General features: G+C 39.6%; 4 protein-coding genes across 4 annotated transcripts in view; 2 read left to right on the top strand and 2 right to left on the bottom strand.

Annotated features, from left to right (window-relative positions):
* The window catches only part of LOC146657089 (VIP36-like protein), an 11968-nt gene extending 6115 nt beyond the window's left edge, over positions 1-5853 (bottom strand). Inside the window, exons 1-6 of the mRNA XM_085424908.1 lie at positions 5607-5853; positions 3981-4099; positions 3578-3695; positions 1755-1837; positions 361-522; positions 92-206 (exon numbers count right to left, since the gene is read on the bottom strand). Of these exons, the coding sequence (XP_085281034.1) occupies positions 92-206; positions 361-522; positions 1755-1837; positions 3578-3695; positions 3981-4099; positions 5607-5811 (802 nt within the window). The 5' untranslated portion in view covers positions 5812-5853. The remainder of the gene's footprint in view (positions 1-91; positions 207-360; positions 523-1754; positions 1838-3577; positions 3696-3980; positions 4100-5606) is intronic.
* A 19770-nt stretch (positions 5854-25623) lies between these two features.
* LOC146657088 (uncharacterized) lies at positions 25624-32603 on the top strand. Its single transcript, XM_085424907.1, has 7 exons — positions 25624-26121; positions 26201-26468; positions 26725-26871; positions 26967-27043; positions 28015-28121; positions 28675-29120; positions 30704-32603. The coding sequence occupies exons 1-7, from the start codon at positions 25790-25792 to the stop codon at positions 31007-31009; spliced, it is 1683 nt and encodes a 560-aa protein (XP_085281033.1). The 5' UTR covers positions 25624-25789; the 3' UTR covers positions 31010-32603.
* Positions 32604-33928: 1325 nt separating this feature from the next.
* On the top strand, positions 33929-56291 carry tm2d2 (TM2 domain containing 2). Its single transcript, XM_085424906.1, has 4 exons — positions 33929-34169; positions 34497-34587; positions 34680-34795; positions 52327-56291. The coding sequence occupies exons 1-4, from the start codon at positions 33937-33939 to the stop codon at positions 52538-52540; spliced, it is 654 nt and encodes a 217-aa protein (XP_085281032.1). The 5' UTR covers positions 33929-33936; the 3' UTR covers positions 52541-56291.
* Positions 56292-60217: 3926 nt separating this feature from the next.
* On the bottom strand, positions 60218-62366 carry LOC146657086 (uncharacterized). The gene is made up of 5 exons (XM_085426771.1): positions 62311-62366; positions 61572-62209; positions 61133-61442; positions 60860-61028; positions 60218-60344 (listed from the first exon to the last, which is right to left on the bottom strand). The coding sequence occupies exons 2-5, from the start codon at positions 61701-61703 to the stop codon at positions 60218-60220; spliced, it is 738 nt and encodes a 245-aa protein (XP_085282897.1). The 5' UTR covers positions 61704-62209; positions 62311-62366.
* Positions 62367-72089: the final 9723 nt, after the last annotated feature.

The following is a 72089-nucleotide window of genomic DNA, read 5'->3' as shown; positions in this document are numbered from 1 at the left end:
CATGTTTATAATCCAATCTTTTTATAGATCTTTTTATAGCTTCACTTTGTAATATATCCTGTGGTCAAAGCATTATTCTGAGATTTCATACCTGACAGGTCTCCCGTGGCAGAGGAGGCACCTAAGAAGTAGCCTGTAGGTAGCCGCACTCCTGTAATGTCAGCACATTCTCTCCATTCCTGCTTACCATCAACATCCACCATGAGCTAAGGGCAGAGGAACAAATGGTTTGAATAAACCAATCAACATTCTACTTTTCATGCCTCATTGTACTACTCAGTTTTAATTTCATTACACAAGAATGTCACCTTTAAGGACAAGTGACACCCTGAAACAGGTCCTGCAGATAATGAGCCATACCGTCAGTTGATTTTTGGAGTATCTAACGAGGAAAAAGTTGTCGTAGACCGAGTTGCGTGCCATAGCTGTGCATCCTCCAAGCTCTGTGGACCGACCGTCACGATCGTGGTCATACGACAGGGTGCCATTCCCCAGCATCACAGATATGTAAGGGAATGTCCTCTGTGAAGAAGACAGAGGAGTCACAACTTCATCAGCAGGAACCACAAACACCATTCCACAGGTAGTTCATTTCACAGAGACATGAAACAGCACTACTGAACAGTTTGATGTTATATTGCATAAAGCTTTTCTTAGTAAAGGGGGGGGGGGACAAAAACACTGGACACTGGTTAGCCAGAGAAAATTAACTCTAAAATCTGAGCTGTTCACTGTTGTAAGTTGAAATAGTCCAATCCAATTTTATTTATAAAGCACTTTAAAATACCCAGCACAGGAACAAAGTGCTATACAGAAAACAAGTTAAAACAATAGAATAACAGAAAACAGCAAAAATAAATAAATAAAACACATAATACATAAATTAAAACAGCCCTATATTAAAACAAAAACAAGATAAAACAGCATCGAATCACCTAAAAACAACTGAAATAAAAATAAAAACCAACATCTCACGTGGTATCAAAGGCCAGGGTAAAGAGGTGGGTTTTCAAGAGTGACTTAAAAACAGATAAAGAACTGGCCTGTCTAATCTCTAAAGGAAGCTCGTTCCACAGTTTTGGAGATGCTACAGCAAAAGCACGATCTCCTCTAAGTTTATGCCCAGTCCTGGGTACAATCAGGAGCAGCTGATCAGCTGACCTGAGAGAGCGGGTGGGTGTATAAGGCTGTAGCAGCTCAGAGAGATAAGATGGGGCTAGGCCATGGAGAGCTTTAAAAGCAAATAAAAGAATTTTAAAATGAATCCTAAAAGAAATGGGCAGCCAGTGAAGTGAAGCTAAAATAGGGGAAATGTGCTCAAACTTTCGAGTGCCAGTTAAAAGACGAGCTGCGGCATTTTGCACCCCCTGTAGATGACTAATATATGATGCACTGACCCCAATATAAAGTGCATTACAGTAATCCAGTCGAGTCAGCCTGAAAACTGCAGTTCTACTGCTGCTTCACCTTAAAACATTAGCACTACCAGGGTATGAGCATCCTGATGATTAATGTTAATAATTCAAACTTCACCAGGACTGCTACTTGTCTTTTTTCTGGCCAGGTTCGTTGTCAGTCAGTATAAGTTTACATTATTAGCAACAGTACATGTTTGCATGTCAGATTGGCTGAAATTCAGTCATCAAAAAGAAACATTGTGTGTATGTTGTGTGGGTTTCCACATGACAACAAAGTCTTGATTTAAACTCAGGCTTTTAAAAAAAAAACAACAAAAGCTACAGACTGTCACTTACATCATGGGTCTTATCATCATTGGGGTAAGTGTCCACAAATATTCCAAGTCCAGAGAAATGGTTCATGTTGCCAAATACAGGGCCTGCAAACAGAGGTATACCACAGAAATAATAAAGCTGAAACATAGCAATTAATATAATTTGATTTGGGACTAAATTTCAGTCTTAAGTTTTCTCCAACAGAGTTTCTTTGTGTTTTCAGCACTTTGGAGGAAAAAATGTAATCAGACAAACTAGTACATGCAGGAAGTTAATTAAAATAAATAAATAAATAAAAATTTTTCACGTGAAACGATTGTATTATCCTAATCCCACCCAAATGCTCTAAAGCTCACTATCATATCATTGGGGGTGTGGCAACTAGTCCACACACACCGTGATAAAGAGTCACTCGATGATGACAGCTGTCTTTACATGTAGACAGAAACATTTGTACCACAAACTGTGGAAGAATAACTCCATTTGGAAGTTTCCTTTAAAAACTAAGACCAGCGCAGCATAGGTTGTCTTTATTTAAATACAGTAGCAACAAAAATGTAACAAACTTAAAAGCATAAAAAAATAGATAATGACTGAATAATTCTCTTTAGCCAGGCGCACAACACACTGCTTAAAAAATTTAATTAAAGGAACACTTAGAAAACACATCAGTTCTCAATGAGGAAAAAAGTTGGATAGCTACACTGACATGGACTGGGTAATGTGATAGAAATGAAAAGCATCAACTTACAGAGGGCTTGATTAAAAAACACCTTGAAAATCAAAGTTTAAAAAAAAAAAAGATGCAGCAGGATAGCGCATTCTGTTGAGATTTCATTGAAGCAACTCAAAATGGTACTTTTCTGGCCCCAACATGCTTGTACACATGTGTGACAACATCAGGGGATGCTCCTAATGAGACAAGAGATTGTGTTCGGGGGATAGGATCTCATCCTAGATCTGGACCAGGGCATAACTGAGGAGGAACCAAGGATCCACTGCACCAGTCTGACAATAGGTCCAAGGATGTTTTGGCACAAAACACAAGTTTTTGGTCTCCACCTGTAAAGCCATTCCTGTTTTGTCTCAGTGATGAGAGAATGAGAGGCACGGTACACCCTGGAAACGTTGCCAATCTGATGCAGGGCTAACACAGAGAGACAGACAACGATTCACACTCACATTCACACCTATGGACAATTTAGAATCACCAGTTAACCTAACCCCACTAACTGCATGTCGACTGTGGGACAAAGTTGGAGTACCTAGAAAGAACCCATGCAAACTCGCACAAAAAGGACTCGGTTAGATGATGGGATTGAACCCAGGACCTTCTGGCTGTCAGGCAACAGTGCTAACCACTGCATTTGCCTGCTGTTAATTTCATTAACACCAAAACCTTTAACCTAACAAATAACCCCTCTGCTAACCAACCGGATCACTATCTCATTAGTTTAATTGGCTTAATGTTCTAAATCTAAAATTGTTTCTTTATTTTTTTTGAGCAGTGTAATACTACAGGTAACTTACCTAATTGGATTAAAAACAAACAATAAAACAAAACAAACAAAAGAAAAGTAACTAAAATGTGTTTTTGAAACAATGAATGAACATGTAAAGTTTTGTAAGCAGTGTTTCCTGCAGCTGAAAATTGAGACTGTTTATTCTGTTTGCTTTCCCTGGTATCACAAGTCACTGTGCACAGGATGTGCTAATAAAATGATATCTTATCATGTGACTGAGAAAAAAAATGACAAGCTCATTAGGATAAACTGTTCACTTTGAGGGCTATTCAATTATAAAATTGCAAATACGATGCTGAAACACATTTAGCATTAACCTACCATTTTTCATGCGATCTCTGGTTAACCATATGGCCAGTCCATCACCATTCAGGTTCTTCTTCCCTTGGCCATGGACTTTAAATTGTACTCTCAGCTCCCAATCTTGCAGAAGCAAAGGCTGAAAAGCAATAGCAATAAAGAAAAGCAGGTTATTCTTACACTCAGCAATGTGTAGCATGCACTTGTCATCAGATATGAGTGACATATCATCCTTTTGAAACAGACTGATTTGTATCATTTATATTTTATTTATAAAATGCTGCATAACATTCATTGTTAAACCAAAGCCATATAAAGTAGGGTTTTTAGTTTAAAGCAGGAAGTGAGGGAAATTGTGGTTTGCTGGGTAAGAATGCATTGCATATTGCAAGCCTGATAATGCAGGCTGTCCCATTTGACTTACAATTCGGCTCCACACAGCTCCCTGCCTGCTCTGCAGGTCTGGGGTTAGCCTCACATGGTCAGGCGTCACCATGGCAGTGCCCATCAGATCCCACTGTGAGGAGCTAGAGAAACCCAAGCCTGCAAAACAACAGTAGTAACACTTCTGCATTCACAGCAAGCCACACCAAAGTTTACCATTGTTTTTCTTAGAAATCTTCTTTTACCATTTACGTTGCGTTTCGTCTTTTGTTGTAACATTCAGTTTATGTATACATTTTATTGACTACAAATATTTCCTTTTCAGTGGCTCCTGTACTGTACTGTTTATTTTTATTACTATAAATCATAGGTGTCAAACTCTGGCCCGCGGGCCAAATTTGTCCCGCAGCCTAATTACATTTGGCCCGTGAAACCATACCAAATTACTATTAGAGCTGGCCTACTGGTATTATACAGCTAATATATATATTGTTTAGTATTAAGCTTTGCTTGTTCCATATTCAGTTTTTCAGCAAAACGTGTTTGAGTCCATAAGAAAAGATTCATTCTTATATCTGGAGGAATAAATATATTTCAATAAATATTAACGTTAGCCCGCGACTTTGTTCCAGTTTTGAATTTTGGCCCACTGTGTATTTGAGTTTGACACCCCTGCTATAAATCAAGGGTCTTTATTAGAGTATGACTTGAAAAGTTCAAAATAGATATTAGAATACAATAGCCCTTTATTTTCATTGTACTTATATAACGATATTGTGGGTTCTTCACCTGACTGTTGTGCAAGAAATATAAATAACAAGACAGATAAAAAACACACTGTATTATATCACACGATAAAATGCCTGTGCAAAGTGGCAGGAGTGTACTGCAAAAGACTTTAATGAAGTGCAATAGTGGCCCAACAGTACAACAACCCTACTAAGGAAGCTTACTCACAGTTTCATTAAATACACTTATTACGTGTGGTCAACTTCAGTACACACAAAACTGCTTCAGTACGTTTAAAAAAAAAAAAAACTCCCTTATTATTGTTATGACTTTTTAGATTTAGTTTTAATTAACGAAAACTGTTTTTTTTTTTAAATCGTTCTTTGTTCTGATGTATTCTTTATAAGCCCGACCCCATTTTCTAGTTATCAGTTTTTGTTTCTAATTACTTTGAATTAACTAATATACGCTAATATGAAAAGTGGCCATGAAGGTTACTCAAACTGCTCTTTGTTGAGACAATGAAAAACTAATCTTTCATAATGGAGAGCGTTACGGGCTTAATTTCCTGAATTTTATTGTTGTTTTTTGCTAGAGTTCCTCACCGTAATCAGACAGGTTTGCTCTGCTGATTAAAGCTAACTGTAGGTAGGCTAGTCTTCATTAGCATTATGGACTAGCCAATAGTTAGTGGTGTGTTAACAACAGTTATTATCCCGCTTGCTGTAACGCTACCCACGATCTGTAACGACAGAGAGGCACAAAGTTCTTCTTAGTTAATTATTATCCTCCGCCACACAATTCTATCCAAGAAAAAAATGAATTTAAGCCAAAGCCTACCTTTCGGTGACAAACTGTCTACTGTCAACGTTTATGTTAGTTGCCAATGTTAGCTGACATTGGCGGTAACGTAATTCTAGTTTAACATTAAACTCACCGCGGTACGGCTTCACAAGAGAATATTCCCGCTTCAGAAACTCCTCCATAAACTCCCCGTCGTCTGCCAGCGACTGGCTCGTCAAGTAACAAATAGTAATAAGTAGCCATGTTAACTCACGGAGGTTCCTAAAGTGAAACACTGAATTTAAAAAACAGAAACTTCTCAGTGGAGCCAGATTTGATTTGGCAACGGAGGAAACCATCTTTACAGCCCGACTACACACATGTCACGTGGTTTCAAGAAAAATGTTCTTCTTCCCTTCTGGGGTTTAGTGGAGACACTCATCCGTGGGGTTGGCATTACTGCCATCTTCTGGATATAGTAGTAGCGTCTGAAAATCATCAAATTCTCCCCAATAGACTAGCTCTCGCGATTTTATAGCAGCATCTATCCGAAAAGAATGGGTTGTGAGATCTTTTTCTTCTTTGATCATCCTCGTCTGTCTCATCCTATCCCTTACAGACTCTCCTGTCACACCAACCATCTGCATGCCCTCCTCTGTGGTCTTCCTTCATTTATGGCAAGACAGATAAGGTGAGAAACATTATTTTAGTCTCTTAATCACACAGAGGCAGTCCACCAAATCATCAAGCGCTTAAAATAGTATTATTCAATACACAAACTAAAAAAAATCACGCTGCCACTCCATAGACCTGTACACAGAGCAAACTGTAATAGCATTGTTTTATTTATTTATTTTTAAATATTTTTTTATATATTTATTTTGAATGCATCCTCATAACTCAACTAGAAACTAGAAAATAACAAAAACATAATCATATAAAAATTATTATAGGAGTAAGTGGGGGATCCACAGTCAACAACAGTACAGCATACTGCTTAGTTATGTGAAATCATCACCAATCAATGTGAGGAAAACACATTATTACAGTAAATGAAATACATAAAGTGATCCATGTCAGTTTACAGCAATATCCAAACTGAATACAGTGTGCTGCTGCACATAGACAGGTAAGATCATTTTCACTTGCTGTCACCTGAATCTGGAGCTGTACAGTAAACAAACACTGAAGCCCAATTCAATAATAATAACACACATCGTCTCCTTGGCTGGCAACTCCCGATATCCCAGCAGACTACTGGACCAGATGGCTAAAACTAGCTAATAATCTCTGATGATTTAAGCTTCATTAGCCAATGCTATTTAGAGAACAAATAAAAATAAGCAGACACTTTATAAGAATAAATATTACATTTGAAGATAATTCTAGAAAATAATACAAAAATGCGCTGTTATTGATACTATTAATAGTTATTTTTAAGGATGCTCTGATAAAATTTGGGGTCACTTGAGCACCCTCAAAAAGGGTCAAAACTCACCTATGTAGCTCCATGTTCAACATCTTTTCTTCAATATATTTCTGCACATGCACAAACCATCTCACACTTGTTTCTCTAACTTTGTCTCCAAACCACTTAACCTCAGATGTCCTTCTGATGAGCTGATTTCTAATCTTCTCCCTCCTGGTCAGTCCTAGCAAAAATCTTCAAACAGTGTACCTGATAATGTTGCAGCTTATACTATAAAGGCGCTGTGGTGGATAGAGGGCTGCTGTTGTATTTAACAGTTTTTCAACATTAGAAAGCATGACTTGATGTTAAATAGGTACCACATTATGTCTAAAATATTTTCTTTTTCTAGACTACTACTCTTTACAGGGTTGTTTGAGTTCATTAAGGCTTGAGGACATTTGTTTATGTGCCACATTATTTCAACTAGGTAGAGGTCTGGATTTGGCTGGGCCATAATAGCACCTTTTTTCTTTTTCAGCCATGGTGTAGAATGGCTGTTTCTCTGTTTGTCTGTTTGGGATTATTTTCCTGTCCTAATTTCAGCTGTCTTCAGCTGCCTGACAGATGGCTTGACTTTTGAATCTAGGATATTTTACTATACCTAGAACTCATGAGAAAGAGCAATTTCAATTAAATTCAATTTTATTTGTATAGTGCCAAATTCTAACAACAGTCCCCTCAAGGCGCTTTATATTGTAAGGTAGACCCTACATAATACATACAGAGAAAAACACAACAATCATATGACCCCCTATGAGCAAGCACTTTGGCGACAGTGGGAAGGAAAAACTCCCTTTTAACAGGAAGAAACCTCCGGGGCCATCTGCTGCGACCGGTTGGGGTGAGAGAAGGAAAACAGGATAAAGACATGCTGTGGAAGAGAGACAGAGATTAATAACAGGTATGATTCAACGCAGAGAAGGTCTATAAATCATTGGTTATCATTTGGTTTTCCTCACACACAGGATTGCATTAAACAATCTGGTTAAAAAGTCCACTGGCCTTGCTCAAAGACATTTCCACACCTCCACAGGTATGTCATCTGGGCCAGCCGTCTTTCCATTTTTCATCCTTTTCATGGATTCAGTTCCTCACTAAACATCTGTACATTTCACTAACTGTCCTCCATCTGTCCTCTTCTCGCTCTCATTTTCGTCCTCTATCAGCTCATAGAAGATTCTGGATTTCAGTGAGACCCAATGAAGAGAAGCCAACATCAGAGAAATATGCCCTCTCTTTCTGCTTCCTGTCAGAATTATAATGAACAAATTCTATAACATTATCAGTAAGTTTAAATAAAATTTGATATGCTTCTCCTTAAATATAAAAATATAGAATAGAATAGAATATCTAAATAACCTATATAAGTATATAATACAAATGGGAGGAGAGGAGGGGGGTTACTTTCTAATCAAAAACTGTGAAAATGTTTAGTCACTCAGTCGACTCAAGTCAGAAGGAAGCTGCTAGACCTGACAATGAAAGAAGTGAAAGAGAGAGAAGCCTCCAGGCTGGAAAACGTGACAAAATCTCTGCAGAATCAAGGAAGACAGGTTTCTCACAACTAACTGGAAATTCATGAAATACTGGTCACACGACATGCCTGTGTGAATCCATGACTGCAGTCTCAGACCTAAATTATTAGAAATGGTACAAATCAAAATTTAAAAAACCACAATGTTTACTAAAATAAACAAACACACACACACTTAGAGTCTGCCCTCTTAATACCCAAGATAAATGATGACCCACATCTAGCTGCATGTGTGAGCCTGAGTGTGTGTGTGTGTGTGTGTGTGTGTGTGTGTGTGTGTGGGGGGGGGGGGGGGGGGGGGGGGGGGGGTATAGTTCCCCATAATCTCTGGTGGGAGGTTCTGAGTCAATTGGTAGCAGACAGCGCCATCATCTGGTAACAAAGTTCATCCTCATGCTGAATCCACAAAGGACACAAAGGAAGGAGATAACACATTTGAAGTTGGATTTATTAACACTTGGACAAACAGTGAATGTGATCAGTGTTTAATGTGAAAGAAGAGCACATGGGTTTCTAGTGTATCGACCAACACTACATAGCAACTGCATCCTGAGTGGGATGTATATGAATGTCCATTAATGCCAGTAAGAAGTAACAGTGGTGAGGATTTTGTCATTTATAGTTCTAATGATGATTTAACAGAGTCCCATCAAGTCAATTTTGTTATTAATAAAATCAAAATTATATATTAAAAATGATTTTGTCTTTTTAAACGAATTTTTTAATTTATCTCGAGTTTCACCTTTTAGGTCAAACATTTAACTTTAATATTGTCCAAAATTTAGATTTCTTTTAATTAACAATATTTTTTATCATTCTGTTTTTTCCAATTCAGCCCAAAACATAATTCGGACATTATGCATCTAATGTTTAGAGTCTTAATTTTCTTTTGTTGTAACACAAGTTTGAACTTTAATGCTTGTATTTTAAAGACAATTTTTTGACATCAGCAACATTTATTTCCCTTTATTGTCATGGTCCTGGGTCGCTGACCCAGTGTTTTGAGTTTATTATTATTATTTTCTAGTTTCTTCTGTTTTTGTATTAGTTCTTAAGGTTTGGGTTTTGTGTTTAGTGTTTCTGTTATCCCTACCTGTGTCCTCTCCCGGTGTTCTGTTCGTGTCTCTGAGTTTGTGTTTGGAAAACAGTCTGTGAATTTCCTGTTTTACTTTGAAGGTCTGTGTCTCGTGATGGCCATTAGTTCCAGCTGTGTTCCCCTCTGGTGTGTCATTCCCTCATTGCCTTGTGTGTATTTATAGGGTGTCCTGCCTGTGTTCCTCGTCAGTTCGTCTATGTTATTTTGTGTTTCTCTGTGTCTCTCTGCTCCTCGCCTCATGTCCTCCCTTTGTGTTATGTTTCAGGTCAGCTTACTAGCTTTCCCAGTTCAGTTTACTTTGTAATTTTTTATCACTGCTTTGTGTCAGTCACCCGTCATCAATAAACCTCACTCGCATCACTGCTGTTGTCTGCAACTTGGGTCCTTCCTCTCCAAACACACACACAACTGCTGCCCCAGCAGTGACATTTATTGTACCTAAATTTTCTTTTTCTCTTCATCTATTTATTTATTTTTTTATTTTACTAGCTATAACAGCCTTTGACAGGACAGTAAAGTTGGAATTTAAAGGCTAATGTTTTCAAACTCATTCCATTTTTCTCAAGATTTATTTCGGAGACTCTGTATAAGATGATGCCATAATTAATGGTGAGTTTATATTAAATTAGCCTTTTTAAACTCATAAAAAATATCAAAGTTCTGATCCCTTCATCTAATAAGGTTAGAGTATTACAATTTTATCATGCGTTTTCTCTTTTTTACTTTTAAAACCTGTAACAGCTCCACAACGAATAAGCTCTAAAGAATGAGATTTAATAGCTACTTGAAGTACTTTAGATTAATTTAAGCTCTATTTACACAACTATGCACATCCATACAGCACTTTATTTATCTTCATTAAAGGCTTCATCTAGTGTGCTAGACAGTGCAGCTGCTGTAAAACACTGTGATATTCTGGGGCTGCTTTGCTGCTTCAGGACCTGGACAGCTTTCTGTAATTGATGGAATCTTGAATTCTGCTGTCTAGAAAATCTTGAAGGAGAATATCCTGCCATCAGTTTGTGCCCTGAAACTCAAGCACACTTGGATTATACAGCAGGACAATGATCTGAAACACACCAGCAAGTCTACATCTGAATGTCTGAAAGAAAGCAGGTTTTGGAGTGGCCTAGTCAAAGTACAGACTTAAATTCCAATGAGATTCTTCAGCATGACCCTAAACAGGCTGTCCAAACTCAAACACCCTCCAACGCGCCTGAATTAGAATAGATCTGCAAACTGTGGGGCAAATTTCCTGACTGTGAAGGGAAAGACTCATTGCCAGTTATCGACTCATTGCCAGTTATCGCAAACACCTGATTGCAGTTCTTGCTGCCAAGAGTCACACAAACAGCTCTTAGGTTTAAGGGGCAATTACTTTTCACACAAGGCCAGGTAGGCTTGTATAGTTTTTCTCCTTTAATAAATAAAATCATCATTTAAAAATTGTATATTGTATTTATTTAGGTTGACAGTCTCTAATATTCTCTATTTATCTAATAAATCTGATCTGAAATATGTACGTTTTATAATTAGCAAATCATAAAAACAACACTTTTTCATGGCACTATAACATAAACACAGAATTTATTAATTACTGCAACTCATCTCTTTAACCTGCTGGCTCGCTCACCCAGCCTGTTGTGTCTCACAAAAGAATGATGCTTGGTTCAATTAATACACCAAGTGAACTATTGGCAGGTGATGCTGAGTGCCAGGGTTGTATTGGGACCCTCGGAGGAATTACAGTAACCCAGCCATCTTTAGGATGATGCTATTACTCTTAAGAGACAGACAAAAAGATAGAGTGGGAATAAGATTGCAAATATAAAGGTGTTTATGACCCAGCGGTGACTTGGGGCTCATAGTATTTCCTGTCTGTGTCCCCAGGGAAGGTATTATTCACTTCCATATCGAAAGCTGCAGGATTCCAGCTGAACCTTGAAACTGGAAACATCCGCCCCTAGCATCTCTCCTGACACCCCCACATCACCATTTGTGTGTCCCATAAGCAGAGACTGACACAAAGCCTACAGCGCTGAGATGTCTGTGGGGCCATAAATTCTGCCCCAGCTTATTGAGTGGAGAGGATCGCGCGGCATGCTGCGTGCAATTGCCTCCTGCTGTGGCAGACTTGCACTCTAATCCCTGTTTGCAAGGTCACAGTGATATTTTAATATCCCTTGGCCACAGTGAGTTTCAGTGTTCCTCTTTATTAAAGCTGTCCACACCTGTTATAAACAATTGGAACCGAATTTCTCCCAGGAGGACTGAAGGCATGACTTTTACACAGTCACACACTCAGGCCTCTAGCAATGTAGCTCAAATGTGCTGTCCAGGCTTGTAAAGGAAGAAACAATATATTACACAATGCAGATGCACCAGTGACTTTTCTGCCATGAGAATACGAAGGATAGGTTACCAAACAAGCAAAACAGTATCGGTATGAAGTTACATTATTGGTTTAAGAAATCTGGGTCAGTCACCAGACTTCCACATACAAGCTTGGTTAGTGAAGTGCATTCATAAACTATACAGGTTCCCTACACTGACACAATAAGCACTTAAGAAAAACATACAGATTAATAACTCCTTAGAATTTGACTAATCAGGCCTAAAACACAACCATGTTATAAAGCCTGTGGTACACAGCAAGTCAGTCATAGATCTCTATTTAAATGCTCCAAAAAACCAAAAACAGCACAATTGTGTTGGCAGGCCCAGCTCAGTGGTTTACACTGGCAGTAGTGAGGCCGAGTGGACAGTTCTGGGCTCCAGTGGCTTGTTTTGGGAGTTGTTGTGAAAGATGAACTATCCATGGTGAGTATTTTTCACTGTAAATATGTTTTTTATTGCAGGTTAGTGGGACTCTTGAGGACAGCTTGTCCAAACAGACTGTGCTTCAGTTTTGATGAGTGAAATTCTAGTATTTTATAAACCTGTTACTTCTGAGGTTGAGTTTGATCATATTGGTGACTTGTCTTTTCTATCTGACACAACATAAAAAGTGTTAGTGAAACAACACAACAAAATCTGGTTGGAAACAGCTTTATGTTCTCTGCGGCAGGAAACCCTTCTGGACTTAAGAGACAAGACATCCATGAAAATAATGCAGGATTTTACTGTGATATTATCTGAAATCTGAATCACATTTACAACCTGAGTTTGAAGCAGGAGAATATCAATGTTATGGAAAACATCCTTTCTGGTTCCTGCACCAGAGCAGTCAACACTATCAGACCAGATGCTCTCACATTGCATGTCATGAAGGCACCAGAGACCACAGATGAGATCATCCCTCGATCCCTTGCAGTCTGAATACACACCCGATTTTGGGGTGGATGACACAACGGTCTACATGCTGCAGAGAGCTAACTGCCAGGAAAAATCAGTAATCACATCTGCCATGTCGTGGATTACTGATTACATGACAGCCTGCAATATGTGAGACGAGGCAGCTCTGCCTGATTTGGTGATGTGCAGTACATCAGCTCCACAGGAGACGCTCCACAGGAAATGGTGCTGTCTTCATTCCTGTTCACCTTGTACACCCAGCCTTTCAGTACAACTCCAGGTCATACCACCTACAGGTACACTGTGATAACTCTGCAGCAATTGAAGTGATGGACAGCAGGAGGAGTACAGAGTACTAGTTGATCATTTTTTGGAGTGGTCTGGAAGGAATTTAATTTCACTCAACTCAGTTCAGGTTTGTACATCTAGTGCCAGATCAACAACAATCATCTTAAAGTGTTATATACTGTAAGGTATAATATTCTTGAAAAGTAAAAACTCCCTTGTAACAGAAAACAGGCTCAGGGAGGAGCAACCATCTGCTGTGACAGGTTGAGAGGCAATAGGAAAAAGAAATTAAAAAGAGAGTATAGGGAGACTGAATCATCTGCTTTTGAATATGAATAAGATGTATGAATAAGATGAGAGAGATGGTGTTCAGCTTCGGAAGGGACAGGATGGCTTCAGAATGCTGATGTGGTGGACGAGTACAAGAACCTGGGCAAGCTAAACTGACCAACACAGTCTCACACAGATGCTGCATACACAAAGGGGTGCTATTTATCCCTTAAGGAAGGTGAGATCCTTCAACATGTGCAGTAAAATGATGGAGATTTTATATCAGTTATTTGTGGCAAGCACAGTGCACACTTTGCTGTGATGTGCTTTAGCACTGGTGACACCAATTGACTGGAGAAAAATATTAGGAAAGCTGGATCTTTGATTGGCTCCAAAATGGATACTTTTTAATCTGTGGTGTAGAGGAGCTCACTGAACAAACTGTTACCCATCACTGGTTTACCCCGATTTCTTCATCATGTCAGTGACTGTAACAAACTGTTTCCATCCCCAACTGAATAATTATCTTATTTATCTATATGCATCTGACATACTTCATACAACACACTGCAGCTGGATTCTATGAACCAAAAAGCATATTATGTGTTGCAGTGTCATCACAGCTATGAGCTATCAGCATCAATCATGCTGCTTTGTCTTTAATAGATGTGAGCATGCTGTCCTGCACACAGCTAACCTGACACATCCAGCCTCCTGCTTCCTGCAAAGGGAAGCAGCAAATGATTAAATAATGAGGAGACCTTAATGCTTCCTCTGGCGGGGCACTCCTCTGTTAGTAAATGACCACTTACAACAGACAATAACTGCCTGCTTAAAGAGCGCAAGCATTAAGAACAGGCAAACACCTCTGGACATAAATATTCACACTATTCAAATGAACAGGCCTGAGACAATATTGTCACATCAGTCAGCAGCAGGGTGAAATATAGTCAGACACACTTTAATAGGCGCTTCACCCTCCCAACCCCCACGTTTGTGCTGACAAAAAGGAAAACACATCTTCTTAATTGAAACACTCATTTCCTAGCTATTTTCTCTTTGCGATGGATTACTCTGACACGTCTACTGACTTTAATTCACAGCCTCGATGAGGGCATTTAGAAGGCCATCTCAGGGATCATATTTTCATTTATCACATATTGACGAATACATTCCTTTTTAAAAACTATTCAGTTAAACTTTAATATATAAATATTGCTGGAGAGAAAGCCTTAAAGAACGCATGATGGAGTGTTTTCAGGGGATTGACTCAGCTTTGCTGGCCGGTGTGAGACAGAGAGAGCGGGAAGTTGTTTGGTTTTACAGCAAATTTGCAAATGCAGAGGATGCGTCTTCTTAAAAAGATTGACTTTCTCACATAGTCAGGAGCTACTCCAGAAAATTAACAGTGGTCTGCCAGCTTCTGTAAATTATCCTGAAAAGTGCACTGGTGGTCAGTGTAGGGCTCTAAACTAGAACAAGCTGAGAGAAAAGACGGGCTGATGGATAGCCATGGTGTCCATCACTTAAACACTTCTGATAATTGGAGCGGCTGATGGCATTTGTCATTGTTATTTACAGATATCACATTCTTTTATGTTGCTTAGCAACACCCAACAGTTTAGTGCTCAATATAAAAATAATCATATTTAGATTGTGCTTTTGTTTTGATAGTCATATTCATCCATTCTTTTCCACTTATTGTTATCAGGTTCACCTGGAGGCTCGAGCCTAAAGAAGACTGAGCAAAAAGAAGAAAGGCATACAATTCCTTCGGGATTAATAAAGTATTCTGATTCTGATTCTGAAAAAGATGACAACAAAACAAATCTCAATAAAAACACAACATTCTTGGAGGAGGTAACTAATAAACTATACTGCCAAGAGCACAAACAAATCTGCATTTTTCTGTTATCCTACTTTTATTCTACTTTTTTTTTATACAGGAGTAATTTGTGTAGCTTTTTTGTTACTATAGTTTTACATTTATCATATATAATTTATAATTTTAAACAATAGTCATGTAAAAAAAAAGACAATTTACTCTATATACCAAAATATTCTAGTGTTAAATTCAGTCAGTGATCTCTAGCACCAGCCTATTTAGAACAGAATGATATAATAATAATAATAATAATAATAATAATAATAATAATAATAATAATAATAATAATAATAATAATAATAATAATAACAACCCTGCGACAGACTGGCGACCTGTCCAGGGTGTACTCCGCCTCTTGCCCTATGACAGCTGGGATAGGCTCCAGCACCCCCCGCGACCCTGAAAAGGATAAGCGGAAGCAAATGGATGGATGGATGGATAATAATAATAATAATAATAATAACAAAAGTGTTTAAATAACACAGTCAAATTTCAAACCTGATTGAAATGCTGTGGTGGGTCATACATTCATAGAGAAAACTATTGCTTCAAGTTATTTTCTGCTAAAGGTGGTTCTACAAGTAGTAGAAGACCTGGGGTGTAACTCCTTTTTTCATATAGTATTAATCCATTCATAAGAGCACTTTTTTCTGTCTGTGCTTTTCTGTCTAACATTCACAGACACCCAGGGAGTAGCCCAAGATGAAATTTTCACCCTGCTGATTGGCAGATGACCTGCTCTACATGATGACCTGGGAATTGATAGGTGTAGCTTTCAGGTATGAAAAGTGAAGCAAAAGTAGAAATGCCTTAAACCAGCCTTATTTTTCATGGTCAGCATCTGGTCACAAAAACACTTTCCTAATCGCTTTAGGGTCTCAGCTGCCATATTATAAAAAAGATGAAGTCCGTTTATTATTGTCGGAAAGGAGGATTATACAGGGTATGCTCCACAACGTGTCAGTCATAAGGTTTTAGCCCATGAGCATGTAGTCTCCTGTACCCAACTTCAAAACATCAAAGTGTCTAAAGTAGACAAACCAGCTCAAGGTTTTACTGACATCTTTACTAATCAATGGGTTAGTGACATCTTTGGTGACATCTTTTGTATTGTGCTTCCACAACGAAATCTATTTTTATACATGGAATATAATATTCATAATTCCCTGTACTTCTTAAACAATTTTAAATGGCATTTCACATTACCTTCCAGTAGCCTTTCATACAAATATTAGACTCTCTTTGAAGCAGAGTCTTATTCTGTATGCCCACAGACATAAAGTGATGACGGAGAAATGTTTGGGTGGAGCTCACTTAAAGAACATCACTTGCCAGAGAGCTAATCAAGAGAGAAGCTGTTTTACAGTTACAGCTCTCTTTAATGTCCAGCCTTCAATCCATCTTTCACCTCTCAATAGTTTTAAAGTGACAAAAATTGATTTCTAGGGGCCTTCTGCCTCTTCCTTCCAAAACTCTTTCCCATTCACTTTTTTCACTTACATTCTTAGCTGATTTATGGCCCTGTTGTTTTTTTCTGTTTGTTTTATTCTTTTTTAACAAACCTCTCTGGTTTTGGTCAAATTTGCTGTCTGAGCAGAATGAACTGGAAGCAAATAAATACATTTGGCTTTACTTTAAATTACTTCTGCATCACTGTGTGCACTCTAAGAAAAAAAAAACTATAAATGTAATATAAGTATAAATAGTAAGATCTTTTGGATGTTAGAAGTCAAGATGGGTTTAAAGACCCTGGCTTGATATGACACACCCTTGGGTTTTCCTATAATTGACAGCGGTCCACCCCATTAACATGACTCCTAGATTAGTTTAAGTTTTGTATCTACATATGCCCTATTTCATGTTAGTAACATCTTTCTTTGTGTGTCTGTGGTTGTTTCAGCTCGCTAACAAGTAACAAGGGATGACAATCCAGACAATGAGATGGGAAAAAGTATAATTAAGCAGAAGACACAAGAGACAAAAAGCTACCAACTAACACAGGAAATGAACATAAAAGCTGAATTATAGAAATGCAGGAACAAGACTGAACTTCACAGAGAGGAAAATAGGGAGGATGGGACAAAAGCTTGCAGCTGTTTACAGTAAAAGCTGTAGATTAAATGACATATATACATTTTTTCACCTATTTTTTCAAATGTTTTAACCTTCAGAGAACTCACCTTAAACCTGAAGACAGAAAAAAGTGCTCATGGGTATTGTTGTTTGCCTAATGAGCAAATACATCTTAACTGTTTGACTATTTCCAGAGATCTGAAGATCCGGGAAATGTGAAGAATGCTTCGCATCACCTTGAGAATCTTCAGCTTCAAACCCCCACACTCATCCCCACAGCCCAAAGGTTATCTGCTGCCAGACTCGTCTGCATACACAGTTCAGCTGTAAACCACACTAATGCCTGAACTGAAACTGTTGAATCATGTCCTACAGATACATACAACAAATGCACGAACCAGGACTGTGACTCTTGGTCATGGACTTTAAATATACTAATGAAAAGAACATTTTCTACCCCTAAAATGGAGTAGAAAGAAGGGAATACAGATTTATTAAATTGTTTTAGACAAGGGATATGGCAAACAGAATATGACCATGATGTTAAGGCATCATCAGTTTGACACTCATGATCCTTGAGATAGAATTTGCATGACCCTATGTACTTTGAAATTAGTGAATAGGATCAGCAAAGGTTCTGAAATTGTTTTTTAGTGAATGCAGCTCCTTTCTGCATAAATGCATTTGATCTGGACCGATCAATCCAATAATTACCCATATTTTAGCACCCATATCGAGGTACTTCACACAACTGTGAAGGCCGATCAGTCTATATATGGTTTGAGTAACACATGCTGATGTATCTATACAGGTTTTTTTTTGTTTTTTGTTTTAACAGAAGTTATGTGAAACTGCAGAGAGCAGGAGAGAAAAACAGGAGGTCTCACAAAAGAAACTCAAAAAGAATCCAGCCAATATTCATTCAAAATAAAATGAATGTTTTGGTTCTGAAATGTTCCTGGTTGGATTTGAAGCTGTGCTAAGGATGGAACAGAACTGCTTCAGAGATATAATGTCACAGTCATGTAAATGATGTATTTAAGGGGCTATGACTGAAAAGGTTCTCACAAATCCTCATTTATGGATGGTTGGGCAGGACCTTTCGTGCATACTGGGTACCTTTAAAGGTCCTGTTTAACATGCAGGGCTAATGTAACCATAACCAAAGAATAAAACAAAGCTCTAAAGTGCATGACACATGAACTGTGGTTCACTCCAACTTCCTATATACACTTTTCAGCATCCTAATAGCCTGTGGGTCACCAGTGATCTGTTTAGGGTAAAGATTGGATAGTTAGGTTCACATCTTCCCCTTAATTTACCATTTAATATAGAATTTTCACCTGTATGGTATACGCAAATGGAAATCTTCTAACAGAAGAACTGGGTCCAAGATAAATGTGGAAAGGTTCATCTGAAAGATAAAAATATTTTTGAAACTATGCTTGTTTAACATGTAGCAAAACAAGCAACCTAACTCCTGTTCTATGTTGTTCACTGAGGTTAAGAGGTGCCAAAAATAACACCACTTTGCTGTCTGAATATGAAATGAAGGGAGACTTGCCAAACTTGAATTTCTCATGACTCTTTTTGCCACCTTGAGACATGTGGTCACAGTGTGTTTGATATCTCTTTTAGCACCTCTGCTCCGCTGCTAAACTACATTCCTCCCACCTCCAAAGCCCAAATATGTTCACTCACACTAACCCGTTACCATTAGGCCATTCATCAACGTTCAACTGTCCAAACACGAGAGGTGTTAGGGGAGACAGTGCGGGCAGACAGGTTTGGAGGGTTTCCAGAGCTCCTGGCTGTGAGTATGTGTCAGCTAAACGTGGTCAGACTTATTCTGTCTTCATAAAACATTTTCTAAAGTTTGTCTGTGTTTATGTTTTCATTTCGCAAATATTATTTTACTCTTTTTGGCTCTCTGGGGTCCGTTTTAAAAGTACCACAACATGCTTTGTGTTTTGACATAGAAGCCTATGGTCGATTAGACAGTGTTCCTCAGGAGCTTTGCCAGTGAAGTGATCTGGAAGATCCAGCAGCCATAAGAGCTGGTCTAATGATCTAAATATTAAGGAAATGTGCTTCAGTTCTTCCTTATTAACTCTGTTAGCATAAAACACACCAGACCATCATTTATGAAAGGACATAAGATGTTTCTGTCCCATAATTTGCAGCAATGCACCATCCTACCATCAATAAAAATAGATACCCATGGACTGATAAGTGATATATATTGTGAATGTTAATTAAAGTGAATTTTCCATTTCATGCCACAGCCTGCTGATATGACCAGTATAGAGCCAGAACCTCCTGAAGAGATTATAGATCTCGTATGGCCTGATAATGCCTCTGGATGCCGCAGAAAGAAGTGGAAACTGTGGCTGGAGAACCCTGCTTAGCCTGCTGTCATCATGACCTGACTTAGGTTAAGTGGAAGATAATGGATGAGTGGAGAGATGGATAGGATCAAAACAGGTTACACTGGTTATATGACATGTAGGCTGCCTTATCTTATTTGTGAAGGTTGTTGTCTGTACATAGCCTAAAAGGAAAACCAAAATTCTCATCTTCTTAGGCTATTGCAACATCTTCTGTATAAATTTTTTTAATGTTCTGGGCTCAGACATTTACCAGTCAGTGTGGATGGCCTTGAATTTACTCATCCAGTGAAAAATATGCCCACATTTACCATACTGGGTTCAACCTGATTTCATGAATATTTTAGCATGGGTCTTTGATCTTTGACTGCTTGATAATGTGATGATGGATGTTGCTGACATAGGTTATGGCGATTGTTTGTTTCAGCTTGCTGGTTGGATTTTGTATTTCTATGAATTAAATTAAATTTTGGTCAATTTGGTCTGATGACTATACATACAGATCTCCTGCCACAATGTTACAATCTGTCAGATAACCCCACTGAAAACTGACCCAACCCAGGACTTAAGCTTATTGTGATGGAACTTCCTTTCCCTATTCATCAAGCTTCTCTTGCCTTATTGGCACCCAAAAGGATCCATCCAGCAATGTGGATGTTTTACTGCAGAGAGTGTGTTACTGGGCAGTGACCCAGTGGAGATCTGTGGGTTTATCCGCAGTGGCAGGTTTTACACACAACTCATGGGCCAAACCCACAAATAACACCAGCCGTCTTGTTTGCCATCATTCTCTGGCCTGTTTCAGATTACTGGCTGACTCTTTGAAGTAGGCCGATGAACAGACAGGGTTTTCCCCTGCTTCCCTGATAGAAAAAGACTGGGTCATCAACAGTTCTGCCACCCACCACATATCTTGAATGACCTCTGGTTAAGACGTGTGCTTACTTAGGCATCTGATCAAAGAATCTTGGGGAAGCTGTAACAAAAGGTCCAGTGTGAGGCATTTCCTGATTTCACAGCAGAATCCTCACTGTACTACAAACCTCAGTGTGTTGCCTTTGGAAAACTGGCCTTACCGCTTCATCAAAGGCAACAACTTGAAGTTGTAGCACACTATCAGACACAGAATACTGAGCTTCAGGTATAGTTTATGTTCTAAGGAAAATAAACTTGCATATATCTGTTACAATTTGAAAATGCCCCAATGATCATACACCTAGAGAGGTAAAAGTTTCCACTGAAACATTTATATGAATGGTTTTCAGTTTAAAATGATACAAAGTGCATATGTTAGTGTTACAAAACATCAAATTTTGAGCCCATCTGGACCTATGCAATACTGACATAGATATTGGTTAAGTGCATCTATCTTATTATTTCTGTGGTGCATCACCTAAAATGATTGTTCAACAGTGCGGTGGAGCAGCTAGATGACACTACTATATGAAACAGTGCAGATTAACTCTTTTCATTTAAGTTCAGCCCAAAACCATCATGCAGTTCTGTGAAGCTCCAGTTGGACTTTGCCATATTGCCAGCTGTAATTCAATAATTCTGCACTGGCTGTGTTTTCTTGACCACCTTTTTAAAAACCATTAGAATTGCACAAAACAGTTCAGAGATGTAAATATGAGACGAAATGCTAGCAAAATTTTTTACAGTTGTACAGTTGTAATTTTTTGCAACAATGCACAGCCAGCTGGGAATTGTGTAAATATAATAAAAATGCAGTAAAATGTTATTTAGTTTAATCAATACCTCATCAAAACATTAAAGAAAAACAAAATAACTGATAACCGAAATCACATGGCCATTTCCTTTGAGAAATAAGCAAAAAATATTCAAACAAAACTTTATTATGCTACACAGACAAAATGCCACCACATTTTTACAAATCACATATTACTCCTCACATTTGGTGTGTGTGATGGGCCGTCAGCGATGGTGGTGACTGGACACAAGCTCTCCTCTGATACAGCTGTGGTCAAATCTAATTTGGTATTTGTAAGAGTGCCATCTGTTGGGGACATCATAGGTAATGGTCAATATTCGGGACATTTAAGGTAGAATAAGGGGCGAACTAATTTTGCTCATTATATGGGATGTCCCGTAAATTGAGCAAAATAGCGGGACAGTTGGCAATCCTGTTCTACATCTAGTCAGCTGCAAGTTAATGCTAATGTATTAGTAGGCTACAGTAACTGCTGAGGGCTTTTGCAAACATAATGTTACTCTCAGCGGTCTGAATTAGCCACAGTCTTTGATAGCACCAGTTGTACATTGTCAAATAGTTTGTTATTAATTTGTAGAAACATAGTGGCCTAAAACTAAGTTATATATTTGACTTAAAAATGGAAAAAATGCCCCCAGCAAGCATTTCATCACTGAATAATGGTCAGCTGGTGGCCTTTTCTTGCTGCCTTGTCTTGGATGTCTTGCAGGTTCTGACATCAAAGATATAATGTCTCTGTCAGCTGGACATACTTCTTAAAATCCCCTTACCCTGGACTAACTGGACTTCTAGTAAAGGACATTTTCATTTTCAAGAACTTTGGTTTTAATAATGTTTCTGTTGCTGTTATTTGTATTAGGACTACATACAGTAAAATTTCACACACAACTATGTTATGTGACTTCATACTCAATGCTATCTCCTCATGCTGACATGCTGTCCAGCCCCTCCTGTGTTGTACACACGTGTGGTACAACTGTATGCCGAACCTGCCGCCCTCACTCACACAAAGTTTTCCCTGCAGTGTCATGGACCATTGAGCAATAAAAAGTCTGTAACCAAATCTAGAGTCTAATCCAGCCGGGAAAATCACTGGCTGCTTCTCCACAGAGCCGAATCCTCCCACACTGTCCCCATGCAGCACTGTACAGAGAGACCACATCAGTGGAGCAAATGAAACCACAAGGCACGGCAATGATGTGGGAAGACAGAAGGTTTGTTTGTTACACAGATTTCACTAGTGGTGCTGCTATGGTGTTTGTTACAGTGTTTATAGGAGGTGGGGAGTGGAGGTTAGGGTCCTTGAGTCGGCCAACAATATTGAGTATACCTCTATGCAAACCTAAATGCAGGATCTAAGACAGACTGTGTTATACAAAATGGACTTTATAATTTATACAATTTGACCTGAAATGAGTGAGTGAGCCCATAAACCCATTAGAGAAGAGTTTACTAAGGTCAGACCAGGGGGCTGTTTTCCCATAGACTTTTATAGGGCTGGAAGTCTTTTGCAACCACAGTTATCGTCCTCTTGGTAGACATCAAAAAGAATGCAGGTTAAAGGCACTTCCATGCTGCCTTCATTGTTCAGACCCAGAAGCTATGCCCATCTTTTATACTGTGGTTTAAACCTTCTGTTGGCTCAAAGGGACGAGAGCTAAAACAGTTTATTTCAGACACCTAGGCCCACTATAAGACACAACAACACACACAGCAATGATAAAAGTGTTGACTTTTTTCTTCTTAGAAACACTTCAGTGTTTTAGTGTTTTGAGCACCATTGAGCATCTGGAATATTTCCTTTTTGAAGACTAGAAGCCATGTTGTCAGTCAGTGTTTGCTTTATCAAAAGGCATTTATGATGCCATCTAGAGAGCTCCTCTCCCAACACCTTTTCACCTTCAGGGTTCACTGTCAGGACTGTGCATTCACTGGCACCTACAAAGATATTATGCAGTCCTTCATGCTCCCAGACCTGTTGAAGAAACTTCCACTGATAACCTCTATGGCATGTTTGAGGTACTTGCCTTTCTGATCAAGTAGCTCACTGTCTGCGGTGTCAATATAGGGCACCACTGTAAGGATGTGTTTCCAATTTCTCCTGAGCTATAAAAAAAAACTAAATGAAACAGCGCATGAAGCAGCAGAAAACTTGAAGAAAGCATAGATGAGTAGATGCAGGCTTTTTAGGCTTATCACTCTAAATGGTAAATGGACTGGTTCTTTTAACACTTTTCTACACTATCTGAGCACTAAAAGCGCTTTACACAACTTACCTCAGTCACCCATTCACACACATTCACACAAGCGCTTTTTTTCTATGCTTTCTCCGTACGTGCTTCAGTCTAACATTCCTACACATTCATACTCCAATGGATGCACTGGAGACGAACTTGGGGTTAGTATCTCGTACAGATATTTGGCATGCAGACTGGAGCAGACGAGGATTGAACAACCAACCTTCTAATTAGTAGATGGATTTTACACTACAATGTAAAAAAAACAAAAAGGCTGAATGGACAAATCATGGAGCTGACAAATGAAACCAATATGGAAGTACCAAAGACAAAAGAAAAAAAGGAGAGCCTCAAAAGCCTCTTTGATTGACAGGTGTCCAGATACAGGCAATTGTAGCTGGTAGCGGGTCTGCTAGGCCTCACCTCCACTAATCAGGGTCACTGAACTGGACCTCTCCACTGGGTTTGTGTTGTTGGTGCCTTTTGGAGCATTTTAATGGAATACCTGAAAATAATATGGCCTGCTGCGCAGTACAGTTTTTTCAAGAAGTTTGTGCAACAGTTTTGATAAGTTCAGTTGTTGTGTTTTATTTGGCTGTTTACACTATATGAATTCAATGATGAAGTTTTTTTATATATGAAAACATAATCAAACATAATCTGGTCCTTATCAGGTCCTCAGATAAACAAATTATACTTTGTTATTATGTATTTAACAGAAAAATTAGCAAAATGCAAAAGCAGTGAAAAACTAAATGCATGTATTCCATATGTATCAACCAGGAGCTGATAATCAAATGCACTTAATTAATTAATCTGTAGCAAACGTAACCAACTTTATAAAATCAGACGTTTTGACAGTTTTCTTGTGCCTTGAAGTGGAAAACATTTAGTATAGCTGCCAATCTTACTAGGAGTGCATGTCCCAGTGTATGAATAATGGGTGTGCTTAATAGACAGCACGTTGTAATATATCGTTATATCATGTGTTGCTGTTCATCTCTCTCTCTCTCTGTGTGTGTGTGTGTGTGTGTGTGTGTGTGTGTGTGTGTGTGTGTGTGTGTGTGTGTGTGTGTGTGCTGTACCCATATAATTAGCCGATATCTAATAGCACTCCACCTCCTGGTCCAAATTTGACCAAATGTTGTATAAAACTGGTTTCTGGACTTCCATTTTGAAGTCCAGAAACCAGTTTTATACAGTCTATGGACAAATCACACCCTCAAGTACAAAACCTGTCCCAATTCAAACACAGAATGGAACAAAAGAGTTCTCTTGTAAATCAAGGTTTTATACATTTTTTGTGTGTTTGTATGCTACTTCTCATAAATGATCTTTTACAGAAGATGCGATCTCACAGATCCATTGTTGGGTTCTTAACCTCTTAATCCCCCTTTTTAACCTCTGAATTCTACAAGTTAACCCTAATACGGGAAAATGCTATGATTTAAATATAATTTTATAGAAATGATAACGTGATTAGGGTAACTGTAAATCACAAATAAATACACTCATTTTAGTGTCTTAAATACTTTTTTCCTCCTGTGTCACAGCCGTATTTGTGTTAAAATAAGAAAATAGTATAAAATAGGAAAATAATTATTTAGGAAAAAAAAGTAATTTTTAGTGACACTTTGAATAATTTCATATTTATGGCGATGTTGCATATTGGTGCTGTATTATAAATGGCAACTTAAAAAAAAATAATAATAATAATTTTAAAGTGAGCCAAGTCTTGGTTGTTTGTATATCTCAGTGTTGTTCGTGTGTAATGTGCTGTTTTGTTTTGTGATTAATAAAGTTGAATTTCACTCAACATAGGACAGCACTTTTCTCCACATAAATAAACCCCACCCACTGCCGAGTGTCACAAGGAGTTCAAACGTGTCAATAAGCAAATCGGCTTCGACACAAGCTGGGAGGCATTAGAGAGTAGTGGACCTTCGGCTGATAAACAAGTATAACAGCTGTTTGCTCTAACACGCTTTGCTGATTTTTTTTTTATGTACAACTGTTTTTATTTTGTATAAAATTGTAAGGTCTTCCTAATAAAGTTTCTCTTTGGAAACCATGCGCACTTTCTCTGAGCTGTGCGTCTCAGCAGCGGTGCCTCAAACTTTTCCAGGAGGAGATCCGGCTCCCTGCGCGACTCTCCTGTCCGGATTCACTTTGTTCCCAATTGCATCCACGGGAGGACCGCCAAACCGAAGCCTGGATTCCAGTGTAGATCCGATCCTTCGCACATCTACGCCGGAGAGCTCTGCGCTATTTTCTCGGCCTCGTGAACTTGTGGAAATCGAGGAAACAGCAGAAGATGAGCCCAAACTTTATTTAGAAGCCAGTGAGCTTTGGAGACAGTTCCACAAATGCGGAACAGAAATGGTCATTACAAAATCTGGGAGGTAATTTTCTAACATTTACGCATGAATGGAAAGGTGTTGATGAATGCGTGCTTCCTGTCACGGTCTCTTCTCCTCGCAGACGTATGTTTCCGCCGCTCAGGGCCAGGTGCACGGGGATGGACAGAAAAGCCAAATATATTCTCCTCATGGACATCGTGGCAGCTGATGACTGTAGATATAAATTCCATAACTCACGCTGGATGGTGGCTGGCAAGGCGGACCCCGAGATGCCCAAACGCATGTACATCCACCCGGACAGTCCGGCTACGGGAGAGCAGTGGATGTCCAAAGTGGTCAACTTCCTCAAGCTGAAACTAACCAACAACATATCAGACAAGCATGGATTTGTAAGTTTTCACCTAACACCTTGTTTTAAAGGTGGCTTTGAACAACCACCATGCTGTCAAAGAGCGCATCAAGACGTGCTGTTTATGGTCTTTTAGTGAGCAATAACACAGAAATCCAGTAAATTCGCTCAATGCGTAAAGTAGCTTGGGGGTGCTGGGAAATTCTTTTCACTTAAGTGTTACTAACGCTTTCCTTTTATTTTTGCTATGCACTATGCTTCCAATTTTGAGTTTTTCTAATTCTTTTCATTTGCAGACAATTCTCAACTCGATGCACAAGTACCAGCCCAGGTTTCATATAGTAAAGGCAAACGACATCCTAACGCTGCCTTACTGCACTTTTAGGACATATGTGTTCTCTGAGACTGAATTCATCGCAGTTACAGCTTACCAGAATGACAAGGTAAGGAATTCTCTTCCCTAGAAAAAAGTGGAAAGGAAGGTGAAGACTTTGAGTCTGCAATCATAAAGAAATGTTTCTTTTGTATCAAATATTAGATCACACAGCTGAAAATAGACAACAATCCTTTCGCCAAGGGATTCCGAGATACTGGCAATGGAAGGAGAGAGAAGAGGCAAGTTATTTCTTATAAGTTACAAAAAAAGAAAATACTATGTACATGTTTGTTTCTATATGAAACCAAACCCTGCAGTACCTTGTTGTGGTTGTGTAGAAGTACAAAAAGGAGTAAATGAAAATTATATGTATTGGTGATAACAATGATATTAAAAAATGAAACATCATGCCAATAACATGATAACATGTGCTTATATAACTGTTTTTTCTCAAACAAAGTTAAAACAATAAACAAAGTCATCAATTAATTTTACTTATAGCATTATGGACACTTTTTTTCATTCTTTCCTAGAGACATCTAGGAAAATACAAAACAAAACCTAAACAAAATTTCCTCAAGTGTATTTTTTATGTGTTATTTATCCTATTTTGTTTGTGCAGTTTTAATTTCTCAACTGGAAATTCAATTTCAGAGTGTTCTCTACTAAAAGAAATCTGAATCCAGGTAGCTGTGACAATTCTTTTTACTGCTAGAGGAGTCAAATGTGCATCTAAAACCTCATGAAGTAATCACAGAGTATAATTATAAACTCAGTGCTAACATCCCCACATTTCTTGAAAAAACACAGACACTTTGGCCTCAATTTGGTAACTGCAGCCATCAGTATTTGTAAAAAAAAAAAAAAAAAAAAATTGTTGCTTTAGAAGAACATTTTTTCCCAGTAAGCCACTAATCTTGTTTACGGAATATTACTATAAATTTTAGCTTCCCATTAAAAAAGGTCAAATGTGTCTTTGCATGCTTTGCTTTACAGAATGTCTCTTTTACTCTAGGACGCCAAATTTCACACATAAAATCTGTTTCTGAGCTTCTGAGTTAAAAACAAAACAAAACTGCGGAAGTTCCGTTTTTTTACGACTGAACACCAAAGTAATGTCAGTTTGAACAAAACTGCCACAAGTCACTATTACTCAGCAATGATACGGGTGACCTTTTTCTTCTTATTGTGTTGTTCTTGGTTATATCAGGAAACTACAACACTCATCCCACAGCTCTAAAGAGACACAGCTGACTGACGTGAAACATGAACCTGTAAAAGACTCTCCACAGCATTCACACAATTCCAAGTCTTCAGGTGAGCGAATTCACCACTTCACCTGCGCAGTATTCATAATGTCAGTGCAACCCCTATGCTATAAAAAACACAAAAGCTTACAGAACTAAGAAAAGGGTTTAAAAACGTGATGACCATGATTACCGTTGACTTTTCACAGTTTTCGTGGTATTTTAATTTTGTTAATACGATATGATTGGCTCAGTTATATATACACTTAATAGAAGATTAAAAAAAATAAGTACACTTAAAGTTAAACATATTTTAACTTGAATTATCTTTGCTAAACTAACTTTGTATATGAGTGACCTATATATATATATATATATATATATATATATATATATATATATATATATATATATATATATATATATATATATATATATATATATATATATATATATATATATATATATATATTTTTTTTTTTTTTTTTAACCTGTATTCAATATTTATAGGCTGTGTTAAGACAGTGATCTGACATTATCCCATACAATGGAATTTTGTTGAATTTTTGTTGTTTGAACAAGTATGAATATGTCTTGTTTCTTGTTTATTTTGGTTTTGCAAGATCCCCACGAGAGTGACAGTGATAAGGACACAAATTCTGAGGAGTTTCCTGGAGAAGAGATGTGTGAAACACACCAGGAAAAAGAACCAGAGCCAAAGGTTTCCATCACAGAAGCAACCATGCAGACTACAGCCAGGATCCACAAAGATGTGGACCTCGGACAAAGTCATGTCAGCAGCCTAACAACTGACCAAGCAAATCGCTGCCAGAAACAAGATGCAAGGACGGAACAACTGTCTGATGTCTCCACCGGTTTTGCATACAGCTGTGCTTATTCTCCAGAATTAAACAGATATCTGTGGGATCCCAGTGTTTCAAATGGCCTTTTCCACTCATCTCGGCTGAACACCTGGCACAGCTGTGCCAACGTGGAGAGAGTAGTGCCATGTGGATTGAGTCCAGCACTGACTCCTCTTCCTATTAATCAACAACATGCAATGGCACAGGTACATAGCAACACAAAACACAATTTGAAAGCTATATCCAATGACTTCTGCATAACCTTAAAAAAATCCATTAGGGCACCCATAGCCTTTAAGTGCCTGTCAAAGTGAGGCATTAAGGCTCACATGATGAGACTTAGAGCATAGGAAGTATTATTAGTAATCAAACTTAAAGAATGGTGTGTTTTAATACTTATTATGCATACTACTGTAGGTAGCATTTAATTGTTGTAAAAAGTGCAGATTTAGCCTATTTTAACTGTTAACTTATACTTTATTTACTTATCTTTTTTACTTTAATTCAACTACAGAGTAAATATGAACAGACACATGAAGCACAAATAGTGTTTTTTATAGCAAAACTTAGTGCATTTTCCATTGGTCATGTTTTTAAGGTGCTTACTACCCAGAATGCACAACAAGTCTTATATCTGTTAAAAAAATGCAGTCAGCATTTCCAAAGAATGTATTTCCAAAGGCTGGAGAGAGGCGCTTTGACCCTCATGTGACTGCAACTTTTTGAAGAGTCTTTCTGACCGGTCATACATGTACAGACTGGCACACTCCACATTTAATACTAAAAGAAACACAAAGGACAAAGCACTGGTTATGTTTTAACAACATATATAGCTGGTTTGTCTGCACAGGAACCTTAAAGGTTGGAAAGGATAATTCACTGTCAACTAGTGTGTTACCTCACTGTGGTCTCATTGGTTATCCTAATTTAAGTAAATATAGCCCATTAATTAATGTAGTGAAGAGCAGAAAAGTAGGATGTCAGATTTTATTTTCAAAGTTGTAAATTTTTTATTAAAATGTCTCATAGTTGTGCATAACTAGACATCCCACCCCCTCCCTCACCCTGCAACCCTGAAAAGGATGGGTAGAAGAGAATGGATGGATGGATGTTGTTCATAATTTTAAATAATAAAAAATTATATTTTTCTACAAATCAAAAGGATTATTTTAAAGAAATTACAGCATAATTACTTGCAAGTTTAATGAAGAATGTGTCTGCTTTTTACATTCTGTAAGTACCCTCATGTTTTATTTTTAACTCATGCTATAGATAACTGAGAAAATTGTCTTCATCTGTATTTTTTTTGACTTAACTTCATATTGTTTGAACTACTTTTTAAGTTTCCAGAGGCTGTGGATATGCCTTAGTTTAGTTTAGTATTTCAAACGGTTTCCAAAGGGATTTGCAGAGTTTTCTATTTTTAAAAAATGCGTCTATATAGATACTCTATATAACTGAATAGCTATAGTTGCAGAATTACCTGCATTTAAGTACCCCTGGAAAAATGAGTAGACAAGTACAAGTAGGAATTCTTTGAATTTTTTTTTTTTTAATTAACACTAAAATGAAAGCCATTCCTATTATTACTTGATCTACTGTACTTTTAGGTTTTTAAAAATAATACACAATACAATAAATACTCATGTAATGTATTTACACTTCTAGAGCATTATGTGTGTTGTAGGTTTTTTTCAGTCTTTCTGGACTGAAAACCACTCTTGACCTGGGCTGTTGCTGTCCATGATCCTCGGATAATCTTTTCTATCTATCTTATTCTTGTTATCAGGACCTGATGAGCCTTTCACACTTTGGAGGATTTCTGTTTTATCCTAATTCCAGCTTCTTAGCAACATCGGCCCACTACCTCAACCCACAAGGGCAGTCCAGATTGGATTTCAGAGGCTGTCCAAGCATCCGCAGTCGGGATTACTTCTCCTCTCCGGCAATATTTTCATTTGTTCCTGCAGCAAGTGGCAGTTTCAAATATCTCACCCCCGATTGGCTTACGTGGCCTAAGATGGAGGAAAAGACAGAGCAGGAAGTGACTGGAGCCAGGATAAGTAAAGAACAGTGGGAGTCTACTGACCTGTGAGGGAGTTCTGCTGCTTGTTAGTGTCCCTGCATGTGGTTGTTGAGGTTGTTTCCATAACCTTCTAAATTCCTTATTTGGTGCTCTTTTAAACTCATAAGGAATGGTTGTGTATCTCACAAGTCATCAGCAGCTTTGATGAACAGGTAACAAAGACTTTTCATTACAACAAAATACACCCTACAATATTCTAGGGTGTGTTTTTATAGAAACTCTGCTGTCTGATGCATTATATGCTTATCTAATGCCTCCTTAATGCAGGTTCATGTTGCTTTGTGAATGAGGTTTTGCCAAATAACGAAAGTAAAATACATCAACACAATGTCTGAAACAATGGGGGCTGTCTCCATTTGTTAGTTTTCCCCTCCAAAGAACATAAATCTAAATACATTTGTTTTGCATTTGTAATCAGAATCTGATAACCACTCGGCGCAGATCTGTATTCTCTGTCTCACCTCTTGCTCACCCCAAATGTAAGCGTACCACACTGTCTAAAAGACTTGAGCCTTTTACTGCATCTACAGTGTGTTTGGGATCCCTGTCATGCTGAAAAACAAAGTGGTTAGCCAATTAGACCCTCTCCAATTGGTTGTGCATGGCGGATGATAATCTGAACCCTCTTTTCTGTGTTCCATCAATTTTAACATGGTCCCCTGCACCACAGGCTGAAACTGAGACCCCACTGTGTTTTACAGATAGCTGTAAACACTCACTGTTGTACCTCTGTCATTATGTTTTCTACATACTGACAAATGATGAACCAAAAATTCCAAATTTGGATTCCTCACTCCATGAGACCGTTGGATGCTGATTTTTAGTCTAGTTTGTTTTTGTTTAATTTGGCACACCTCAGCCCTTTCTCCCTGTTTCTTTTCCTTAAGAGTACATTTTTTTGACAGCCACCCTTCCACTCGGATCACATCTGATGAAGTTTCAGAGAACAGTAGATGAATCTTAGTGACATTACTTCTTTTAGACCTGCCACTACTTCTTTTGTCTTCCACTTGTCTAGAGTCCTCAAATCACAACAAACTTCCATGTACGTATGAGAAACAGTTGGTTGTAGTGAATGATGGTGATCCTTGGTGGTGCTTGTTTCATACCTGAAATCAAAATGGTAGTTGGTGTTGAGGTTTAAGTTTTTTTTTTGTTTTGTTTTTTTTAATGTTTCGTATACATATATTTTAGTACGATTAAAAATAAAAAATGGAAGCCTAACTCGTCTTTCAACCTCATCTATTGAAAACATTACAATTTTCATAAAATTTACTTTATTTTGGACTACAGCTCCATAGGACCCAATTCATTCTGATGAGTGCCTCTGAAACTGGGGATTCAGAGATGAGTTCTTCAGTATTTAGAAGTTCTTTGAAGATATTTTGATTTTGCCCATTTTATATGTGCAGTATACTGCATGGTGGTAAAATCTACGTACTTTGCTAACCAACTTTGTTGGCTTTGACACAGCTCATTTACATGTTCTTAAATACTGATTAAAATATTGAAGCTTGACTGTCCTTGCATCTAGTATTCTTGTTGTGGAAATGTAAAATGTAAATTAGTTAATAAATAACATCTTAGATCATGATTGAAATGATATGCTGTCTGATGTATTACATGAGTAATGATTTAATGACTCTATAAAGACATGCAGAACTTCTTGATGCTCACAACTTGTAATCGACCAGTCATTAGCCCAGGAGCATGCCCTGGGTAATCCATGTTTCTTACTCTAATAATGACCATAATTTATAATGTGAACTGCTTTTTTTTTTTTTTATTCAATAGAATATGAAACTAGCCTCTAAAGTTCTGAAGGAAGTGTTTACTGAGGTCACAGAGAAAGGAAGCCAAGGGTTATTTACCCACAGTGTTCACCCAGGTTTTTCTGCACAAATAGTCCTCCATGTTAAAACACTATATCACCAAGATTTACAAAATAGACTTGATTTTTTTATTCAAAATGATTCAAGTGAGGGACTGAACTGATAAACCCAGCATGAAAGTGTTTACAGAGGTTAAGACAGAGCCACTTCCCACTAGACTTCAACAGAACCAGAAGTTTTTCTTACAACCACATCTATTGCCATCTGGTGGCCGTCAGATAGAATACAGGTTTAAGGGACTTCTGCATTGGCTTCCCCAATCTTCAGTTAACGTTATTCCAGGTAGTAAAGTTGTAAAAGTTGTTTAACTATATACAATGCAATACTCGTATACAATACACACATAAAACAATTCAAGTTCACAAACCAAAAAAACAAACAAACAATGTAGAGCCATTCAAGCATCACTAGCAAAACAAACCAATACATTTTTTGTACTTAAAAACACAGCTGCAGCTTGTTTATAGATACGAGTTGAGGAGGCACACCAAATGAAAATTCTGACTTGGATCTGTCATGATGAGCCTGCTCTATCCATGTATGTTTTTACTGCATCTGCAGTGTGTTTGGGATCCCTTCAGTGTTCCATCAATTTTGACATGGTCCCCTACACCACAGGCCGAAACAGAGAGCCAAACCACGACAGAGCCTCCACTGTGTTTTACAGATACAACTCACTATTGTATCTCTGTCATTATGTTTATATATATATATATATATATATATATATATATATATATATATATATATATAGTGACATAGAAACATTTGTGCATAAACTACCTAAAGCTATATCGTACAATCAAGACATTCTTAATATTATCATATTATGATATTAGGATATCAGGATATACACGAAGCCAATTTGATTTTTTAAAAAAAAGTAGCTCAACGGAAACGACTTTCATCTCCGACGCTCATTGATGACGCCATTCACACGAGACGGCCATCGAGATCCAAACAAACATCTTTAGCTGAATGTGGCTAGCCAAATGTTACCATGAACAGCTTTGAGGAATAGCTTAGTAGTATTTGGAGTTGACAATGATTTCGGTCAGCTATATTCTGATGTGCGGACAGTTCCTGCTGCTATTAACGGCCATATTGTTACAATGTTTGGAAGGAATCCACTCGCAAAATTCGACGACAACGGAGACTCCTGCTTCTTCTCCCGGTCCGGTTTCTACTTTGCTCCCCTCCAGCGAACCGCCCGACAGTGCAAACTATACGGATCTCGAGTACAAACCTCCGTCACCCGTTGTCCTCTGCAGTTATCTGTAAGTAACTCAGATGCTGTTAACTGGAAGTAGCTATTAGCATGTTAGCATTGGGCAATGCTAACTCTAAACTGACACAGGACTACGTTTATAAATATGTCAATTCATACCTACTTACGCACCAGTAACACTGAACTGGAAGCACCGCATTTCCCACCCCAAACTTATTTTTGGTTAGAAAAACATTTGTTCATAGATTACAATATAATATCTTCAAAACTCGGGCTGTCTTTACACATTTCAGTTTGGCTTGACTACACACCGTAGTTTCTTTGAACTATACCTCTGTGTCTTTTGCTTTCTTTCTAAATTCAATGTGTGGTGAAGACCGGAGGACTTCATCTACTGTCAAGACCCTGTGGATCACGCGGGCAACTACACTGCCTATCAGGAGATGGAACATGTTGGTTGCATCGGGGTAGGTATTGTTGGTGTTTAGGACATTGTACTGTTAGTTAGTGTTGAGTAATCGAGAACATGTCTGACTTTGCGCCTTTTATCTCTACCTAGTGGGGTGGCCAGACCCAAAAAGAGGTGAACCACACACGGGTTTTCTGCACTGCACTCGATGATATAGAATGTGCCGGACCCAGAGAGTTCCTCAGAGAGAATGTACCCTGCATCAAGTAAGAGATGCCACACTGGATAAACAGCTGTTACCTCATATAAAACCATCTTAAGTTCTCTGGGTTCATTTTAGAGTGGATCTGCATCATATTTAAATGTTCAAACATTGCCTCTGTTTCCATATGCATCCAAAATATGTAGAACAAACAGATTGTTGTTCAGTGAATGTAAACATGAATCAGCTGCTTTGCTCAGTATTTCCATTACACCAGAACACATGAATCACTTGGGCTTTGATTTACAGTATGTATGTTGAAAAGAATGTCTGTCCAGGTTTTTAGTTATCCAGGTCATGGTAGTCTTGAGAACTTGAAAAACGAAGGCCGCTGCACTTCAGGTTTATGAAGAGTTTTCACCTCTCATCCAACAGGCTTCTTCAGATGTAAAACAACAAGCTGAGTGGGCCAGCTACTTAACTCTTAGTATGGTTGCACCCCTTTGGAGAATGTCTCTGAAGGGTTGTTGACTACTATTGACCTACTGTTGAGCATGTGAGTTGTCAAATGAGCCAAAGTATTTAAAAGGATGTCATTTTTGTCTCCAGGTCCAATGAGTCAAACCTCTGTGAGACATTGCCACACCCCGCCATCATGTGAGCTATTAAGGTCGCCTGAAGCAAGTTATGAGTGGGGTCAAAATGCCAGAAAAGGGATCTTAAGACTGCACTGTAGGTGGCTCATAGCTTCTATATGAGGCTCCTTTACTTCTCTCAAACCTTACTTCTCTGTCCAAAATGCAAACATTGGCATTCTGGAAAGAGTGACCTTTATCCTTTAGATGCAGATGTACAGCTGAGCCTTGTCCTGTTGAGATGATTCTATGAATTTGTAGCTTGTGTTTGGGTGTTTTGTCTGACGGTGTTGTTAGGTCAGAAGTAGGCGGTATAAACGGTATACGGTAGAAACGATATAAATTTGGCCAGCGGTAGAGATTTTGACTATACCGCTCTACCGCGATAGCACGTGTTGATGGTGTCACCAAGCGGCGCCTGTTTTGGTCGAAAGCATTGGAGCGGCTGCAAACAATATCATCTGCAAATTATGCCGGGCGACAGTAATAGCAAAGAGACGACGCACTTTTGGAATATGGGGAAAGCCAAAAACTTTGCTTCCTCCACTTCCGTACCATTGATTCATTAATGCTAAATTCTCTCGCAGCTGCTCTATTCCCATGTTCTTGCAGTATGTTAATGACTAACCTCGTATTGTAAATGGATTATCTCAGTTGTCCTCCTGACTGAAGTTTGGTCCGTTTATAGCATCCTGCCATGCAGTTGCATTTGTCCCTAACCACCAGAAACCCTACGTTAACTTTTATCAAATGGAAAAATGTTAGCGTTCATCCTTCAGCTTCACTGTGCTAATGTTATGCTAATGTAGCTGTTTTGGTAGCAATCACGTAGGACATCATTATACACCAGCTAGTCCAACTTCAGTAATTCTACAAACATCACTGCTGTTTAGTTTTCTCTCTTCATTTATGTTGGAAGTAATAGCAGAGCTGTGCGTTTTAATTTTTTCAGAAATCTCTCAGTCAGAACATGGCATATCATGTTTAGCTTACCAAAGTCGTACTAGAACATTTTTTGACAGATTGCTGCGCGCCGTGTGCTGCATAAAATTGGTTTCAGGTCAGTAAGCACAACCAGAATTCATACATAAGGCACACTGTCGATTTTTGAGAAAATTAAAGGATTTTAAGTGTGCCTTATAGTGTGTAAAATACGTTGTACAGAAGAAAAGAATATATCGCGATATATATCGTTACCGCACATGCTTCAAATTATACCGTGATATGGATTTTAGGCCATATCACCCAGCCCTAGTCAGAAGTACATTGCACTGGAACCCTGTTTGGCAGCAGCATGCCAAGGAGTCATTTTTAACCCAGGGCGATCCAGTATATGAATGTCATTCTTGTTAATCTGCATGTTTGGCTTGATTTGTACGCTGGATAGGGCTGCTCAATTAATCGAATTTTAATCACGATTACGATCTGGGCTTTCAACGATCATTAAAAATGACTGAGCCGATTATTAGCCCCTCCCTCATTTATCCGCGACACCTTAAAGGCCGGTCCGTGAAAATATTGTCGGGCATAAACCATCCATGGCGCAAAAAAGGTTGGAGACCGCTGATTAAGAGGACCCGAAGGAAGCTCGGAAAGCTAAGCAGAAGTTATTTGGAGAGGAGAGTGACTGCTGTTGATTGAAAAGAGAGGTAAAAAAAAACTTCAGTGGTGTTGCACACTATTTTATATTATTTTTTAAAGTCATTGTTAACCCTTTAAATCCGGTCAGAGCAGCACGCTCCGTTTTGTGTAACTATTTTTAAATCCCTGTAGAACCTGAACCACGTAAGCTAGCGCAATAATTTGTTTTGCATATGAAACCAGAGGAGTTGTACTTACATCTGATGCCATCAGCTTGTCCTCGGTCACGGTTTCCTTCCACATAAAGCTTTGCAAAAATTGCATAAAAAGCGCTTGCAGGAACAAAAACGTAATATTCCAGAAACACGCTTTGCCGATCCGATCAGCTGTTCGTAACACTTCCCACATTGAAAAAGTCGTCAGCCCGAACTGTTGCATGTCCGCCATTTCCTGGCCGAAACCGGAAGTGACATCATTTTCGCGGAAATGTAGTTTTTTACTTGTAGGCCTTAAAAGCCTACACTGGTCATGTTTGACTTTTCTGAATAGTTGCTGGGATGCTTAGAGCTCGAATTGCACTGCTGGAAATAGTTTATTTTGATGCACATGCTGTTTTCTTTGCAAATTTGCATCATAGGATTGTTTTTTTTGTTTTTCCTGCAGTATATAAAAATTGGTGTATCTCCAAGATAAAACTATGAAGACACTCAAAATAAATTTCCTGTTGTTGTAAACTATTTTTTGCAACTTTTTTGTATTTAAAGTTTTGAGGGATAAACCTCTTAAATTTCTCCAAGTAGAAATATATGTAAAAAACAAAACAAAAACGATTTTCAATTTTTTTTGTAATTTATTGCACTTTTTTGCAATTAATGTAGTTACTATGGACTTAATGCATACATATTATTAAAATATGGGCTATAACAGTTATTTAGCAACTTGAAATGCTCCCACAAATGGCACTACAACATGTAAAAAAATAATATAAGCTCTGGTGGACTTGGTTCTATAGTAGGTCTTAAAGGGTTAAATAAATATCGTCAAATAATCGAGATCTCAATTTCAGTGAAAATAATCGTGATTACCATTTTTGCCATAATCGAGCAGCCCTAACGCTGGATGCCTTTCCTGACTTGCCCCTCCTGACAAGTCAGTGTCTTTGATGTAAACTATGGGTTTTAGTGGAAATCTAGTAGCGACCAAAGCAGTCACGAGGAGGTTTTCGTTGCATCACCTTGTTTGTGACCAGTTTCAGCACATTATTGCCAGGGTGTTGTGCAGTAGTTTGTAGTCCGTACATGGGTAGCATGTGTTTAAATATATAAATGGCTGTTCCTGAGTTTCCCCTATCTGTAAATTTTTTTTTTCTAGTTTTACTCTCCTGTAGAGTTTTCACATATGGTCATAGTTTTTGATATTTACACCTAGGGCTGTGCGATATGACCAAAATCTCATATCCCAATATAAGACATCTATCGTCCCGATAACGATATAAATCACAAAAATTTAACATTTTCTGTAAATTCTGTGAATCTCGGGCAGCTCGACTTGCGTGAAGTGTTTCCAGCTGGGCGTCATGTACCTGGAGTCAAGTGTTTTAACCGATGCATGAAACGATGCATTTTTAGACATAAGTTGTAACAGCTGCCGTTTTCTTTGTGAGTATTTATTACACAGCATGCTGCGGGGAAAAGCCTGTTCTAATGTTTGAGTCTAAGGTTTATCTTTTAGCACCTGGCGGCTCTTTTTTGCTTCTAATCCTTAAATACTCTGCATACTCTTTCACATGATTCATTTTTTTTTTTTTTTTGCAACAGGATCTTGAGCTTTATTGTGAAAGGTTTATGTGGAAAATAAACAAGCGGACAGATTAAGACAGAATCTGTGTCAAAAGCGTAGATGTTCCTGCTGACTAATTTCCTTGGCACCTAAGTGGGACAAAAAAAATACAACACTCTTAACATAACCAAGAAAACACTGTGTGCTCAATTTTCACTGTTTACCTAACAGATGAGGTTAAAATGATCTTTGCAGTGATTCACTTGTGAGCCATTTGAATATGGAACGCCAGGACTGCCATAATGAATTAATTAAATACACCATTAAATAATTAATTAAATGTGGCAATAATTAATTAAAATTGGAATTAATTAATTAAATAAATAGTTATGACACATGTAATTAATTAATTATTGACACATTTAATTAATTATTTATGTATTTCACATTTTAATTAATTATTGACACATTTAATTAATTAATTATTGACACATGTAATTAATTAATTATTGACACATTTAATTAATTATTTATGTATTTCACATTTTAATTAATTATTGACACATTTAATTAATTATTGACACATTTAGTTAATTATTTAATGATATATTTATTTATTTCATTTTGGCAGTCCTGGCGCCTGGCTCTCATCATGAAATAATTTTATCTGTCAGCCTCACCCATCAAACTCAGGGGGCGGGGTTAACGCTGCCCATGCAGCTTCTCTAACATTTGATTGGTTGCCGTGCAAAGTAAGTCAAAACAGGTCGATCCTAGAAAATCGATTGCTTGTGTAGACTTGGGGCAGCCAGGTATCCCAGAATGCAGATCAAATCACAGGCAGCAATGGTGGTGGTGTAGTTTTAAAATACCCCGTTTTTCTGTCACCAGCTACACTTTTAACAGTGTTTTAGCCGCGAATGTCGCAACGTATGTCTGGTCAGGTTGTCAACATAGAACATGTTTGCAAAAGTGCTCAGATGTTTTCAGAGATTTCACTAGCTCTGCTAACAATTAGCATGCAGAGTGCACCGAGGGGGTACGTTAACCGGTTTGTTTACATATTCCACTCTCCGTGTTCCACATGTTGCATTCGCAGATTCTCATTTTCACCGAACGATCGTCTCTTTCCGCCTGGTCTTGTGTCTCTGTGCTTCTGTAACATAAAGAACGAGCTGACATTTTTCTCACGAAACCAGCGATCAGCTTAACAGACCCTCAGTTTACCTGCATGCATCCTCCTCCTCATCTGTCAGCTGTTTAACACCTGCTGCTAATTCAAGAAACACGCCTAGTTACCTGGTGATAGTCACAGTTTAACTGGGCAGCCGGTGCTCGATATAACGCAATGTCAGCGCATTTTTCTGCACAAGATAAGTAAATATAGTGTTTTCCCCGAGCGCAGAGCTGCTGGAGCTCGTTTCCTTACAGAGCACTTTATAGGCGAGCCAGCTTTATCAGCGGCTGATGTCCAATCACCAGCACACAGCTTTCAAACCTCAGCTGAGTTTTAGCTCTCAGTGGTTAAACGCTGGACTTCATTCACTCAGGTTCTGTCTGTCGGGTCACGTTTACTTCGCTGTTTTATTTACAACTGAGCAAATCGGTTTGGCTGAGGTTAAAGTTACGTTTCATAACTGCATAGTTTCACAGACGTTTAATGGTTCACTGGCACATGTGTTAGACTGAACTATCATCTAAATATCATCTGTTTTTTAATAGTTATTCAACTGTATTCTAAGCACCAGCTGTCTGTTAGAATGTGATTTTTTTTTTTCTCTCTCTGTTGGCAGACGTATAAAAATGCGCAGGAAAATCTGACGTGCATGGCAAACTTCAGCGACGATATTTAGGGAGGAATAAACACACATCAAACATAAATGAACCATTTGCCTGTCTCCATAATTGAGAGCATTTTCTCTTCTTATCTCCACACTCTCTCTCTCTTTTTTTTTTTTTTTTTTTGCTTTTTCGGTCATGTTATGTTTACCTGTCAAAGGCTTGTTACAAACTATGAAACACATCGTGCAGACTTCTGGATGTTAGAAGAAAACTAATACTGCTCATGAATGAGACTAAAGGCAGGAAGGTGTCCTTTAAGACTAAACATGTTAATAGGACCTCCCTATTAATATCATAGTTTATGATATAGCACGTGTATTTCAGTAATAGCCTGCTGAGGCCACTATACGTGCTGGCCTCATATCAAATGTGAAGGCAGACTGAGTCTATGTTTGACGTTTTTTATATCTAATCTTCCTTTTCAAACATTTAAACAGCAGCGAGTCTGCAGCTGAGGGAATACAAATTCAAATTGTCGGAACAGGTTTGCTCGTTTCTTGGATTCATTTGGTGATTTATTAAATGTATAACTGTTATTCTAATCTGCTGCTGAGTCTCTTACACTTTTCTTTATGCTGTATATTTTCACGTCTCTGGAATAGTTGGCAGTTAGATAGTCAGCTGGGAAACTTTGTGTTAACTCATGGAGCTGAGGATATCGTGGATATGCTGACCTCGCTGCGTGGTGTACAGAGCGAGGTCAGCATGATTAATATTCACAATAAAAATATTAGCCGAACATCATGAAGTCTGTATGTGTTTCATAGTGTCGAACAACCTTTGTACAGTTAAAGCCAGCAGTTACTACATGACGGAAACACCAACGTTATCTCTTTTATGTGTTTATACACAGGTCACGCTGATTACTGAACAAAAACCCAAAGATCAGATGTTAAACAGATTTATTTGCTCTCTCTCCTCCTTAAACATGTTTTTAATGTTAGTTATAATTCAGAATTGGCGACTGAAACACGTAGGACACATAAGAACATCAGGAAATAAAACACCGATAAATATAACCTCAGTAAAAGTCGTCAGCGGGGGTTACTACAGCTGTGTACCGGGGCCTGCGCTTTGTCGGTGGGATTGCTTGCGAGGCGAGCGGGTCTATCCCACGCTTTGCCGTGAGACTGGGCAGACATCTCCGAAATCATCGAAACACTTTTGCAAAGAGGCTGTATCTTGACAAACCGACCAGACACATGAAGATTAAACCGCTACATTCTCGGCTAAAAAAATATTAAAACGGTATTTGGTAACACACAAACAGGGTTTTTCAAAGCTCAGTTCTGTTAGCTTCCACATGCCGGTTGTTGTGTGCTAGAAACAATGGCCACCAGGCCAAAGCAATGGTTTTGACTCGATCAGCGTTAACCCCGCCCCCTGAGTTTGATGGGTGAGGCTGACAGATAAAATTATTTCATGATGAGAGCCAGGCGCCAGGACTGCCAAAATGAAATAAATAAATATATCATTAAATAATTAATTAAATGTGTCAATAATTAATTAAAATGTGAAATACATAAATAATTAATTAAATGTGTCAATAATTAATTAATTACATATATCATAACTATTTATTTAATTAATTAATTCCAATTTTAATTAATTATTGCCACATTTAATTAATTATTTAATGGTGTATTTAATTAATTCATTATGGCAGTCCTGGCGTTCCATATTTGAAACTGAAACCATTAATTTCATTTTTCAATAACCCGGTTTTATTTGAAATACCACTGAAATGTGTGCTACCTCTTACTGTGAAAGCGTTCTACATTGGTTTGCTGAGTGTAGATGATGCTGGCAGCTCTACAGCAGCAGGCTTCTTTCCTTACTGGCTAACATCCACACTCCTGTACAGAACATGGTTAGCCTATCCTCTGTGGGTAGTTGTGCTAGTTTACGCTGATACAAACTACATACTAGTCAGTGTATGCAGAACCAAACTTTCCTTCTATAACACTGAGCAAGAAGGACTGTGCAATCTGTGGAGCTGCAGTCCTAGCTAGTAGCAAATGGTTGGGTAACATCTTAGAACCAAAGGTGAACTAGTGTTATAGGTATCTATCTGGACTGCGCAGTGAAGGAAACTTAGGCACAGGTTAAAGTCCAAAAAAAAGATTTTTTTTATTTAACCCAAAAAACATAATTGGTTAACTCGTGCAAAAAGAATCAAAATCTTGGGCCCATAAAATAGGTCAAAATAACAGAACTCTACTTAAAGTTGACAACACTACTGCTAACTCAAACAAACTGACCTAACTCAACGTGACAAAGGGGAAACTTAAATAGTGGCTGATCAGCCCACAAAAAACACGAGAAGGGGTAAAACACACAAAACCTAACTAAACCTAACATAATGAACTCCAATTCCTCCCCATGATCCCGAGTTATGGCATGAACCAATTTGCAGTCTTCCTTTGAAGCTCGCTCCGCCCCTTTTCCACCTCTTGGCTCCTTAATTAAGGGACTGGAACAGCTTCAACTAAGGTAACTCAGAAAACAAAAGATTAATCATACATAACAGTGTAAACTAAAATGTGCGCACTTATTTAAGAATGCAGTGTTATGTGGATATGTGAATTAATTCAAAACCAAAACCAGTTATTTATTGTCCTGTAAATTAATTCCTATATTTAAAGACAGACAAATGTGAATGCAATGTTATGTATAAGCCTCTACACTAACATGGTGGATATTACCACTGTGTGGCTATAAGGGCAGCCATCACAGGCGGGGACAAAAAAAACCTGAACAAACATCAAAATCGTGTTTGTTCCTGTGCGCTTTTCCTACAATAAATGCTCAAACTTTTGATGAGTTGTGATAAGGACATTTATTACTTGCTTTACTGAACTTTTTACTCTTATTCATTACTTTTATTTTATTGCCTTAATGGACAACAGCCCTGTGGTAAAGTGCAAACTGCATCCAGGACAGAAATGACATCATTATGCTGCTAACACAACTTTGGTTCTTGACCCCGTACCAGCTGATCTCCCACAGACAGTGATGAGCAGTCAGGCTTATATCATTGTAGCCTCCACTTCTACACGTATATCTTTATACAGTGGCGATCACAGTGAGGCTTCTCAGATGGTTCTAGTCCCAATGCATTGGAGGTCATGTTTCAGAGTATCATGAAAGTAATGTAATGAGTAGTGTAATAAATTGTTTTCTTTAGTGAGTAATTAATAAGTAATGTACTGCATTACTTTTCAGAAAAGTAACATATTTTTGCAGTACTTTTTTTTTTTTTTTCTATGTTTGTCTTGTGTTGCTGTTGTCTCACTGTTGGTAAATTACTTTACTTGCTCTTAATTTGTGAAGCACTTTGACTGACATTGTTGTTTTTAAATGTGCTATATGAATAAATTTTGATTTGATTTGAACTCTGCTGGGACTCCAAGGGATCCAAAAATGTCAACTTACTGTATACCAAAGATTGACTAGTCAGTGGCATCACCCGAGTCATGAGAGTGTCTCCCTCACAAAAATCAAAACTGCCCTTTTTGTCGTCTGGGGCTGGGCGCTCATGTATGTACCGGCTCACTTCTGGTGGCCGATTGGCGGGGCCTGGCGCCTGTGGCCCGGCTGGGCCCCTTCCGGGGGGTGTGATGCCCTCAGGCCTCTGGCCTCTGGGCCTGAAGCTCGGTCCTCTCTGGCACAGCTGGCTGCCGGCAGAGCCCGCAGGCACGCCACTGCAACCCCCTCTGGCCTCTGCTCTGTAGCTGCTGGGTGACCTCTCGTTTGGGGCTCTACTCAGCTCTTCCCAGGAGGGTGGCACGGTTCCCCCCCTTTTGGTGGTCCTCCTCGGGTCCTTGTACTCTGGGGCCTCTGGATATCTGGGGCCTGGATCTCCTCCATACCTACTTCATACCCTGGTGGACGGGGCTATGGCTCCCCACACTCCCTAGCAGATCGTTACATGGAGAAACCTTTGGAATACAAGCATGCTGATCCACACAGGTGTGCACACAGGTGTACACACGAGTGTTCACAGACGCAGACTACACCTTTCTTGGCTGCTGCCTCAAAGCACATTGTGCGCTGTCTATCTTGCGTGCTGCACAATATCGTTTAATATTTAGTATCTACTGTTATCTACTGCTAGCTAGTTTATTGTGATGGTGCTGTTTTTTACTTTGTTGCTCTTTTTGTTGTTTGCTTTCTCTTCTGTTTTTTTTTTTTCTCCATACAGGTGATCCAGGTGTTTTGTTTGTTTTTCTTTCTTTCTTCCCCCCTTTCTCACCGTCTCTTCTCCCCTTTGGTTTTCTTTCTCTCCCTCTCTTTCTTTCATTCTTTCTCCCGGTCCTATCCTCCCAGTCATGTCTGTCCCGTTTGTAGCAACCGAAAATAAAATAAATTCATAATTATAATAAAGGTCAATCAAATGGACCAATATGGCAAGGCCATGATGATCCACTTGGTAAAAGAAATCCACTTGGCATCTTTCTTGGCCTTAAGACAACAATTCTGATGGCTAAAGATCCAAACGGGACACCAAAAAAAAAAAAAACCCGCCCTTTTTGAAACCCGGCAACGAGCGAATTGGCTGCACAAAAAACAACACCGTCGTCCCAGAATCTGACAAAAACTCATACACGGTATAATGGGATATTCGCCCGTGTTGCTATAACGACCCTGCGCACATTAGGTGGTACTCTATTGAAATGGAAAACAAGTTCAGCCAATCTAAGTACTAATGGAAAGGGGCTATGAGAGAAGCCAGAGCAAGGGATGATGGTTGTGCTAGACTGATGTTTTTGTATGACTAAGAGGCTCCATTTGAAAATGTAAGACTTGAAGGTGTTTGCAGCACCTGAAAGGTTGTAGCGTTGCAAAAAATCAATTGACTTCATTTCTGCTATCTGGATGATAAGGTCTGGCTGGCCTTTAGTTTCTGACAGACAGAAGGAAATTGACACACAATGGCATGACCTCAGTACCTAGCTAGGATTAACATTATCAGAAGATTACGATTTCTTAGCAGCTGTGCGGTGGTGTTGAAGCCAGGACTGGAGCCGCAAATAAATTAGACTTCAAGCCACTGATCAGGCATGATCTCTTCCTGTCAGACTCTAAGGAATGATTAACATGCTATTCACACACCTTCATATGTCCAAATCAGAGATGAAACATCTAATTAATCATCTGACTGACAGGAAGTGAATTGGCACCTAATTCGAAGTCAGATTTTTTTCAGAAACTACCACAGCCATTTCATTCAGCCTCCCATAAGAGAATGTTTTTCTTTTTCACATTATGAACTCTTTGGGTTATTTATGATCCTGATTAAACTTGCGGCATCTAAAAATAAATGACAGATTCACAGTTGATAAATAACAGTTGGTTACAGCTCTAACCAAAATCGTATTTTGAAGGTGTAATGTAATATTTATTATCTATAGCTCTAAGTTATCTCTCAGTGAACAACCTGACCCTTAGCGCCAATATCTTGATAGTGTGGCATGAAAAGCATATATTTATATCGTTCTTTGCCCCTTTAGAGATCTTCTAGCTGTGAAGCTTTGAAATTCAACATTTGTTTTAGATAACATTCTGACTAATTTAAAATTATTGTTCTAGAAATTGAATTGCGCAGTCTTACACTACAGGCTACATTCACAAAGACGTTCCTACAGAACATCACACACCACCACGGATACATCAGGGCAATTTGGAGTTCAGTATCCTGTCCAAGAATATATTGACATTCAGACTGGAATTCAAGCCGTGACTCAAACCCCTGACCTTCCACTAGAGGATGACTCACTCTGTGCCTGGAATAACAGTTGTTTACACAGAATTAAACGGTGTCTTGAGACCTTTGTTGTGTTTCTCGGGCTATTAATGAACTTTTTAAAAATGTATGTATGCATATATGTATTTATTTATTGGTGTGTATTTGTCATCATCTTGCGGCCGCTGAAACCAAGCAGTAACCTATGGACCTGAAAAATGAAGCCAGTACACAAGGACCAAAAAGTAGGGGTGCAACGATATTCGTATCGATATTGAACCGTTCGATACAGTGCTTTCGGTTCGGTACGCATATGTATCGAACAATACAACATTTGTAATTTATTTTATCAATTTTCCTTCTGACGATGCTGTCTGTGTTGAGCGCTCAGTGAATCTGCATTCGACTACTCCGCCTAGGCTCGACAGTGCAGCCTAGGCGGAGTAGTCAAATGCAGATTCACTGAGCGCTCAACACAGACAGCATAGTCAGAAGGAAGAGCGCAGGGCAAGCTAGCGAGACAGAAGTTAAGCTCTCCTTGTAACAGGCAAATTGAACCTCATTCAGATCTGGCGTTTGGAATTATTTTGGTTTTCATGTGACGTATGACCCTGAAGGTAAGCGAGTCATGGACTAAAGTAAAACAGTATGTTGGATGTGCCATGCAATGCTCAATTACATTGGTGTGAACTAGTGTGTTAGCGCAGTTAGCTCATTAACGTGTTGGCCGTCTAGCCCCATGCACGGAGCGATCGGCGGTAGCTCGTTAACGGAGATTTGCCGTGTTGTGGCATTAAGGTCATTTCAACAAGATTAACCTGAAAGCACTAGTGGGAACACAACGAATATGACTGCACATTTACGCCGACATCATCCTAGTGCAAAGACAAATACAACAAGCATGCTACTAACTTTAGCCGAGTCATTTAGACAGCTGTTAGCACATGATTCTCCTTATGCTGCTGAGAATATAGCCCAGAAGAAGCGGATAGTATAGCTTTTATTTTGGAAAGAGCCATTTCTCTGTAATAAACTCTCTTTTCCAAAGATGAGTGATTCCTCAATCAGATACAGGGCTCGCAATATCGCTAGCCCGACGTCCCGGAGCTAGCGATTTTTTCAGTCGGGCTACCAAAATCTATCTCTTCCCTGCCCATCGGGCGATTGTAGGAAAAATATATGTCAATGCTTTTGCATTCTTTCAGAAATGTAGCTGGGTAATTATGTCATTGGCATCGGTGAGCCACTGTCAATATGTGACATATTGAAGTCGCGTTTGAATTTGCGCTTGTTTTTTTGCTTTCACTTTGCAATCGTGCGAACTGTGTATAGAGAGCGACAGCACTGATCTGTGAGTGATGATAATTTGTGCACCAATTCCTCTGACATCGTCTTATTAATCGTTAGCTTACTATGCAAACATGACAAGTGAAATCTCCCGCAGCAAGCTTAAACATGTGAGAGGTTGATCGCGCAGAGAATCGCTGAGCTTATGTGAGTGCATGTGTAAAAGCATTTCAGTTCTGCTGAGCCAAATAAGACAGGTCAGGGTGAAGAAGTGACAGCCAAAGAAAAGCTTACCACAAAACGGAGAAGTTATGACAAATCAGACTATAAGGCAAAAAGAAAGTGCAGCTTTATGGTTTCATGGACAAAAGAATTTCTGTGGCTGCAATATGATGAGCTAAATAACCAGGGCTGCACATAAGTGGTTCGCAGGTGCGCATTCGCTGTCAAAATAAAAAACACGCACAAGGGTTAGGGTTAAATTTAAAAACTGTACTTTTGAGTTAAAATATATATTTATAATTTTAATAAATGACAAATAAAAAATGCATGAACATTTTTTTTGTATCGAAAAAATATCGAACCGTGACACCAAAGTATCGAACCGAACCGAACCGTGAATTTTGTGTATCGTTGCACCCCTACCAAAAAGGGCATTTTCTTCTAATGGCCACTTGAGGCTGACTCCAAAATTGAGTCGATAGCCATAGACTTCAGAGCAGGGTTTTAATAGTTTTGCAATTTTCATTAGTTTTTATTTTTATTTAGTTTTGACTTCAGATTTTCAATTTTATATCAGTTTTAATTAGTTTTTACCAATTGTTTGCTAGTTTAATTTAGTTTTTATTTTTTTGAAAATCCTTAGTTTCAGTTTAGTTTTGATTAGTTTCAGTTATAGTTTTAATTGTGTTTGCAATAATTAAGTGTAACAAAATCCCAGTTTCATCATATCAGTCATGCTCTTCTGGGCCCTATTTCAGGAAGCCGGTTTAGAAAACTCAGAGTGAAAAACGATACTCGGGGTTGAGTAACCCCGAACTGTCCAACTCGGAATATTCGGTTTCAGAAAGGCTGATAACAATTAGTTCAATCAACGCGGAGTTGCTTTAACCCCAAATTAAGCGCGCGCACGAGGATACATAAAGCCCTGATTAGTGGAGCACAGATTAAGCGAGTCACCATGGAGACGGAGGGAAAGAAGGCGCGGTCAATGTATTTTACAGCGCTTGAGGCCGAAGTTCTGATGGCAGCATATGCCGATAACATGCAAATTCCGCGGAAAAAAGTAAAGCAGCCTCAGCTGCAAAAGAAAGGGAGCATGCATGGCAAAACATAGCCGACAGAGTCAATGCGTGAGTGTTAATTTAAACATTGATCTAGGGATTTCCACCCATTTAACACGTTATTTTATTATTTTTTATTTTATTTTTTATTTTATACATTTTATTTTGTGATGTGATGTGAGCGCGGGTGCAACCCAACAGGCCCCAAACGTTCCTGGCAGCAAGTAAAAATGAAATATAAAAATATAGTCCAAACAGGTAAGGTGTAATTGTATTATGAGCCATAGTGCTTGGTCTGTTTGTCCGATGTAAATCAATTGCAGTTAGAGGCTACATTAATTTTCTTTCTGTAAGCACTAATTGGAATTATCTGAGCACATTACAAGTACATATTTGCTTACTCTGTATGCTCAAATGTGACCCGTTATAGCCAACAGAAAAAAAGCAGAGGCCCGAAAAACAGGTGAGGGTCCTCCACCACCACCACTCACAGAGGCTGAGCAGTTGGCTTCCACATTTGTGATAATGTTGGCAGCATCACATATGATCTTCACAGTGCAGAGAACACAAATTAGCATCCATGAAATAATTTGTTAGTTTGAAATGCTACAGGGAACTATGTACCTGTACATTGATGCTGTGGAAAGACTTCCTGTTCACATAGTCTCCTTCATTTACTGAAGGAGCAATGATTGGAATGTGAGTGCCATCTATACAGCCAATCACGCCTGGGAACCGTGAGAATAAATGTAAAATTTAAGTAGTAGTTCAAGTATCACCACATCATGTATTAAGTTTTGTTCATCCTGCTACCTGCAATTTTGTGGCATCCCTCTTTGATAAATCTTGTGGGTCTATGACCGGGGAACACCACAAACGAGTACAGGAGACGTTTCAGTGCAACTGTAACATTCTTGACTGCCCGACAGACGGTAGCCTTGGAAACGTGCTCAGCGTCACCAATATTATACAGAAAGCTCCCGTTTGCAAAAAACCGAAGTGCAATACAAATAATATGTACAGAACTGAGAGAATGTCCGCGATGTGTCACATGAGCAATATTAGGCCTGAGGATTTTATTCAAATAAATTATAGATTGTGCTGAAAAACGGTAACGTTCACACAGGAAATCATCAGGAAATGATCAAATGTCCAAACGCGCTCTAATCACTCTCTCCCGGCGGAGAGCTCTGCGGAGAATTTGGGCTTCAACATCTACTGGCTCTTCAAGGAAGAGGCACGCCATGTCTGACACTTCCTACAGTCAGGTTTCTGACAAAGAGGCGGAGAAGGTCGGGGTTAGTTGAAGTAAACCTGCTAGGGGGCAGGTTAGCTTCACGGAGTGTGTCGTCATAGTAACTCACTCAGAATTAATCTAAACTCGCTTTGTGAAACCGAAAACCCAGAGTTTTTGTTAACTCAGGGTATACTTACTCAGAGTTTGCACTAAACCGGCTTCCTGAAATAGGGCCCTGCTTATCCTTGGGTATGTTGCTATTCCAGCTACCATACCCTGCACCCTGCACAGGTCGCCTGTCTGTCGCAGGGCTAACACGCAGAGACAGACAACTCACATTCCCACCTATGGGTTCTTTAAATAAATAAATAAATTAGTGCAGATGAACAACCATTGATACCAGGCAACTATAAAATTTATATCTTGGCCCCAATGAGACTATTAACTCTTGCAGCACCGGGTGTTCGTAATTTTGGTTCAAGTGAATTGATAAACTTTTTGAAGGCAATTGACTCACACAGTTATGTAGATATCCCCGTCCTGTTGTCTCGGGATGCATCACGCTGCCTTGCCTGGGGTTAGCTTCTGTTTTCTGGGGATGAGGGTTGAGTGTGCTCCCTTCTCAAGGTAAGCTAGGTTAGCCTTCTTGTGTGAACTTTTCAAGTGCACTTTAAGGTTTGTGGGATTTTTTTTCCCTTTAGAAATGTCCCTTATAATTTGTCTCTTTCCACTACAAGACACTTGCTTTATCCAAAACACAGTCATATTCAAAGTAATCCCAAATTGGATTCTGGCGCTTTCTCCCGACTTTTCCTGACATGATTCTGCGCGTGGACGGAGCAGCAACACAGACGACTCGACTAACGTACTTGCCACCTGCTGGCATAATGAGACACAGCAAGAAAAAAATCTGGAAACTAAACTTCATTTTCACCCTTGACTATTGTATGACACACACACATCTACGAAAACTAAACACATTTTTGCTATAAATTCAGTTAATTTGAGTTAGTTTTGTGAACACTCATTACAGTTTTAGTTAGTTTTACTTTTTTTGTTTTTGTTTTTATTTTTATTTCCGTTAACGAAAATGTTTTTTCACTTCTAGTTTTCGTTATTTCGTTAGTTTTCGTTAACGATAATAACCTTGCTTCAGAGCCTGACCGATACTACAAATATGTATCGATACATATGTGTAGTTATTTATTTCCTCATGTGCACTCTGCCTGACTTTGCACAGACCAGCTGGTTGTTGTGGTAGTGTTGTCTGACAAATAACATGGTCTGCTCTGTGGTAGATGTTTGTGCTGTGGTTTTGGTCAGTGAAATTGGTGTACTAGTCTATTAGCAGCTGTACGTCTCTGTATGTTATGTAGTTTGTGGATCCTGCACATATTCATTACCTTATTAGTCAGAACTCCACAATCTCACCCAGATATGGTCACTTCTTGATGTATACATTATTTTCAAAATGAATATGATCCACCTTGCCTCTTCAGTAATTTTCTCCACAGGAAGAATTTTATCAGTTCAAAATCAAGTTGCTCTCATGGATCTTTTATAGAGGAACGCATTTGTGCTTTAAAGACCTTTTCCACAGTGACAAAGCGTAGGCTCACCACTAGATGGCAATGTTTAGCCATAGGATCACAACTTCTTTTTGCCCTCATAACTTCACACCACACACAGCATTCATGAGCACATCAGGCTAATCTCTATAGTAACTGCATAGACATCAGACATTTGCAGTGAACGGGCACAATCAAAGCAGCACCTGTACAAAGACTGTGCTGCCTCCCAGGCTTCAGATAAACCAGGCTCAAATGCTCAGTTTCCCCCGTGCCTCCGTCCGCCAATTATACAATACAGAGCAGGTGTTTCTTTTATTCTGTCCGCTCCTTGTAGATCACAACTGCAGGTTGTCTACACCTTTTCTTTTTAATCTTGTGGCTTGTTTAATCATTATGATTAAAATATATATCTGTTTGTGTTTGTTTATTACCTTCTTGAGCCATATGGGGCATCCACAAAGGATGAGATTGTCGTAACCAGACTCTGTGAAATGTCAGTAACTTGCTGCAATCTGAAATAAAGTGAACTGATGCCGATTTAAACTCTTTCCAACTTTGGAACCTGGCTGAGGTCCAGGTGTGTAAATGAAATACATTTTGCAACTCATCTAAATTCTTGCCATGTGTTTTACAGATACACTGGACACTACTTCATCACCACACTGCTGTATTCCTTCTTCTTGGGCTGTTTCGGGGTTGATCGTTTCTGCCTGGGCCACACAGGGACTGCGGTTGGGAAGCTGCTCACTCTGGGAGGCCTGGGAATCTGGTGGTTTGTAGACCTAATTCTGCTTATCACCGGTGGACTGATGCCCAGCGATTATAGTAACTGGTGCACATACTACTGAGAGCGACAGCAAACCGCAACTAAGGACTCCGGCCACTTTGCTGTCTGATATTTATCAGCCTAATAAGGAGGACTCCCAGGACGTGGCCTCTGCCTGAGTTGGCTTACTAGAAGTGGAATCGGGGACCTCCTGAGGGCTCCTATGGGGTTCCCAGGAGCTCCAGTGAAAAAGGAGGAATAATTTGCTATCATTAAAATAAATTCAGTTCTTGGAGAATGCATAAAACTCAAGGCTTTTACAACAGCTACAGTGATGGTGGTTTTTCCAGTTTCCTGATTTCTCAAAAAAGGTCACTTTCATGCTTGTAGTTCAGTTCATTTTGTCCGATATGAGTGGAACAATATGATTCATTGTTGCCGTTTAGTTCTGGTCTGCTGGAATGGGCTTCTGGTTTTTTTATTTTGTTGAATGTCATCCTGCATCCTGAATGTCAGTACCCACAATGGAGAGAAAGATGAGTATATTTCCAGTGTAGCTGGTTTGTTACACCCACTTTCTAATCAAGCATACAGATTCACATGGATTAGGACACAAGCACAACATGTTATATCAAAGGGTTTAGACTTGCAGCTTTCTTTAGCATTGATGCTCAGTAGATAGGCTTGGTAGAAATCAGTTTGCTTTCACAGCACAGGCTGCCACCAGAGTTCATTTGGAAGCAAACGGAGGCCCCATGATCCAAAGGTTGCCTCAACACCACATCTGTCCGGGCCTGGGTAACAGTTTCTGCTGCCCGTTTGGCTCAAAAGTGTTGTTAAAGCTGGTGCAGGCTGAGATTTCATGAGGAAAGGACAATTCTGGTGGAGGTGTGAACGCAAAACTACCAAATGGAGGATTTTATGGGAGTTTGCGTTTTAGGCGTGTTATACTCTCATTTAATGTACTCAAACATGCTCACAGTTTTGTGGAAATCCAGAACTTACAGCAACAGTGTGTTTGTTTTTTCACGGTGCAGACAGCATGAACTCTAATTCTGAGGACAATTCAGTTCGTTTGTGATTTACGAGTATTTCATTTTTGATGTCTTTCATTGGATGTTTGGGCCGCTTTCCTTGTTTATGCGGGCGTCTACAGTTTAAGTTTCTGGACTTCTTTATGTCATCCAGTAAAGACAATGAACCAGGCTCCTTTCTTTGTTGCTGTCGGGAGGACAAAGTAGAACTATCAGTTATGGTATTTTTGGTTCAAGCATAGCCTGTATAAAAAAATTGACACGGTCAGTCATGCCACCCGTTTTGAAGCCTCGAGATGAGGCTTTTTGGCCATCTTCATCTTGGTGTTTTAAAGCTGGGTGTGCGGTGTGGATCGGACAAATCACATACTTATTGGCTGCCAACTTGTTGTTAATCAATGAGCATATCTCAGATAATCCTGCTTTCTCAAATTTAGGACTAAATATGACCCAAAATGAGTGACTGAAAACATAAACTCATCAGGAAAGTGTTTGACCCTCGGCCCTCACCTAGGTATTTTCCCATACACTGTTACAGGACCAGGAGTACATATGGACCCGCAGCCTTTGCCCCCTCATGTTTGCTCATCCATCTTTTAAATGGCCTACAGATATAACCCTACATCAGTCCTTCAGCAGTGTTGGGTGTATCGTGTTGTAAAGTGCAAAGTCACATATTAGAGTTGGGTACTTTCAGCTGCCCCTTATCCATTCCCAAAGCAGTACATTTTACACCCGATTTATCCGAGCTGAGGACCAGCACTAGGAGTAGCTTGTGACCCCCTGGCTGTGTTTGTAGCTCCTCTTCCATGTAAAGTGAAGGTGTTAACCAGTACACCACAGAGGCATTAGAGAACTACTGTTCACATTTTGAAGAAGCACCTGCAATAACCCATCACTCTGAGGGAAATGAGGTGTGTTTCTGGTTATGTGGTAGAGCACAAGCTGCCACTATCAGCTACATTCAGAGTTACAGTAGATTACACTCCTAGATGTATAACTAGTGTACCCAGACTAAATTCAAATAGAAAGGTTTATTTTTTTGAATGCAGAAATATTCTAAAGGTAATTAGTTTTCAGTTGTTAATGCTGTAATTATGCAATATAACAAGTTACTTTTAGAAGTAACATTACCCAACACTGGACCTCAGACAGAGAAAGCATAAATCGGTCTTTACAAACAAGTTAAAGCACATCAGCACCGGTGACCACGTGGTGTCAATGTGTCCTGGAAGCCTTGTATATGCTATAAATGTCTCAGGAATAGAAAATTGAAACTTCAGTGTTGATGTATCCTAAATTTGCAAGTTCTGTGGCTCGGTTCATTTTGTTGCCTATGTGACTTACAAACTGAACACGAATCTTCCATTCCATAAAACACTTAGCAGGTTTCTTCTCCTGAGGGCAACATCATACACAAGTTATCACTTTTTCCCTCTGTCAAATTACTCGACAGACCAGAATTGACCCTTCACTTGCCTCTTCCACCAGAGCTGTCTGAATTCTGTATTTATATATTGCAGGGTTTTTTTTTTAATATGTTCTTTCTTTACTTGGAATGATTAACATTGGAGCTCCAAGCAAGCAGCACAGCAGGCATGGACATGCACAGCAGTCCTATTAGTCACATTTCAGATATCGATGTAGCAGTCTTCTGTATTAACTCAAGGTTCCTTACTTTTGGAAGGGAAAAAAAAGTCTGCTGTGTGGAAGCATTTACCTCCAAAACCTCATCTCATCCGAATGTCTTAAACTAAAACAAATTTTGATCTCCATTGACTTTCAGGAGTGAGGCTCAGGTCTCACATTAAATATTCAAATCTTCATCTCCCACTTTGTTAAATTTCTAATCTTTACCAGGACCCAGGGTTTATGTGCTGTTCCATAGATAGAGCTCATTTCATTACCTAAGGATATGTGAAAACCCTCTTAGCTCTCATCGTAAAAAGTTGAAGAAGACACCATCGTCAATGTGACGACTCATCCAGCAGCAGGAGTGTGCTTTCAACAGGCAATATATTTTCAGCTGGCTAAACATCCTTTGTAGAGTGAAGCATTAAAACACTGCTTTACATAATTTAATTTTCCACTTAATTCATAGAGTGACGGTTTATATGCCACTTGAAAAAAAGATCTGCACACAGTTTTTTCCAGGTACCATATCTCTCTTTTAGTGTGATGTCCTCCTTAAAGCTCTGTACACTTGCCCTACATTAATATGTTTTGAGACATATATTTTCTTGAGTTTTTCAGCTTGTACAGATATAGATATTGTATATGATATGGATCCAAATGATGGAAGCATCACCTGAGCTGGGTGTTAATGTTATTTAACTTTGATCCACACATTGCTAATTTATGTCTGATTTAAAAAAAAAAAAAAAAAAAAAAAAAAAAAAAGATGAATTCATGGGAATATTATTGGTATTGTTGAGACCAATGTTTACTATAAGACGTATTTTTCTTTTCTGTACTCTTAAACCTTCAAACCAGGTGTGTGCATAGGAGGTCCAATGTTCCCTTTTCTGATGGTGTTAAAAAAAATCCAAACTTTCTCATGTTTTCATTGTTCCCAGTCCTTATTACCCAATAAAAAGTATCTGGGACATGGTGTTCTTTACATTCATTGGAGTCTAGTTAGTGCTGGGGTAGAATGTCAGTAAAAGAGTGTGTTGCCTCCTCTCAGTACTTTGCATTTTGACTGAGGTTATAGATTTGGCATGATTAAAAAAACATTTTTGATATTATCTATGGTTTCAGACAATTCAATTCAATTTTTCAATAAAATTTTATTTATATGGCACCAAAACACAACAACAGTCGCCTCAAGGTGCTAGGTTTCAAACATTAGAAATACGCATTAATACTATAAAATATTACACATACATAGTACTTTTTTTTTTTTCTATCAGTGGTTTAGCACAGTGTTTCAGCAAACAGACTACATACAGGTACCAACATTTAAATAATTTTGTATGATCTTATTTAGTCTTGTTTTACTGTATTTGACAGGTGGTCATAAAACACTTCATCAGTTTTGCTGACTTTGGTTTTATTTATTTATTTTACTTATGAAATAACCGGATAGCCATAGATTTAAAATGTTAGATAATAAAAACTCCTCTCATCTACATCAGCCAGTGATGCTTATGTATGTACAGATTTTTATATTACACATATTATTAGACATAAGTTTTTAAAAATCTCTACCCAAACATACCTGATCCATCCATCCGCTTCCACTTATCCCTTTTCAGGGTCACGAGGGGCGCTGGAGCCTATCTCAGCTGTCATACGGCGAAAGGCAGGGTACACCCTGGACAGGTCGCCAGTCTGTTGCAGGGCTAACACACAGAGAGAGACAACCATTTGCACTCACATTCACACCTATGGGCAATTTAGATTGATCAATTAACCTATCCCCACTAACTGCATGTCTTTGGACTGTGGGAAGAAACTGAAGTACCTGGGGAGAACCCACACAAACACGGTGAGAACATGCAAACTCCAAAGAAAGAAAGACAGACCCTGGTCTGATGGTAGAAATGAACTCAGGATCTTCTTCTGTCCAGCAACAGTGCTAACCACCATGCCATCCTTGGCGGCAAGAACTGCAATCAAGTATTTGCAATAATGGTAAGTCTTTTGGGCCCACCCTTCTTTGTAGAACGGTATAAATTCAACAACACTGGAGAATTTTAAAGCACTAATGTCATGTTTAAAACATGTCAAAACAACTCAATCAGTCCCCACTTTTGATTAGGTCACTCTTTCTTTTTTTTTTTTTTTTCTTTTTTTTTTTTTGAGTCATTCAGAGGTGAACTTTCTGGTGCTTCAGGGAGTGAACTTGATGCTCTGGTCTACTTGTCCCGTCAGTGCACAGAACATGTTGATCCCCCGATGTCTTGGATCAACATGATGATGTTTTGAAAAGAATGAGATGAGCTTTTGTGTTCTTTTTAGTCAGCAGTGGTTTTCACCTTGAAACTCTCCTATGGATGCCATTTTTGCCCAGTCTCTTTATACTGTTGAAATATGAACACTGACCTTAGCTGAGGCTACAGTTCTTCACATGTTGTTCTGGTTTCGTTTGACACGTCATGGATCAGTTGTTGACACAATAATGGAATCATTTTGGTAATCCTTTAACTCCTGAGAAGGTTCTGTCTTTCAATACTGATAGATGTTAATGACTTTGTTTCCCAGCTGTTAGTTTAGATCAGGGGTGAGAAACTCTAGGCCTCAACTGCCAGTGTCCTGCAGGTTTCCTCCCTGGGTCATCACACCTGAATCAAATGTTCATTACCAGGTTTCTGGAGGACTTCAGGGCTGTGTCCCAATCCAGCGACCGCACGCTTCGTAGTGCGCATTTGGAGACCGATTACATCACAGCGACGTGAGGAAGGGTGTCCCAATTCGAAGTGTACTCCAAATGCGGTTGACAAATGTGCAGTTCATTTCCCCAAATTTGAAGTGTGGTCCAATGTAGACTTCGTGGTCCCATATATCCCACAATTCATAGCGTGGCGGTGGGTGTGGATATTTTGTTCGGAAAAAAACGGCGGATGCCTGAAGCGGGGTGGCTAAAGAGTAAACTTTCAAAAGTAAGTGCTGAATATTATGTCACTTATTTATGTGCGAATGTTTAATAATGAAGAACATTAAAACATAACATTATTAAAACATTGGCCACATATCGGCAAAGTTATGTGACATTAGTGATGTTTGTACTTTCAGCGTCAGCTTGGTTTTAAAGCCTTTACTTTAAAATATATGCCGTTAAATAGTTGACCTTAATCTTACAGAGAATGTGATGATTTTATGGATAATTCACAAGCAGGATTCCCTGCACTGTTAATGTCAGCTATGTTATATTGCTGCCTCTGTTTGGTGGTGTCGAGCCAAACGGACTTTAACGTGTGTTTGAACGAGCTGACGGTTCACTCGTTAAGCTGAAAGAAAGATGCTTTAAACACATGTGTCCACTGTACCATCTGGGAACTCTTCTTGTTTAGCACTCGTAATAACACAAACACTAAATCCTCCTTCTCTTGTGCTGTTTTGTAGCAGTGTATACACCTGAGACTGTCACCTATCTGTCTGTCCTGCACTCTCTCTCTTTTTCTTTCTCTCTGATTGTGGAATAAAAGTATGAACATGTATTTATAAGTTACACTTGTGTTTGAATCCTGCAGCTTATCACACATTTGATTTCCATGTGTGACAACTGCAAGTGTCCAGAGTGAGGACAGACTGAAGGACCCACTGCTGCACATCATCTGTGAGGCTTTGCACCCCTGATGATCCACCAGGACAAACTCAGCAGTGTGTGAGGAAGAGGAGGAGGAAGAGCCAGCAGCAGGTGACAGATGGAGAGAATAGACAGACTGTTCCCTGTTTGTGAAGGACTGCTAGGAAAGTTTAAAATAACTAATTGCTTGTCCTGAATCAGTCTTATTAGGTAATGTTCAAATAATTTTATCATTCCAGTGTTTTCAGTGTGGGAGAAAGTACTCAGGGCCTTCAAGTTGAACACTATGAAAGGCAGCAACCAGTTTAATGTTCAGAAACCTAAAGTATCAGCAGCAGAATGGACCTAAAAATAAATGTTTGTTTCAGTTCTATGAAGCTTTGAGTATTTTGGATTAGTAGTACTGCTGTGTTTGTTGCATCATATTGCTGTAATTGTTTATATGCTTTACACTGTAAAAAAAAAAAAAGTGCTGTTTTTACAGGAAAACCCTGGCAGCTGGGGTTACCAGGGACTTCCTGTAAAAACGCTTTACAGATGCAACTTGTAAATTGATTTACAGTGAATGAATCTCAGATTAAAACTGTTAAATCTACAGGAAAAAGAAGTTAATTTCACACATAGATGTGATATATAAATACACTATTTCCTGTATCTTTTACAAGTAATAAATGCTTTTTGTGGATCCATAAACTGCAAAATTAACAGGGAAATATCGTACAAAGAACTAATTTAAAATGGTAGAACTACGGTGAAACAGTGCATATTAAATGGAGCTGCTCTGTAAATTATACATAAAATCTATGCTGAATATTATATGTTTTAATGTAAAATTTTAACCATAACCCAGCAAATTTCTTACTGCTACGCCTACACCCAAACATGCAAAAATACATCTTGAGAAAACACAAGAGAGGAAAATATCACTTTTGGGAAATTTATTTTGCAGCCACATTAGCAAAATGACAGCAAATGGATCCATTTTTCCAACTAACACAATATGCAAGGCACACAGCAACTACACAATTCAATCAAAATATAGGCTATAAAAGCTGTGGAACATTCCTGCAAAGCAAGAACCATGTTCATGAAACAAGCATTTGTTAGACCCTCCACCAGAAAAAGTTAAATAACCTGTTAAGACTTTAAAACAAAAAACACATATTGTGCCAAAAATGATCATAATCACCGTGCAACGCGACACGCACCCTGCTGTCACCACAACCATGGCCCTGGTCAGAAAACATCAGCAAAACCACGTGGTGAAACAAACCTACACATGTGGTCTAGAAACACTGCAGTAGCAGCATGTTGTTTTTTTTCTTTTCTTATGTAAATAAAGAACATTCCTACAAAGAAAGAACATCTTCATGAATTGGCTTCATGCATTCGACCAGTAAAAGGTTCCAGTACACATTGTGGAACAAAATTAACTAAGTAAAACTAACAGTCCACAGAGAGTCAAGATTTAGGCTTAGCGCCACTTGTGGTCGGCAAGATCCTGAATCAGGGTGAGGACTCGAGGGTTCACACTGAGACGACGCTTTGAGTTTTTGTTCTCTACTTTGGTTCCTTTTTCTGGGTTTATGGAGAAGAAACACCTGTAGAATAACAATCATATAAAAGTTTATTAAGCATTTTTATAATTGATCAGTTAAAATACACGTACAAAGTAAGTAAAAATTAAGTATATACATATATATACACACAGTCATGGCCATGACCACGTTCAAGACAAAGTATAACCAAAATGCTGTGGGGAAGTGAACAATGCATGGTCAAAAGTATTGGCACCCTTCACGAGTGTCTTATGCAGTGATATGTCACACTTTAGCATTGTTAAAATCCAAAGCAAAGGTTATAGGTAGTCAGACGTCAGTTGACGCTTGGTCTAGCCCTGAGTCTCGGCCAGGCTTGGACCCGGATTCAGACTGTTAATGTATTTTAAAAAACCAAACAAAAAAAAACAACAACAACAAAAAACAGAAAAAACAACTGAAACCGGCTCCAAAGCCGACCGAGACTCAGAGCCAGACCTGGACTCGAACCACATCAAAGCCAGACTCCAGATCCCAGAGTCTCAGTTATGAGAAATAACAAAGCCATATTTGTTCACCTCTGAAGAAACTCTAAAGTGGAAGCCAGCTCAGATGGATAATGGATGTTGAAATTGTAGTAGCTCCCGAACATGAGGCACAGTGCAGAAATGAAGGAGGATATGTTTGTGCTGACGAGGTTCCGATCAATACTCAGCATGTATCTTCTTGAGGAATAGCAGGACTGTCCTGTGAACAAATTATTTAACAGGTTATATCAATAAACACGGCAGTCACATGACATTCTATAAAAAGTGCACTTAACAAGAGAGAGAGCTATGAAACAGACTTACCACACACGATAATAGTGGGTGTCAGAGGCACTTGCTCCAGTTGTACCTCATCTGCCAGACATGTATCTTCAACACAGAGAAGCATGGACTCCTCCTTCTCTTCAAAGTAGCTGAGCAGAAGCAGGACCATCTCTTTCACATCATCTGAGCAGCCACTCTGCGGTCCCCGCATCCTCTGAAGCCTTGCATAAGTCTGAAGGAACACCTTGCTTTTGCTGACAGCAACTGTGGTCAAGTAGTCCAGTAGCCTTTTCCCCTTCAAATCCAAATTACGTGTGAATGTCTCTTTGAGGTCAATCCCAGTAAGTTCCTTGAAGTGGACAGACATGCCAAGTTCATCAAACCAAAACGGCCACTCCTCCCTAAGGCATTTGATACTTTTCCCCTGATTGACATGTTGACGTTGTGTGTAGTAAGTGGACTTCATTAGACTTTTTACCTCTTCTGGATTGGTGTCAGCTTGCTGGAACATCACCTTGAGTTTTTCCATCTTTTGCTGTTGGCTCTCTGGAGTTTCTTCAAGAGGCAGAAATTCTACATTCCATTTAATGCACCCGTATGTATCCTGCATGGCTGCTCTTTCTTCTAAAGGGATCTCGTCTGTGTGGTCTGAGTCAGTCTGATGTTTTCTTTTTCTTATTTTGGGTGTTGAAGTGCGCCTTACATTTTCAATTCAGTTCTGCAAATTTTTGACAAGTGAAAGGTAGCCTGCGCCAACAATCTCACCCTCTATTAAATCTTGCAGAGAATTGGGATATTTTGCCACCATTTTTCTTGCAACGTCAATTGAATGTTTTCTACCTACATGTGGGCATTTTTCCATCATCTCAGTCACAACAATCCGGACCATTTGCCTCCTCAGTTTTGGGCGAGGCCTTTTCCCCCTCTCAAGAAAATGCATCACTTCTGCAGGAAGTTTACTCCATGGAATTTCAAAGTTGTCATCCCATTGTGTGTCACATCCTGGGCTGCTGGAGGAGGTCGACGATAGACTTTGGGGTGAAAGTGAGAGCAATGACAGCGACTGGGTTGATGAGGCTTCCACAGATGATAGCGAGCTGTTCTCTGGAGTTTGGTCTTTAAATTACAAAACAAATACAATTATGATTCACACTGTATGTCTGTTCATGACCATCTCTGCTTTTGAGTTTGAATAGTTGTTTGTTGTTTTTACTTACATTTCTGTTTCCAAGCAGAAAGAAGCTTTCTTGCTTGTACAGGTCTTAATGCTGTCTGTGATGCCTCAAAGGCATTTATTTCATTTATCTTTAATGTTTGCTTAAAGTAATTCTTTTGTATGTATTTAAGTTAGAAAGAACAGTAAAAAGAGTTAAAAATGTTAAGAAGCTTTAATTTTGAAGGTGAACTTGCTAATAACCTCACTTCCTGGTGGGTTACCTGTATTGCTTGATTTCCTGTTTAATTCCTCTTCCTGGTTCTCTAAGAGGGAGAGTGACATGTGGTCTTGCTCTGAGGCTTATCCACAGCCATCCACTTGGGAACATTGTTCAGGCAACGCCGTAAGTGTATATATTTCACGATGAAGGTGTTAAAAAGGCATAAATAGTGGTATTTGTGAAAAATTATATTTTATTTGTGATTCATGGAGGTTGATTTGTACATGTTAAAAAAGGCAGTTTTGATGATGATCATTACTGTTGCTAAAGCTAACACGAAGGTGTAAGGTCACATTTTGAGTTATTTCGTGATGCAATATTTATGTAAACGATCATTTTTTCTATTCTGTATTTCCTTTCAACTACAGTTTTCACCGCTTGTCAAATGAAGATTCTGAGTAAAAAGTCAACTCTACTCGGACTCGTGTATTCATTGACAGAGGTTTAGCTTGGTGTTTGATCGGAGTTGCTACACTCTGCAACAGAACACTACAGTGAAAAGGCGGCACTCGATGGTCCTACGTGTTTGTGATGGCAGCAAGCAACAAGTCATCGGTATCAAATACCAGGAGCAACGTGACATCAGCATCATCTGTAAGTGCGGCTCGCGCCAGAGCTAAAGCAGAAGCTGCTAAGGTACGAGCATCATATGCTAGCCAGGAGGCTAAATTAAAATTGGAAAAGGCTGCTAGAGAAGCAGAAAGGAAAACTAGAGAAGCTCAAAATCAGTTGGAAGCCGCTAGAATTGATACAGAGCTGGAAGTGCTAACATTAAATCGTGAAGCAGACGCAGCCATCGCTGAAGCACAGGTGTTAGAAGATGTAGCAGAAATGCATGGAAATGTAGAAAATGTGAAATCTGAGTCAGAAGACAGGCTTAGATTGCAACGTACTAGTGAATATGTTTGCTCTCAAAATGATCAGAATCAGTCTACCTTTGCACCAGTATCTGTCCCACCTGTTAAATCTGTAGACCGTGCAGAATCAGAAGACAGTTTCAGGACATGGCATCCACCTGTAAGCTTAGCGGAATTCCAACATAGCAATAGCAAGCCCAAGCCTGAAGTGGATAATGGGACGTATCCACCCACAACAAACCTGTCTAAACTGACCAGAGCTGAATTGAAGACCGACGTCGAAAGAACAAACCCTCGCACGTATATAGGTGCTCAATCACAAACACCCCGGCATATGCGTCCAGTGAGCGTGTCACAACCACCAGACCCTCTGGCACAATATTTGGCGCGACGTGATCTCGTTACGTCAGGACTGTACCAATTTGATGATAAGCCAGAGAATTTCCGTGCATGGCGGTCCTCATTCACTAATGCTGTGGCTGAGGTTCAACTTACAGAAACACAAGAATTAGACCTCATGACCAAATGGTTAGGAAAAGAGTCTGGACAGCAAATAAGATGCATACGCTCAGTGCATGTGAATAATGCAGGTTTGGCTCTGCGCAAGGCATGGGAGAGGCTGAATGACTGCTATGGTGCCCCTGAGATGATCGAGCAGTCACTGTTTCAGAGACTTGACAGTTTTCCAAAAATTGCAGCCAAAGATCACATCAGATTACGTGAACTTGGGGATTTGCTTATGGAGATACAAGGCGCCAAGGAGGATGGATACCTCACTGGGCTGTCATATCTAGACACCTCCAGAGGTAGGGCTGCTCGATTATGGCAAAAATGATAATCACGATTATTTTCACTGAAATTGAGATCTCGATTATTTGATGATATTTATTTAACCCTTTAAGACCTACTATAGAACCAAGTCCGCCAGAGCTTATATTATTTTTTTACATGTTGTAGTGCCATTTGTGGGAGCATTTCAAGTTGCTATACAACTGTTATAGCCCATATTTTAATAATATGTATGCATTAAGTCCATAGTAACTACATTAATTGCAAAAAAGTGCAATAAACTACAAAAAAATTGAAAATCGTTTTTTGTATTTTTTACATATATTTCTACTTGGAGAAATTTAAGAGGTTTATCCCTCAAAGCTTTAAATACAAAAAAGTTGCAAAAAATAGTTTACAATAACAGGAAACTTATTTTGAGTGTCTTCATAGTTTTATTTTGGAGATACACCAATTTTTATATACTGCAGGAAAAACGAAAAAACAATCCTATGATGCAAATTTGCAAAGAAAGCAGCAGGTGCATCAAAATAAACTATTTCCAGCAGTGCAATTTGAGTCCTAAGCATCCCAGAAACTATTCAGAAAAGTCAAACATGACCAGTATAGGTTTTTAAGGCCTACAAGTAAAAAACTACAATTTCCGCGAAAATGACGTCACTTCCGGTTTCAACCAGGAAATGGCCGACATGCGATTGTTTGCGCTGACGTCTGTTTTACTGTGGGAAGAGTTACGAACAGCTGATCAGATCGGCAAAGCCTGTTTCTGGAATATTATGTTTTTGTTCCTGCAAGAGCTTTTTATGCAATTTTTGCAAAGCTTTATGTGGAAGGAAACTGTGACCGAGGACAAGCTGATGGCATCAGATGTAAGTACAACTCCTCCGGTTTCATATGCAAAACAAATTATTGCGCTAGCTTACACGGCTCAGATTCTACAGGGATTTAAAAAATAGTTACACAAAACGGAGCGTGCTGCTCTGACCGGCTTTAAAGGGTTAACAATGACTTTAAAAAATAATATAAAATAGTGTGCAACACCACTGAAGTTTTTTTTAACCTCTCTTTTCAACCAACAGCAGTCACTCTCCTCTCCAAATAACTTCTTAGCTTTCCGAGCTTCCCTCAGGTCCTCTTAATCAGCGGTCCCCAACCTTTTTTGCGCCACGGACCGGTTTATGCCCGACAATATTTTCACGAACCGGCCTTTAAGGTGTCGCGGATAAATGAGGGAGGGGCTAATAATCGGCTCAGTCATTTTTAATGATCGTTGAAAGCCCAGATCGTAATCGTGATTAAAATTCGATTAATTGAGCAGCCCTATCCAGAGGTATTGGACCCATAGTAGACAAGCTCCCATATGGGCTCCAGGAGAAGTGGGTGTCATCTGGGTTGTGGTACAAAGAAGAGAATAACGGCTGCTTCCCTCCCTTTAGTTACTTTTGTAACTTTGTCTGTCATGAGGTAAAGAAGCGAAATGACCCCAGCTTTATTCATCAAAGCAACGGCGCAAACCCCACAAAACCAGAAAGATTACCTATGAAGAGCTTTAACACCAACAAGTCTATCGCAGTTCACAAAACAGATGTCTCTACAATCAACAACGACCCTAACAAGAACTGCCCATTGCACAATAAACCTCACCCACTTAAAAAATGCAGGACATTCAGAAACAAGTCCATCGATGACAGGAAGGCCTTTCTAAAACAGAAAGGAATATGCTTCAAGTGTTGTTCTTCAACTTCACATGTTGCCAAAGACTGCAAATCTTCCGTGAAATGCTTAGAGTGTGAAAGCATCTATCATGATGCAGCTATGCACCCTGGCCCACAACCTCAACTCACCAAGGCTCCTCCACCACCACAAGAGAACGGCGGGGAGGGAGAAGATGACTCTAATGTAACTGATGTTAGAACCAGCTGCACAGAGGTTTGTGGCCCCGGCCAGTGGGGTCGTTCTTGCTCTAAGATCTGCCTTGCAAAGGTCTACCCCAAACATTCAAAACACAAAGCCATTAAAGCTTATGTAATTCTGGACGACCAGAGCAATCGCTCATTAGCCAGGCCAGAGTTCTTTGAGCTGTTTGGTGTGGAGAACAAACCACTCTTATACCATCTCAGAACATGCTCCGGCGTCATCGAAACGTATGGCAGGAAGGCAGAAGGATTCCAGATAGAGTCGTTGAACGGCAACGTTCTCATACCTCTTCCACCACTCCTTGAGTGCCCTGAAATCCCTAACAATCGAGCTGAAATCCCAACACCAGGTGCAGTTTTGCATCATCCTCATCTCCACCATATAGCCAAACACATCCCTGATCTAGACCCAGAAGCAGAGATACTCCTGCTGCTCGGGAGAGACGTGCTTAGAGCACACAAGGTCAGGCAGCAAGTTAACGGGCCACACAACGCTCCCTTTGCACAACGTCTCGATCTAGGCTGGGTGGTGATAGGGGAGGTGTGCCTAGGTAATGTGCATAAGCCAACAGTTGACACATTCAAGACCCATGTGCTAGACAGCGGTCGCCATTCCATATTTCAGCCCTGTGCAAGTTTCATGCAGGTCAAAGAAACACAGCCAAGCTTCAACAAGTCTAACAAAATGCCAGAGAGGATGCTAGGACGCACAGTGTTTAACCAATCTGAACATGATAACAAACCTGCCCCATCAATAGAAGACATCCTCTTCCTAGAGATCATGGATACAAATGTCCACAGAGATGACACTGGTAGTTGGGTTGCTCCATTGCCGTTCAAGGAACCACGGCAACGTTTGCCAAATAATAAAACGCATGCGGTTAAGAGGTTTGAATCCTTGCAACGCCAATTCAGGAAGAAACCCGAGATGCAGAAGCAATATGTGGCATTCATGGAGAAGATCATTGCCAACGGTCACGCAGAGATGGCAGCACCCTTGAGGGAAGATGAAGAGTGCTGGTTTCTTCCATCATTCGGGGTATACCACCCACAAAAGCCCAACCAAATCAGGGTGGTTTTTGATTCCAGCGCTCAGTACTGCGGGGTCTCCCTCAATGACGTGCTTCTGACTGGTCCCGACCTCAACAATTCTCTCTTGGGTGTCCTTCTACGCTTTCGAAGGGAGAGAGTAGCTATCCTCGCCGACATCCAACAAATGTTTCACTGCTTTTTGGTCCATGAAAGGCACCGCAACTTCCTCCGGTTTTTGTGGTATGAGGACAACGACCTCACCAAGGCAGTTATCGACTATCGCATGAGGGTTCATGTCTTTGGCAACTCACCATCTCCGGCTGTGGCCATCTATGGTCTGCAAAGAGCCATTGCTGAAGGTGCCCAGAAGTACGGTGCCGACACAGTGAAATTTGTGGAAAGGCACTTTTACGTGGATGATGGCTTGGTGTCTCTCCCATCTGAAGCAGAAGCAATCAACCTTCTCCAACGGACTCAGGCTTCACTTGCTGAATCAAACCTCCGCTTGCACAAGTTTGTGTCGAACAGTCCGGCAGTCACTGGAGCTTTCCCGCCAGAAGATTGTGTCCCGCTCATCAAGGATCTGGATTTGAGCGGAGAGACAGCACCCATGCAGCGCAGCCTGGGTTTGCTTTGGGAGATCAGAAAAGACACATTCACATTCTCTGCATCAACTATTATCAAACCTTTCACCCGACGTGGAGTCCTCTCTACCGTCAATAGTGTTTTTGATCCAATGGGTATGCTGGCACCCGTCACAATCCAGGGACGAGCTCTTCTTAGGGAACTTAGTTCGGAACTGACTGACTGGGATGCACCTCTCCCAGAAGACAAGCTGAAGAAATGGGAAACCTGGAGAGATTCTCTTCAAGTCCTAAAGGAGCTTCATGTGCCACGTGCATACACATCAACCTCGCTCACCAAAGCTGTGCGCACAGAGTTGTTTGTATTCTCAGACGCCTCAACTATGGCCATTGGGGCTATCGCTTACTTGAGAGCCATCCAGGAGGATGGAAAAGTGGAAGTAGGATTTGTTATGGGCAAAGCCAAATTAGCACCCCAGTCTGAACCAACAATCCCGAGGCTCGAACTCTGCGCTGCTGTCCTTGCAGTAGAAATGGCGGATCTCATCCGGGAGGAGCTGGATCTGAAATTGGATGCTGTCAGATTCTACACGGACAGTAAGGTGGTACTCGGGTACATTTGTAATACGACAAAACGCTTCTACACATATGTCCATAACAGAGTCCAACGTATCCGACAATCTACCAGACCAGAACAATGGCATTATGTGTGCACGGAAGAAAACCCTGCGGACCATGCATCCAGATCTCTGCCTGCATCCCATCTGACCCAGAGTTCTTGGTTCACCGGACCTTCATTCCTGCATCAGTTATCTGCAGAAACAACACAAACCAGTGAGACGTTTGAGCTCATCGACCCGGGAAATGACTCAGAGATTCGACCACAGGTACGCACCTACACTACTCATCCGAAGGAACCTGTACTTACCCCTGATCGCTTTCGCCGTTTCTCCACCTTTACCTCTCTACTGCGAGCAGTGGCTTTCCTTATGCATGTGGCAAGATCTCACAAACATTCAAACCAAAACAGCAGGTGTACGGGATGGCACACATGTTGCTTACCTCGTACTGTGGATGAAATAGCTCAAGCAAAACATGTCATTCTGCAAGCAGAACAAATGCCAGCCTTTGCCAAGGAACTGTCAGCCCTCCAAGCAAACAAAGTGGTGCCCACAAACAGCCCGTTGCATAAACTCAGTCCAACTTTGGAGAGTAGTCTTATCTGCGTTGGAGGCAGACTGAAACATTCTCAACTAACGTGTGAAGAAAAGAACCCAGTAATCCTACCCAAGGACAGCTACGTTTCCTTACTGCTCGTACGACATCACCATGAGCAGGTGAGACATCAGGGTCGACATCTCACAGAAGGTGCTATAAGGGCAGCTGGACTGTGGATTTTGGGTGGGAAGCGACTAATCAATTCAGTCCTACACAAATGCGTAATCTGCCGGAAGCTGCGTGGGAGACCGGAAGAACAACGTATGGCCGACTTACCGCCGGAACGTCTCAAAGTTTGCCCTCCCTTCACATACGTGGGGCTTGACGTCTTTGGACCTTGGTCTGTTGTAACCAGACGCACCAGAGGAGGACAGGCAGAGAGCAAACGGTGGGCCATGATGTTTAGTTGTTTGAGTTCAAGGGCCGTCCACATTGAGCTGATTGAGTCTATGGACGCATCTAGCTGTATAAATGCTCTCAGGCGGTTCTTCGCTCTCAGAGGCCCTGCAAAAGAACTTCAGTCTGATTGTGGGACCAACTTCATTGGAGCTAGCAAGGAGTTGGAGATGGATAATACTGTACAGGGGTACCTCAGCAAGCAAGGATGTAGCTGGAACTTCAGACCTCCACATGCTTCCCACATGGGAGGCTCATGGGAACGGATGATTGGTGTTGCCAGGAGAATCCTTGATTCAATGCTCTTGCAGCAAAAGAGTCACCTGACCCATGAAGTGCTGTCAACACTAATGGCAGAAATTACAGCTATCATCAATGCACGTCCACTCCTACCTGTGTCTACAGACCCAAACCAACCTTTCATTCTTTCACCAGCCATGCTCCTCACACAGAAATCAGGAGTTCCACCTCCTCCAGGAGATTTCACAGACAAGGACCTCTTCACAAAACAATGGAGGCAAGTTCAAGCGCTCGCAAACCAGTTTTGGGCCCGTTGGAGCAAAGAATACTTACCATCCTTACAACAAAGACAAAAATGGACAGTGACACGCAGAAACCTTCAAGTTGGGGATCTGGTCCTCCTCAGGGACAAGCAGACCATCCGCAACTACTGGCCCATGGCCATAGTCACAGCAACCTTTCCTGGGAAGGATGGACATGTGAGAAAGGTTGAAGTAAAAACGACCGACCAAGGTGACACAAGAACCTTCCTTAGGCCAGTTGCAGAAGTAGTTCTTCTGCCTAAGGACTGATTTAAGGACTGTTGTTTGGACTCATTCAAGTTCATAGTGGCCTCACACAGGCCAGGCGGGGAGTGTGATGCCTCAAAGGCATTTATTTCATTTATCTTTAATGTTTGCTTAAAGTAATTCTTTTGTATGTATTTAAGTTAGAAAGAACAGTAAAAAGAGTTAAAAATGTTAAGAAGCTTTAATTTTGAAGGTGAACTTGCTAATAACCTCACTTCCTGGTGGGTTACCTGTATTGCTTGATTTCCTGTTTAATTCCTCTTCCTGGTTCTCTAAGAGGGAGAGTGACATGTGGTCTTGCTCTGAGGCTTATCCACAGCCATCCACTTGGGAACATTGTTCAGGCAACGCCGTAAGTGTATATATTTCACGATGAAGGTGTTAAAAAGGCATAAATAGTGGTATTTGTGAAAAATTATATTTTATTTGTGATTCATGGAGGTTGATTTGTACATGTTAAAAAAGGCAGTTTTGATGATGATCATTACTGTTGCTAAAGCTAACACGAAGGTGTAAGGTCACATTTTGAGTTATTTCGTGATGCAATATTTATGTAAACGATCATTTTTTCTATTCTGTATTTCCTTTCAACTACAGTTTTCACCACTTGTCAAATGAAGATTCTGAGTAAAAAGTCAACTCTACTCGGACTCGTGTATTCATTGACAGAGGTTTAGCTTGGTGTTTGATCGGAGTTGCTACACTCTGCAACAGAACACTACACTGTCATCAAATCTGCCTCCGTTACGAAGCGTAGATCATCACTTGTCTCAACTCCAATGGACTGCAAGTGCTCCTCCAGGATGTTTTTGTTCACAGCTTGAAGTTCTGGTAGGACTTCCGTGATGGCGACATCTAGGAAGGTTCGCTCTGAGTCACTCATACTTGCACTGAAGAAGAAATGCCACATCCAAACAAAATAGAAAATCACATACAGTTCATACACTTGATGGAGCAGGGTGGGGATCAGGTGACACTTATATTAATGTTAAACTATTTACAGTGAGAAGTGAGCTATTAGTTGGACATTATTTTGCCACAATACTATGCTTTAGTGGAATGACTCGGTATTCTTGAAGAATGTATGATACCAAAGGATAGAAATCAGGCAGGTCATTAATGTTGATGCACTGTAACCCAAGACTGTCCTTTGTCACAGAATACAGATGGTATTCTGAGAGGAAGATGCCTTTGTGGATATCCATTAGAACATACACAGATGTGTCATTTTGAATCAAGATGAGTAGAAGTTCACCAAACTCCATACACTCGTCATTTCTGTACACAAGAAACTGTCCCTTTTTATATGCAGTGCCCTTGTACTGAATGTCTGTGGTAACTGTGGTATTGCTTTCTGAAAAAGCTAACTCCCTGACCGCATGCTGAATAGTGTCACTGTAGAGGTTGGGATAAAACGCACAGCTCTCCTTGACTTGCAGCAGTTCACGGCATTCTTGCCCTGCTAAAAGATAAGCCTGATACATCTGATGACGTGTTGACAAAGTTTGACAAATATTTTTGAAGCTTTTCAAGTGTCTGGCACATCTTTTGAAGTAACTGTGTTTACATTCAAACCTAAGCGTCCATAACCTCATCAATGGACCAAATTGCAACAACAATGCTGAATAATGGCGCAAATAGTGGTGCTTGGGTTTTAGTTTAATTCCAGGAAACAACATCTCTCTCATCTCCAAATATTCTTGGATCAAAATGTCAGCGAATGCTATCTGGGACAAGGAAATGCTCTGAGCACAAATAAGATCCACAATGTCTTTCAACTGGAGAGCTAACTGCCATACTTCATCCTCATGGTTTTGTACTTTGTCACCAATCAAAACTGGCAGCAATCTCAAAAGGTTCCAGTTTTGAACGGCTTGCCCTGATAATTTGGATCCGTCAGGTTTGACAGTACATGGCTTTGTAAGTGCTTCGGATCCTTTATATTTAAACTGTTTAATG

Source organism: Rhamphochromis longiceps, linkage group LG12 (genome assembly GCF_057381845.1).
Source record: "Rhamphochromis longiceps isolate RC_006_pf linkage group LG12, R_longiceps_female_GT1.1, whole genome shotgun sequence".
Taxonomy (NCBI): Eukaryota; Metazoa; Chordata; class Actinopteri; order Cichliformes; family Cichlidae; genus Rhamphochromis; species Rhamphochromis longiceps.
Note: the sequence above shows the minus strand (reverse complement) of the source record. Positions and strands in the feature narration are given on the sequence as shown.

Coding starts and splice junctions, on each gene's coding strand:
- LOC146657088 (XM_085424907.1), top strand. CDS start 25,790: ATGCGCACTTTCTCTGAGCTGTGCGTCTCAGCAGCGGTGCCTCAAACT. Junction 26,122..26,200: donor GTCATTACAAAATCTGGGAG/GTAATTTTCTAA, acceptor TTCTCCTCGCAG/ACGTATGTTTCCGCCGCTCA. Junction 29,121..30,703: donor AACAACATGCAATGGCACAG/GTACATAGCAAC, acceptor TCTTGTTATCAG/GACCTGATGAGCCTTTCACA.
- tm2d2 (XM_085424906.1), top strand. CDS start 33,937: ATGATTTCGGTCAGCTATATTCTGATGTGCGGACAGTTCCTGCTGCTA. Junction 34,170..34,496: donor GTTGTCCTCTGCAGTTATCT/GTAAGTAACTCA, acceptor TGTGTGGTGAAG/ACCGGAGGACTTCATCTACT. Junction 34,588..34,679: donor AACATGTTGGTTGCATCGGG/GTAGGTATTGTT, acceptor ATCTCTACCTAG/TGGGGTGGCCAGACCCAAAA.
- LOC146657086 (XM_085426771.1), bottom strand. CDS start 61,703: ATGCAGGATACATACGGGTGCATTAAATGGAATGTAGAATTTCTGCCT. Junction 61,029..61,132: donor ACCCACTATTATCGTGTGTG/GTAAGTCTGTTT, acceptor ATTTGTTCACAG/GACAGTCCTGCTATTCCTCA. Junction 60,345..60,859: donor ACTTTAGAGTTTCTTCAGAG/GTGAACAAATAT, acceptor GTTATTCTACAG/GTGTTTCTTCTCCATAAACC.